At 43.3% G+C, this 62,226-nt stretch overlaps 1 protein-coding gene across 2 annotated transcripts; it reads left to right on the top strand.

Annotated features, from left to right (window-relative positions):
• Nucleotides 1-3,006: 3,006 nt before the first annotated feature.
• SLC12A4 (solute carrier family 12 member 4) lies at nucleotides 3,007-61,689 on the top strand. 2 transcript variants are annotated; one of them, XM_081920270.1, is made up of 24 exons: nucleotides 3,007-3,286; nucleotides 28,024-28,118; nucleotides 33,491-33,622; nucleotides 35,607-35,753; nucleotides 36,754-36,808; nucleotides 37,784-37,914; nucleotides 38,689-38,930; nucleotides 39,961-40,175; nucleotides 42,370-42,534; nucleotides 42,639-42,737; nucleotides 43,847-43,904; nucleotides 44,643-44,817; nucleotides 45,492-45,610; nucleotides 47,569-47,667; nucleotides 48,038-48,157; nucleotides 49,209-49,313; nucleotides 50,406-50,574; nucleotides 51,871-52,066; nucleotides 52,569-52,738; nucleotides 54,011-54,142; nucleotides 54,232-54,339; nucleotides 55,742-55,926; nucleotides 58,535-58,668; nucleotides 60,405-61,689. In XM_081920270.1, exons 1-24 carry the CDS (start codon nucleotides 3,133-3,135, stop codon nucleotides 60,494-60,496), a joined length of 3,297 nt encoding a protein of 1,098 aa, XP_081776396.1. In that variant the 5' UTR covers nucleotides 3,007-3,132; the 3' UTR covers nucleotides 60,497-61,689. The 2 variants fall into 2 exon arrangements, with proteins under 2 accessions (XP_081776396.1, XP_081776397.1); XM_081920271.1 differs by lacking the exons at nucleotides 3,007-3,286; nucleotides 28,024-28,118 and adding an exon at nucleotides 29,687-29,780.
• Nucleotides 61,690-62,226: the final 537 nt, after the last annotated feature.

Here is a 62,226-nt window from a genome sequence, read left to right as displayed (position 1 = left end):
TTTTAACCGGTTTCACTTGTAAAGAGAATAAAATGGCAAGTCAAATGTTGCAAGGCTTTCCAGCTTCACAAGACAGCTAGTAAGCCATGGAGCAGGCATGTCCAAAGTCTGTTTTGGGGGCCTAATCCGGCCTGTCAGTCACTTTAATCCGACCCCTGTGGCAGTTTATTTCCCAGGGTAAAATCTTTAAAAAAGTTCAACAACTTCAATCCAATAATAAGCTTAACTTTGGTCGGCCCTCACACATGTTCACTTCATCAAATCTGGCCCTCTTTGAAAACATTTTGGACACCCCTGCCATGGAGCAGGCGAGAGGGGGAGCTTGGCAGAATGGAAAGAGGAGCTGTGTTTCGGGGGGCATGGGTTGAGGAGGTGGGTGTGATATGAATCCTTGCCTGAATGGAGGATAAAAAGAGATGTGTGAGTATGAAGAAACTGCCCCAGTGTGGAGGTATTGCCACCACAAGCAAGTGGGCAGGAGGCAGGCGCAGCACCCAGGTCCAAATCTGCCCCCCCCCCAGATTGCTGCTTGAGGCAGCTGCCTCAGAAAGGCTCATATTAGTGCCAGCTGTGTGGCTGGGGCTGATGGGAGTTGGAGTTCAATAACATATGAAGGGCCACAAGTTGTGCCAAATCCAGCCCTTGGGGAAGCAGTATGACTAGACTTTAAAAGTCTCCCTCACCATTTCAATTTTCCTGCAGAATTTGCACAACAAATTTTCACAGACAAAAACAGGACTGTTTCTGTAGGATTTCTATTCACGTGCCAAGGGTCACCGCAGAAGTTCAACCTGGCTGCTTCAGTGACTTCACAATACAGCATGAAGTCTCTACCACCTAAAAAAGAATCATCTTGACTTCTCTCACTCAAAATTTATTACAGGGCGCAATGAGTCAAATTCAATGTTAACGAAGACCCAAAAATAAAAGCCGCCGTCACACTTCTGGGAAGAGGAAGCCCTAATGAATAGGAAACACATTATTTGTTCCAGGACAATGAAGGGCAAAATTAGACTGAATGTCAAATGTGATTAAGTGTTTGCCTGGAGGCGCTTTTTTATGGCTGTTACTTTTGAAAGATGTTTTTTAAGTGTCGTTGAAATTACTGTGTGGGAGGGGATAGCCTCTCACCACTATTTCCTTTGAAAGGGCTCCATAAAGAATAGCATAAATGTCCCTTATCAACTTGCTGTACTTGGAAGGCTAGGAGCTGAATGTGGAATCCAAGGGACAGCCCCCCCCCACTTGCACCTGCCTGAAGTGCTGTTGCCTGGCTAGTATGTGTTCTTGAACTGTGTCTTAACCTGGAGACCTGACCCACACAGGGCCTCAGCCAATTAGATTTGAGAGCGATCAGGGAGAAACAAGTCACTTGCGAAAGAATATAGAAGTACTGTACGTAATTAAATGCAAGGATGGCAAACAGATGCAGTGAGTAGATGCAACACAAGCAAAAGAAAGCTTGCACTCGTCCCTTAGTAGTTGCTACTCTCACAACCAGGAGCATGCAACATGTCTAAGAAAACTCCTGCCCTAGAGCGGTGTCTGCTACGCCTTGGAAACCTGCATAATTACTAAGTGATGTGCACAATCTTTACACATAATAAATCTACTTACTTTACAGAATTACCGCAAGCATTGCTCAGACAATGTATTCTAGGCAGTCTGCTGCAACCCAAAACAGGTAGTGTTAGGCAGGCATTTCTTCACTTAAGACTTCTTCGGTGGTGGCTGTCGCCCATTGGGTCTGGTGGGGCACAAAGCAAGGTCAGTGGTAGGTGGAGTCAAAGCTAATGCCAGGCAAAGCCAGAGCCCATGACAGGCAGCGCCAACTAAGGCGAGATTTGACCTATTCTCCACCCTGCTGAGTTCTAATAGGGCAACACGGAGGCAAAAAGAGGAAGCAGCTGATGATGAGGGTTATCCTCTGGACAGGTTGTAAGTTGTAAGTCCGGAAGGCTTGGGAGAATCAAGAAAAAGAAGAAGAGTTTGGATTTGATATCCCACCTTTCACTCCCTTTAAGGAGTCTCAAGGCAGCTAACATTCTCCTTTCCCTTCCTCCCCCACAACAAACACTCTGTGAGGTGAGTGGGGCTGAGAGACTTCAAAGAAGTGTGACTGGCCCAAGGTCACCCAGCAGCTGCATGTGGAGGAGTGGAAACGTGAACCCAGTTCACCAGATTACGAGACTACCGCTCTTAACCACTACAACACACTGAATTCTTTTTAGACCAGGCTCTCCCAATCTGGTGCCTCCCAGATGTTTTCGACTACAGCTCCCATCAGCCCCGGCAAGCACTGGCTGGGGCTGATGGGAGTTGTAGTCAAAAACATCTGTGTGCGTGAGGGGTGGTAATAGTTAAGACTCTGGACTTAATGGTCTTTCTGGGCCCCTCTTCAGCTGGTAAAGTGCATTATTTCAAATTGTGGCAAGCCAGCCCTGCTGTATTTTTTTTGGGGGGGGGGCTCAGCCTCCTGCACATCCTGCTGTGTGGGGGCCTTGACCTCTGCCCCTAAACCTAAGGGCACTACCGTTGCAATCCGGATCGAGGGCAGGAAATCTGTGGCCCTCTCCAGCTGGTGTAGGACTTCCATTTCCCATTAGCCACAGGCAGCGTGGCCAATGGTCGCAGCTGGTGGAAGGAGGAATCCGACAACATCTAGACGGCCACAGGTTCACCCCCCCTCACCCCCACGCCAAGCACTTCTATATATGCTCTTTGCTTGTGGGATCTTTGCCTCTCGTTGAGTGGTCGTGGGCTGGCAGATGGGGTCCTGGCCCCCTTCTCTTCCGTTTCCCGCAACCGTACTCCTCCTCTCTGCCCCTCACTCATCCCCCAAGAGCGTTTTGCTGGGGGAAGCAGACCCCACCCCCGGGGGCGTGGTGAATGCCCCCCCCCCCCCGTGATCCCAGCTTCTTTTTTTGCAGCCTGGAGGGGGGAATGGGTGGAGTCGACGAGCCGGGTTTCCTGAGAGGAAGTGACCCAAGGCTGCTGGAATGCCAGCCTGGCCCCGCGGCGGGTGCTGCTGCTGCGCGCCTCTTTCTCTCTCCGCCGCACCCCGCCTGCTCCTGAGAAGCCCCACCGGAGGCAGAGGCGGAGGCAGAGGTGGGCCGCGGCGTGGCCGAGACGATGCCGCACTTCACCGTCGTGCCGGTGGAGGACAAGCACCGGACGGACTACGACAACTTGGAAGGACTCAGCTGGGTGGATTACAGCGAGCCCGGCGACGGGGCGCGCCGCGCTTCCCACCAGCGCGATGCCTACGACACGGTCAGCTCCGACGGTGAGTGGAGGGAAAGTTGGGCCGACGGCTGCAAAGTTGGCTGGCGTGTTGTGGGTGTGTGCGTGGCGGCGGCGGCCTCTCCCTCCCCTTCCCTCCAGTCGCCTTTCTCTCTCTTTCTAGATATCGCTTTTGTGTCCCGTTACTTCTGGTGGGAGGGAGCAGGTGGAGCTCGCGGAGAAAAGGTCCCTGAGCATGCGAAGAGTTCCAGAGCCGCTCTCCACCAAGGCTGAGGAGAGAGGCGTGTGCAGAGTAACGGAGGGATGTTTCTGAGCATGTGGAGAGTGGTGGGAGCCTTGTGTTCTCAGCTCTTCAGCGACTGCCGGGAAGGGAACTGCAGTGTGGGGCGCTTCAGGTGTTTCTGGATTCCTGATAGGGATTGGCAGTCCAAAAACATCTGGAGGGCCATACGTTCCTAATCCCTGCGGAGGAGAAAATGTGTGTCTCCTGAGTGTGTGCAGAATGGCAATGAGATGCCTTTGCCTTGTAGCTAACTCCCAGGTCTAATCTATGCCATTGTTGTTGTTTAGTCGTTTAGTCGTGTCTGACTCTTCGTGACCTCATGGACGCCAGGCACTCCTGTCTTCAATCTGTGCCATACAGACCCTTTTTCTTTTGACCACCCTGGAGATTTGGGCATCATCAGCAAACTTGACCTCCCTCGCTGCTCATCCTTCATGCTAGGTTGTTTATGATCAAGTTAAGAAGGCTGTTATTTTTATTATTAGACTTTTAGTACACTCTTCATCCTACAGTCTCAGGGCATTGTAGAAACAACAGAAGACAAATGACAAAGGAGCATGTTCAGAGAGGGTCATAAGGATGGTGAGTGGCCTGGAAAGCAGGTCCTATGAGGAAGGATTGGAAAAGCTGGGTATGTTCAGCCTAGCTCAGAGAAGGTCTAGACTAGAGCAGGGTTTCCCAAACTTGGGTCTTCAGTTGTTTTTGAACTGCCGTTCCCATCATTCCTGACCACTGGTCTTGCTAGCTAGGGATGATGGGAGTTGTAGTCCAAAAACAGCTGGAGACCCAAGTTTGGGAAAGGAAGGCATGATAGCTGTCCTTGAATATCTGAAGGGTTGTTCTGCATATGCAGGAACAGGCTGGTTCCCTGTAGCTCCAGGATGCTGCACTAGATGGACTTTAGACCTGATGCGGCAGGGCTTCTTGTAATGCTCTTATCTGCTGTGGTTAATAGATATCTGCTGGTAGACATATGCTTGGCAGAAGGCTAGGTTTGGAAAGTGACAGGATGAAAAAGCCAACTAAATATTTGTACCTTCCAAGAGGAGGAGGAGTTTTAGCTCACGCATCTTAACACTGAGCCTTGTGTGACAAGTGACCTCCTGTTTCCACACACCTGCGTCAAAGCAGGTTTGGCCCTCCAGATGTTGTTGGACTCCACCCGGCCATATAAAATCATGCTTTGGGTGGACCTGGTCCTATAAATATTGAAGTAAATAAAATGTGCTTATTATATCTGTATCCTGCTCTTCCCCTCTGCCCTACCCAGGATGCCCAGAGTGGTGTTCTCTTGCAACACTGAGGTAGGCATAGTGACACACACACTGTAGGGGAGGCCAGGCCACTTGGCAGCTTAGACAACCAGGGATTTGAACTCTGGTTTCTCATTTCCAGTGTAGTTTAACAACCAGTCACTCTTCCCAGGGAACTCTGAGGGGATTGTAGCTCTATGGGGGGGAACAGGAGTCTCCTAACAGTTCTCAGCATCCTTAACAAACTACAGTTCCCTGGATTCTATGGGGGAAGCCATGACTGTTTATAGTGCTATGATGCTGCTCTAAATGCATAGGGCAGATGTGGCCTTATTTCCAGACCAAACAGAATCTGGCGTCTCTCTTTAAATGAAACACTGATCTGATGGGCTATGCAGTTCCTTTCTGTCTGCTCTTCTTTACTATACAGTTCCGTTAATCTGTAATGTTCCATAAAGTTTCACTCCTTAAAACGAAGAACAGCTGGGATGTGTACAAATATGAGAAACGAAAGCTTCAGTCCTAAAAACACCAGAGAGTCAGCCTCTTTGAATGCTCAGTGGGACTTATGTTTTGTGGAAATGTTTCCCAGGTTAAAAAAAAAAAGCCAAGGGAACTGCTAACTATTTTGGAGACTCCTAAATCTAAAAAGGCCCTGTGTATACCAGAGAGGGTTTACTTCTAAAGTTCCTCCCCACTCCCCCATTCTTCTGATTATTCCTTCTCCATGGAAATAGCCAAAAGGCTCAAAGTGCTTTCACCCATCCTGCCACTTCAATTCACATTTTCATGAATAGGGAGCCTGTTGATGTTGGAGTGGAAAAGCCACGTTAGTCATAAGGCCTCAGCCCTTTTTTTCAGATGCCTTAGGAAATTATCTCAAGAACTCTCCCTTAATAGGGTGGCACTGTCTTATTACAGGGAAATGCAATGAAAAGGTTACAGCTGTCTTCTCCACCCTGATGTCCTCCGAGTCCATTGGCCATGCTGGCTAGAGCTGATGAGGGTTGTAGTCTAAAGCATTCAGAGGACTGCAAGGGTGGTGAAGGTTGGTTTTATATGATCAGAGTTACTATCTTAATCATTGGGAGTCAGAAGGAAATACTTTCTTGTTTCAGACACCTGTTTAAAATGGTGATTTTCGGTATGCATTGATTTAAATGTAATGCAGCTCCAGGGAGTGGTCATGAGCTGGATCTTCTGCAACCAAACCAATCATGGTTCAGAGTAGGGTTCAGGAGTGGAGCTGCTTTGATTGATTTAATTGGCTAATGATATTCACCTAAAGTCGGGTGTGAGAGAGCTTATTGCTCAGTCCTTTAGGCTGCTCAGCTGCATCTGATGCTGTAAATCAGGCTTGCAGACTATGTTGTAGTCTTTTACCAGGACACCAGGAGCCACCAATCAGAACCAGGTGCAAAATGAGTCCAGTTAGTGCACGTGGGGCCATGCAGTGGAGTGACCTGTGTTTAGAGCAGCGATGTCTAATGGGCAGAATGAGGGTAAGAACTTAATCTTGTAACCCTTGATCTGGGTAGCCTTTTGTACTGGGTATAGGGGGATAGAATGTTGAGATAGGGATTTGGGTTCAGATTTTCCCACATGGCCATGAAGTTTGTTGTGTGAGCATTCGTCTGCAAAACACTCACAGCCTAACCTACCTCAACAAAAAAATTTTACTTAGGTTTTATTGCATAACATATATTGTAAATCTGTTTGAGACTTTTTAGTATAAAGTAATATCCAAGTCTAATACTATTGCAAATTGTTTTAGGGCATTATTATATTGTGGGAACCAATTTATCAGTTCAGTAAACTAAACTCAGGGTTGTGGTCAGCTAAGTCCTACTCAGAGTAGTAGATCCAGTAAAATTATTCAACCCAAGTTAGTTGTTTCCATTGGCTTTTCTGGGTCTATTCTGAGCAGGACTATTGTTGAGTACCTAAGTAACCAACCAGTCAGTCAGTCAGTCAGTCAAGGTGGAGCTATAAGGAGAACTATGCACGCTGCCTTAGGAAGATAGGAAGCTGCCTTACACTGAATGAGACCATTGGTCCATCTAGCTCCATATTGTCTACACTGATTGGCAGTGGCGCCCCAGAGTTTCAGACAGGGGCCTCTCCCAGCTCTGCCTGGAGATGCTGGGGATTGAACCTGCAACCTTCTGAACTGTGGTCCTTCCTACAGTCTTAAGCTCCTTGGAAGAATAAGTGCAATAATTTATTTTTAAAGAAATGTTTGGGGTTATATCTAAAGGTTGTCCTTAAGGTTCAATTTATGCAGGACTCTCTGCCACTGGTCTTCTGGCAGTCTTAGCTCAACTCAGCTGGTTTCTTATTTAGCTTGGTGCCGTCAGACATTTGGTTTGGATGCAGATCAGCAGAACATAAGTGTGCCCATTTGCTGAAGCTTGGGCGGTGGTAGCCTTTTCAACAATTACTTGGTAAACTGCAAAGTTGGAAGCATTTAGTCGAAGGCTGCTCACTACAGGCCTAGTGAGCGGCTAGGAAACATCAGGGAACTTCTTCAGCTTGTTTTTAAAAGCCAGGATGTCCAGGATTTTTAAAAAACAACAACGGCAGATCATGTTTTAAAAGCACGTGTGTGAAATTCTGAGGCTGCAGAAGGGTTGGCAATTCTAAAAATATATATTTAGTTATTTGTTTTTATTTTTCCTGTGCTCAAGATTTCAGCCTGTGATGCTGCAAGTTCCTGTTCAGATTTATATGAACATTTGACTTACACAACTTAAGGGTATTTGCTTCATCTGGCCAATGACTTTTCTGTTGTTTAGCAATGGATCTCCAATGAAAGGGCTGTGACGCAGTGGTGGAGCATCTGTTTTGACTGCAGCAAGCTTCAGGTTCAATCCCCAGCATCTCATGGGGGGAGAACATAAAAAAGAAGAACATAAAAAAGTCTGCTGGATCAGGCCAGTGTCCATCTAGTCCAGCATCCTGCTGTCACAGGGGCCAACCAGATGCCTGTGGGATGCATGTAATCAGGACCTGAGGGCAAGAGCATTCAACTCTTCCTGGCGGTTTCCAGCAGAGCCATCCCCCATCAGTGTAAATGGTACTGAGCTAGATGGACCAATGATCTGATCCAGCATGTGGTTGTTTCCTATGTTCTTTGGTCTCGGTCAAAGTTGTTTTTGCATAATAAACTGTTCCACTCTTCAGCCCCTATAATAGTGTTGTGAGATCATGAACGACCTATGGGGAATTGGATCTTCAGCAGTAGTCCTATGTCGGTTTCACCCTCCTCTGCCAAGTCTGGTTGCTGCTGTGGGGCAGTCCACTTCCTGCCTTCACCCTCTCTGCCCACACCTAGTAAATTTTCCTTAAACACTGGGGTGAAAAAAGCCATTCAGGTGTTCATAGAATCAAAGAATTGTAGAGTTAGAAGGGAAACCCAAGGGTTATCTTGTCCAACCCCTGCTTTGGCATCCTTAACAGATGGCCATCTAACTTCTGCTTTAAAACCTCCAGTGAAGGAGAGTCTACAACATCCTGATGGAGTCCTGTTATTCATTCATTTGAATATGGATTCTGCATTTTAAGAAAATGGGGACTCTGGTGCTAAAGAGAGTGGCTTGGATCTGATGGAGCCCTTCAGCAAACAGAAATGGAAAGACAGAGCATTTTCAGTTATTCCTTCTGTGCCACCACTGGGTGCTGATTTGAAGGGTTCACCCAGTCCTTTGGAGCAGAGAAGTGGGAGTCAAGGGCCACTTGTTCCCTGAATGGAACTCTGAAACTACCCCATTGACATAAATGTTGGGGTGTGTGTTGTAGATAATATAACTGTTTAACCAAGTGCTTTCTCTTTTGTTGACACAAACTTGTGATTCTCTGTTCTTTAAAGTTTAAACTCTCTAATCTCCGGCTGCTGTTTGCTTTTCCTCTTGTGGTCATTCCTGCACTTAGTCCTGCAGAGGTAGAGGGCTTTAAAATACCTTGATTAGACAGAGAGCAGGAATGAAATATAAAACCACTGTGTAAATAACTTGGGGCGTGATCTTGTCAGGGTGTTCAGCAGGTCAGATATGGAGGTTTGGCAGATCTGCAAACACTCAATGCATTGCACTGGCATATTTGCCAGTGATGGCCACGCCAGGCAATCACACCCCATTCATGCCTTGTAGGACTCTTTGCCTTTCACCATCGTTTATGCACAATGGGTTATTATTTCATAATTTATTTCAGTTGCAGAATTTTCTTGTTGCAGAATTCCAAAAGCAAGCTAAGACCTAGGTTGCTGTTGGAGCTTCTAGTGTCCTGTACCAAGGACTGTATCCAGATAAGTTCCACTTAAAGTAGACCCATTGATTTCATTAGTTTCAATGGATCCTACTCTGAGTAGAACTAAAATTGGGTATTACCCCAGATTTTCATTTTTTCTTCAGAGTAGGAGCTGGGATACCAGGGTTCAGATCCCTACTCAGCCATGAAGCTTACTGCGTGGCCCTGGGCCAGTCAGTGCCTTTCAGTCTAACCTACCTCACAGGGTTGTTGTGAGGATAAACTGGAGAGGGAGGGAACCATGTGCAGCCACCTTCAGCTCATTGGAGTAAATGTGGGATAAAACTGTAATAAATCACCCCATTGTTGCAGAGGCAATGGGGCAACAGAAGGAGTATAGGTAAGCTTGCCTGTAGTGTCCCCTGCAACTAGAGTGACGCAGTGTCGCTGAAATGTTTGCATGTATTTATGTGCCATGTCATTGTTGTCACATATGTACAGCAGTAGTTGGGTGCACATAAGTTCCTGATGCTATGAACAATATTTTTGACCAGCAAGAAGGCAAACAGGCCTAAATGTATGTCAGGCACATCCATGGATGTTCTCCGGTAGTAGATTCAGTGGCAAACTATAAGTGTGTTGGGGGGGGGAGGGGACATTTCATTTTCAGTCCCTGCATTAGTCGCAAAGTTTGTTTATTCACTTGTTCATTTATATCCTGTCCTGAAGGAGTTTACTGGAAAACCTTGGGCCAGCCACTGCCTTCTTCCTTTATTCTACCTCAAAGGCTTGTTGTAATGATAAAATGTGAAGAATCTCATATTTGTTAACCTGAGGTATTTGAAGATTTTTTGGAATGCAGAAATGTGATAAACAGAATTATAAACAATACCAGATGAGAGGGTAATAGTGTGAGTTTGGGTGGGAGGGGAAGCACAGGAGAAGGAGAAGGAGAAGGAGAAGAAGAAGCTATTTTCTCTATAGGAATTATTTATTGTGTTTATACCCTACCTTTCCTCCAAGAAGCTTAAAGTGGTGTGCATCAGAGTTCTCTTCCTCCCCCATTTTATCCTCAACAACAACAACCCTGTAAGGAAGGTTAGGCTGTGAGATAGCGACTGGCCCAAGGTCACTGGGGATTTGAACCCCTGTCTCCCAGGCCTAGTTCAATACCCTCTAACCAATGATACTTACTGACTCTTACCCACCTTTCGCTATAATAAGGTCTCAGGGCAAGTTGCAATGAAAGAATAATACAATACTAAGACAATTTCAGTGGTTATGTATCCAAAGAAAAACCGTTGCTGTGGGAAGGGAGGGAGCATAGCTCAGTGACAGACCATATAGTTTGCCCCTGGAATCTTCAGTTAAAGGGGTCTTAGGTGGTCAGGAAGACCCTTTTCTGCCAAATGAGCTGGAAAGCAGCTGCCAATCAGATTAAAGAACACTGCACTAGATGCACAAATCATCTGCTCTGGTGTAAGACAGCTTCCTATTTTTCTCTGAGCCAATCAGGTTTGAGGGTGTTATGGCTGAGTCTACAGGGTTCCAAAGAGTTCTGTGGTAGTTGTGGAGTGTGAATCTGCTGTTGGTTGGTTAGGTGGTTAGGAAGGCCCAACAGAGACTCCATTTCCTCAGGGTCTTGCGAAGGAACAATGTCAAACAAAAATTGACGATCTCCTCCTACCGGGCCACAATAGAAAGTGTCCTTTCATACTGTATAAAGTGTGGTATGCTGGTTTGACAGCCACAGACAGGAAGTCCCTACAGAGGGTGGTGCATACAGCACATGACATCATGGGCTGTCCTCGGAGTTCACTAGATGACATCGTGGGAGACCGCTGCCTCAGGAGAGCGAGGAAAATTCTTAGGGACGACTCACACCCTGGCCAGCACTTCTTTAATCTCCTACCTTCGGGCAGGAGATACAGAAGTATAGTCAGCCGCACCAACAGGTTAAAGAATAGGTTTTATCCATGGGCTGTTGAGCTGCTGAATGAAAAAAAAATAGTGGTGTAATTGACTTCTGACAAGCACACAGAGCTCGAACAAGATTGAGTGTATGTGGGGGGGGGGGCTCGTTTAATTTCACTGCACACAGGTAGTGTAGTGACAATAAAGGTTTATTCATTATTATTATTATTTGTTAGCAGAAATTCAGGAGATCATATGAGATACTAAATATCCGGGTGACTTGGATGTGCTGCTTTAATAAGATTAATTTCAAAAGCTTTCTCCCTGTTGCTGCATGGAAGCCTCTAAAGACAGATGAGGCTTTGTCTCAGCTTGCTGCACCTTCAAAGGCCCAGCTTCTCTGCGTGCGTCAACATTTAACTTTTCTTCTCCCCCCACCCCCGGAGCAATTTATTTCCCTGGTTCGTGCCAATGTGCCTTGTGTTTCTTTGCTCTTTTAAAAATTATTTTCCTCCTGAGCTGGGTTGTCTACTATGATATCTTCCCTCCCCCTTTGGTGTGTGAAGCAATACAGTCCTTATGCACACTTACCTGTGTATAGAGAGCTGCCATTTTTTGGCTGGTTTTGGTAACCAAGTTAAGCTGGTGGTTGCCATGACCTTGTTTCCCCTTGTTGTCACTGGCTTTTTTTGTTATACCTCCATGAGCGATCAGGAACAATCTCCTCTCCACCCCAGCTTTCGGTTTGGGGAGGGTGATGAGGAAGGGCCACAGCTTAGTGCTAGAGCATCTGTTTTGCAGTCAGAGGTTCCAGGTTCAATCACTGACATCTCTGAGTAGAACTGGGGAGAGACTCCTGTCTAAAACCAATGTCAATCTGTGCAGACAAAACTGAGATAGATTGACCAATGGTTTAACTCGATATAAGACAGTTTTCTGTGCTCTGGGCTGACTGCTACACAGCTAGGGTAAGTAAACATGCATAAGGTTGCATTATAAAATGATTAGTTCTCCTCTACAAAGAGAGCCAGTGTCATTTTTGTATTTTGCCAACTCAGGTGTGACAAAGCTGCATTTGGTGTCCTGCAGAAAGTTGTGTATCTTCCAGTAACTTTTGTTTGTTGATCTGAAAACGCTAATAAGGCAGGCTGTCACTGACCTAGTTTGGGAGTGTGCCACTGTTGACTTTACTGTCTGATTGCCAGGTGCATAAATTCTTTTAGTTTGCAGACATGGCAGCATTAATGCAATCAGATGTACTGGAGGCTGGCCTTTCCAGTCCAGCAATCAAATAGGTTCTTCTTATATCAATATCTTTCAATTTTAAAAAATAATAATCTTATGAACTATGGGTTAGGAATCATGTGAGGAACCATTTTTAACTTTTTAAACATGATGTGTGTAACTTGCTTGGTCACACTTGTTTTGGAAGTAGAGGTTTTAAATACACAGAGCTGAAATGCGTCAGAGCTTTGGGAAACTCATCTGGAGGTTGGTTATACTGCGGTGGCTAGCTTGAGGCTGAAAATGCCTTTTGCTTGCCTGGTTGGAGAAGGGTGTGTACATTTGTGTAGAAACTAGCATATTACATTTGTTCTGCCCCATTTCACCACTGGTACATGCCCCCCAGAAGGCTGCCTACAAGGCAGCCTTCCCTTGGGCAGAAAAGTGTTCTCCACCCCATCTCTGCACACAGGTTCATGGTATTTACAGATCAATGTCTGGTAGGGTGGGGCCATGCCTGCTGGCCCAGCCTCTGACCTCCTTGTGGCCTGCCTGCACAGATCCAGCAGTAGAGATTGAAAGTTGCTAAGAAAACTGAAAATGGCTGTCCCATCTGGAAATACTCTTGCTCTCGACCCTGGGGTAGGCAGATCAAAGGGAAAGAGGCATATGGTGGGGCTGGATTTCATTGACAGCTTGAAGGGTGCAAACTGATGAGGAAGCTGCCTCATCTTCTGACCTAGCTCTTTCTACCATCTACAGACAGATGTGTGTGGGCAAGCTGTAGCTAACGGATGTTGCGTGCGACATTCTTAGGCTGCTACTGATTCCAAGTTACATTAGATTATTAGGAGCGTAGAAATCTGCCTAATACCGACTCAGGCCATTGGGCTATATAGCTTTCTGGTATCTTCACTAGCTTTGTGGCATCAGTTCTCCAAGGTTTTGGGAAGAAGTCTTTTCCTGCCCTACCTGGAGATGCCAGTGATCGAACAGAAAAACTCATTCTAAAGTAATAATAATAATAATAAAATTTCTTTTACATTAAAAATAATTAAGTTAAAAATATATATTGATCAATTAATTTGGGGCATTTTCTTAGCTAGGTCAAAATATGTTTTTTTCTCATTTGGACTAACAAATTAATTGCCCAGTCATCACTAGAGAAGGCTGGGTGGGGTGGGGGTAGGAGGAATTGCCCCTCCCCTAGCCTCCACATCTCTGTGCAGCCCTAGTTATTAGTAAAGATTATAATACTATTACTTTGCATTTATATAGCACTTTCTAATCTTCAAAGTGCTTCATGTTCATCGCCGTAACCCTTTCAACAGCCTTGTGAGGCCTGAGGCAAAGCTGATTCCCCCCCCCCCCCCCAATTCTCTGAGGCAAGGATGATCTGGAAAATAGGACTCTAGAAACTAGCCTATTACGTTTGTTCTGGGGGAGGAGGCGGTGGCAAAGTTTTGAAGATCCTGCCTGTCACATCCAAGGGGAGGTGTCATCTTAATTTTCTAATGTCTTCCAAGTCAGTCAGGTAAATGAGCAGTCATGTAATTATATCTGGACTTTTCAAGTGTATTGGAAGGACTTGTGTGGTGAGCAAACAGTATTATAAACAGCCTTCCAGGATGTTGTAATTTGCAGCTGGAAGATTGACTGCTAACGCAGCTGCCTTGTGCCAAGTCTGACCATTGGATCATATAACTCAGTATTGTTTACACTGACTAGCAGCTGCTCTCCAGGGTTTCAGGCAGGGGACATCCTAGCACCGTCTGGAGAAGCTGTGGGTTGAACCTGGGACTTCCTGTGCGCAAAGAAGGTGCTCTGCCATTGAGCTACAGCTGTTCCTTGATAATTTTACTGTGTACAGTTCTGGTTGCCTCACCTCAAAAAGGATATTGTAAAGTTGGAAAAGGTTCAGAAAAAGGGCAACCAAAATTATGAAGGGGATGGAAGTGACTCCCCTAGGAAGAATGATTGCAGCATAAGAGGTGACCTCATAGAAGTTTATAAAATTATGCATGTGGATAGAGAACAGCTTTTCTTTCTCGCCTAACACTTAGAACTCATGGACAGCCAGTGAAGCTAAATGTTGGAAGATAAAACCAAAGCATTTCTTAGAAAGTGCATAGCTAAACTTTGGAACTTCCTGCCACAGGAGACAGTGATGGTCACCAACCTAGATGGCTTTAAAAGAGGATTAGACCAATTCATGGAGGAGGCTATTGATGACTGCTAGCCTCTACAGTTGGAGGCAGCAATGCTTCTGAATAACAGTTGCAAGAAGCCACAGGAAAATCTGTGTTCAGATTCTGCTTGTGGATTTCCCACAGGCATTTGTTTGGCTACTGAGAACAGGATGTTGGACTAGATGGGTCATTGGCCTGGTCAAGAAAGCTCTTATGTCCTTATATACATCCCTGCAGCTTTTCCCACCAGCTATGGAAAATAAATAGGAACTGCACTGTTGGGGAGCGGGTAGATACTGAGAAGGAAAATAGAAAGAAGAGTTCCTCGCATTATTATTATTATTATTATTATTTATATCACACCCATCTAGCTGGGTTTCCCCAGCCACTCTGGCTTTGCCATCTCCCATGGATGCGTTTGTTTTGTTTTTCATATGTCTGGATCATGCTCAGTGAACCCACTTTTGTTGGGAAATGTGGTCCTAAAGAGCCATCTAGTGTGTTCATTGGCAAAGTGAAATGTGAACTCTGGGCCTCCTGGTTCACAGCTTGGTTGGTACCCTTGCCTCTCTCAGCAGCAGTGGCCACTCTTCTACCCTCTGCTGCAAAAAAAAAGAAAAAGGAAAAAAAGCTACCTGATTACCCTTTAATGAACAGCTTAAACCTGGCTTGTTTGCAGCAGTGAAGCCCCCTGCTAAGTGGAGATTAAGGCCGTTTCCTGATCTCTTGGCCAGCAAAGAACATACAACCCCTTTGCACTCATTATTTCCTTTTATAAGCAAATGTCACAGAATGGGCGACACTCAGCACAACAGCAGCATAAGAGCTGGTACTGGTAAGTGGTTTCCAAGTTTTGTGTATGTTGGTGGGACTTCTGTGCTTGGAATAAAAAATCTTAAGTGTTTTTACTTGTTGATAATGTTCTCCACCTTAACAGGATAGATTTATTTGCAGCATGGCAAACCAAGCATCCTGGGTTTGTTTTTTTTGCAAAGTCTTACAAGGGGAAAGGCTTCAGCACGAGCTCTGTGTACAGAAAGCCCCAGGTTCAATCCCTGGGAAAACCCCTGCCTGGGACCCTGGAGAGCTGCTGCCAGTCAGTGGAGCTAGATGGATCAATGGCCTGTCTCTGTATAAAGCAGCTTTCTCTGTTCCTGTTCAGGGTGTTTGTTCTGTTTATATGTTGGCATGGGCTAGTCATAGTCTTCTACCTGTCAGTTGGGATCCACAGGTGGGTCCTGAGGCCACACCAGGTGGGTTGCAACAAAGCTGCCACCACCATGTTGTAATCCACCTCAGTATGACTGGACCAAACATGAGTGAAATCCTTAATTCTGTTCTAGGAAAGCGTGCGGAAATCGAAAATTAAATCTAGTACTCTGGATAGAAGTTCTCAGCAAAGAAATGGGTTCTGAACGCAAAACTGTTGTTACACGTAAATGTGATCACAAGTGCTTCAGCATGAAGTTCTGAAGTTTTTGAGAAATAAATCACCGACATATGCTTTTTTTATTTGACAACTCATAAATGTGGCTTTTTAAGATTGGCATACCTTATAGATGTGTTCAGTTGCTTTAATGAAAAACCTCAATGCCAGGAAGATATTTTACAATTTTTGACTGTTAAGACATTGGAGGCATTTAAAAAATGCTGAAACTGATTGAGAGGTTAGTAAGAAAATTACACAATCTCTGGAATTAAGATATGAGTTCCAGAAACAATTAATTGGGCTCTAATGTGATGCAAGTACTAACATCACAAAAGTGTAGGATTTTGGTTAGTAAATGATACCCAGAATTGGCAACTGTTGCTGTCATCTGCTTCCTGCTGTTTGGTACCAACCATAGTAACCCTAAAATAATGATAATAATAAAAAATCCTAGAAGAAACATGCCCAGGTGTCAGACTGAAATTGTGAGTCTGTCAATCGCTTCTTGGCCTTTCAGCTAAGATCAAATGTCAGCATCACTGGCTTTCATTTAGTACTAAGGCAAGGCTAAGAATAGTGCTTTGTGAGTTGCCATTTTATAATGAATAGTAATGCATTGCTAGCACTGTTTATAAATCAAGAGTGAAAATGTACAATTGGGTCCCATTTTGCAGATTGGGAATCAGAGGTGAGTCTCAAGTCTAGAGCAGTGTAAGACCACTGGGCTAGATGATGAAATGTTCTGGTTTCTGTTGTGTGTGTTCTTATTCTTTGCATGCAGGATGCTTTGTAGATTGTTGTATTTAAAGGATTTGATTGGGATTGAGGACCTCTAGCCTGCTAGCCTAATTATGTCATATAATTATCTTTCTTTTTTTTAGTGTGGGAAGTCTTATGGGGAATTTGTGTAGTTGGGAAATCTGCTTTTTAAAAGACCCTATTTCCAACCATTTAGTCGGTGCTATGGGTTAAACCAGAGCCTAGGACTTTCCGATCAGAAGGTTGGCGGTTCGAATCTCCACGACAGGGTGAGCTCCTGTTGCTCAGTCCCTGCTCCTGCCAACTTACCAGTTCAAAAGCATGTCAAAGTGCAAGTAGATAAATAGGTACTGCTCCTGCTGGGAGGTAAACGGCGTTTCTATGCGCTGCTCTATTTCGCCAGAAGAGGCTTAGTCATGCTGGCCACATGACCTGGAAGCTGTACGCCGGCTCCCTCAGCCAATAAAGCGAGATGAGCACCACAACCCCAGAGTTGGTCACGACTGAACCTAATGGTCCCGGGTCCCTTTAACTTTACCTACAATTACCAAATCCATACACATGAGCAAAGGTGTTCAAGGTAACCATTTAGGGATTTTTCAGGAGTACTTTACTTCTGCAGTTTTCGAACACTATGCATAGGTTTTATGTGTCTCATTTTGTCTCCGCAAGTAGGCTGGTATTCAGGAGTCAATCCTGGAGTTCTCAGCAGTCATGGGGGATTTGAGGGATGTGGCCACATGCAGTGATATTTCAGGTCCTTCCCATTGATTTATCAGTTTGGACCACCTTCTGGTTAGAGAGGCCCATGCAATCTGCCCCATTCAGTACACTATGTATTTCCATGCTTCAGTCATCATCAGCTCCCCCATCGCTAGCCATATAAACTAATGAGACCTTTGTAGAAATTTCTGTCCAAGAGGCATAGCTGCCAAAGGAGAAAACTAAAATGAGGATTAGTTTCTTGCAGTGGCCTAAGGCCATTGTGTTTCATGCACATGGAAACCGCCCAATGTAAGTGTTTTCAGGACAAAATGAATGCTCACACTGTACTTCTCACATGGCAGTGGATTTAGCTCTCTGCAGGAAACAAGGCCTGTGTGAAGTGAAGTGTCGTGTGTCTGTCTGTCTGTCTGTCTGTCTGTCTGTCTGTCTATACATCTGGATGCAAGTTTTGTGTGATCAAAGCCTCACCTCATATTCACATTTCAAAAACAAGGAGTTTGTTTTGCTGAGCTGTGTTAATTCTCCAAGAGGGCTAACTTGTTGAGCCTTGCTGTTGCATAGTTTAAATTGCTGAAATAGAAGCCCAAGAATGTGTTGTGTTAAAGAGAGAGAGAGGCTCCAGCATGTTAATTGCAGTTGCCCTATCCAATATTTGCAAAACTCCTGTTGTGTCTTGGGGGAAATGAGGAGGAGATTGAGCGATGTTTTGGCTAGAGTGGTCCATGCTTCTCCTATAGGTGGGGCTCACAGCAGGCATGCAGTGCCTGTCCCCCTGCAAAGGCACATTTGTGTTGCATGATGCAACATTGCAGAACCAGCTCCAACATGCTTGTCTATCACTTGATTTCTTTGCCACAAGCATTGAATGTGTGAACTGTCTTCATCAAAAAGTATTGTGTATTGATACGGTACTGATGCAAAAATTATGTCTGTGGTGTTGGAACTGTGATGGCTGGTTTGTGCATTCAAGTCATTCAAGTTAGCCTTTGCTAACCTGGTTTACTTGAGTGAAAATGAGATCATCCTTGAAGTCTTAAATTGCAAGAGCTGGCAAGTCTGTGATTGAATCCCTTTTGTATTCTTCCACATTCTGGTAGCTTTTGATAGCAGCATCATGTATGATGGAATTCACTTGTCTGATGGTCTACGGCCAGCGGCAGACCTTGGCGCCTCAAATTTCAGCGATGCCAAAATTCACCCTCCCGTGTCTCACCTTTCATTCAACATCATAGTTGTGGCGTCTCAAAGGCTCCATGCCCAGTGCACTCCCTTAAATCTGCCTCTGCTGTGGCAAACGTAAATAGCTTTCTGGCAACCAGCCTAGATGTACAAAAGCTGTTATGATTGTTACTACTTTAGGAAGATGCCAGATGGGAGAGTGTCATGTAAAACCTGCATGGTCATAGCATGGATAGCAGCCAAACAAGCCAAGTTGACACCTTGCATTGCACTCTGCAGTGTTGGCATGGATGGGCAGGCAGTATGGTAATAGCTGGTACTTGTGGGTTTATTTGCATGGCTTTGGTTTGGATGCCATTCATTGGTTTAGGCTCCCTAAAATGTGTACACCTTTAAAGACAGGAGTGGGTAATAACAAGGGACATTAAGGAGGTGTATAAGATTATGCCAGCTGTGGAGAAAGAGAAGATTTTCTTCCCCATAGTGCTAGAACCCGTGAACATCCAAGGAAGCTGAATGCTGGAAGAGGAAGTAGGTCTTCACAGCCCATAGTCATCCATCAACTTGGATGACTTTAAAAGAGGATTAGGCGAATTGATGGAACATAAGGCTGTCAGTTGATGCTAGCCACGAAGGCCTTTACTGTTATGAGGCAGAATTTCTCTGAATGCCGGTTGCTGGAAATCACAAGTGTGGGGAGTGCTGAAGGTCCTGCTTGTGGGCTTCCCATGGGCATCTTGTTGGCAACTGCGTGAACAGGATGCTGGACTAGATGGGCCTTTGACCTGATCTAGCAGGGCTCTTAGACTCAGGTGTTGCTAGACTCCAGCGCAAGCCAACCTAGCCAGTGGTCAAGGAAGACGGGAGTTGTGGTTAATCAACATCTGTATGGCCACATGTTTTGCCATAAAACATCAGCCCAGTTGATGAGTGTATATATGTGTCCTCTTCCCCACCCCCCCAAATTATTGCTCAACTCTTCAGCATTCTTCTTGCTTGACTGACCAGAAGGAGCCGTCTCTCCTTGGTGATGGTTTGGCAAAATGCCCAGCAGAGGATTAGCCACCCAAAAAGAAAGAAAGGAAATACCCTTCCCCTGCAGATACTGTTGGGCTGCCGTTTTCATAATTCCTGAGAGCTGGCTATGATGGCTGGGGATGATGGGGGTTGTAGTCCAAGATTGGAGAACCACAGATTCTCACAGAGTCCAGATCTGGAGGACCACAGGTTCCCTACCCCTAATGACTAGCCAATGGTTTAAACCTAAGGACACGCCTATATTGGCAATATTTACTTATTTTGTAACTGTCTTACTATTTATGGCTTCTCCAAGGTAGCCTAGGAAACTGGGATTTGTTTTCTTAGAGATCTCCAGTTGCTCCCGAAGACCCTCTGAAATGGTGTTGTATTGAGTCCTGCCTTTCCAGTAGCCTCTACTGTAATACACAGTGGCTCTCCAAAGGCTCAGGCAGAAGGATTCTTCTTTACCTAGCTCTGCTACTTGATATAATTTCAGCTGGAGATACCAAAGACTGAAGCTGAGCCCTAATGCATTCAGAGGGTGTACTCTGGGCACTTGTGAACATCCTTTACCAAATCACAAGGTTGTCCTGTATCTTTCCCCAATCCTCTATTCTCCGCCATTATCATTCTTTGGTTTGTAAGCTTTGGGGTGGGTGGGAATCGGTTGTCTTGCTTTGGAAAGCACAACCCTCTTTGCTTGTGTGCACTTGCATCTTTCTGTTATCTGTAAAATGTAATTTTATTTTTATCTGGGAGCTATCACCATTCAGAAAGGGATTTATTTGCACTGTAGGTGTGCTGTTTCTGCATACCACAAGGCAGTAGGTGCTGGTCTATTAGGGCAAGCGACCACTACCCAGTGTGGTGTAGTGGTTAAGAGCGGTAGTCTCTAATCTGGGGAACCGGGTTCGCGTCTCCGCTCCTCCACATGCAGCTGCTGGGTGACCTTGGGCCAGTCACACTTCTGTGAAGTCTCTCAGCCCCACTCACCTCACAGAGTGTTTGTTGTGGGGGAGGAAGGGAAAGGAGAATGTTAGCCGCTTTGAGACTCCTTAAAGGGAGTGAAAGGCGGGATATCAAATCCAAACTCTTCTTCTTCTTCTTCTACCCCAACAACCTCAGTTTGTTCTCAGCCAACCCCCCCCCCACCTGCCTGCCAGCTTCCTTCCTCCTCCCTTGTCTTGGTGCTGCCATTATATAATACAATGGGGGGGGGGCAAAAATAGAATAAGCTGTTGTTGGCTCTGATTGCATCTCTGCCTTCCACCCTGCTAGTCTTAATGGGTACTAGCCACCACTGCCACAAGGCTTTAGATTTCAGTGACCACTGAAACATCTTCTGTCATCTTCTTTAATACAGTGGTACCTTGGGTTACATATGCTTCAGGTTACATACGCTTCAGGTTACAGACTCCACTAAACCAGAAATAGTACCTCGGGTTAAGAACTTTGCTTCAGGATGAGAACAGAAATCGTGTGGCAGCGGCGTGGCAACAGGAGGCCCCATTAGCTAAAGTGGTGCTTCAGGTTAAGAACAGTTTCAGGTTAAGAATGGACCTCTGGAACGATTTAAGTACTTAACCCGAGGTACCACTGTAGCTCATGTTTGGCAGTGAGGCTTGGAGGGGTTACACCATCAGGGTCATATTGGTTTTGATTTCGCCTGATGATCCGGAGCCCTATGTAGTGTGCTTGGCTGATCAATACCATGCAGCTGTGCAGCCGGTAGTCAGAGACTGTTGGTGTCCATTCCAGGGAAGTACACAACTGAATCTGTTTTGCTTTTGTTCTTGGCACCCTGGTGCTTCACAAATACCTGGTGCTAAATGTGGTCTAAAGGACTGGAAGGAGAAGGAGAATGGTGAGCCCCGTTGCAGAGAAAGGCAAAGGGTTCTTGCTGAGGGGTAGGTATTCCTTGATTTGGGACCTGTAATATTTCTGTGGTTTGGTCTTTCTTTCTTTCTTTCTTTCTTTCTTTCTTTCTTTCTTTCTGAAGCAGAGTTGTTTCTCTTGTAGAATCCTTCAGGTGGCAGCATTTGAAATGGGTAGTTATTGATTCCTTTTGTTTTTTGTTTCCATTTTTGGAAATATACACTATAGCATGTGTATTGAACACAATGCACCTCGAAGGTTGGTGGGCTCTCCTTCACTGGAGATTTTAAAGCAGAGGTTGGAAGACCATCTGTCAGGGATTCTTTAACTGTGATTCCTGCATTGCAGAGACTTGGACTAGATGAAGCTTGGGGTCCCTTCCAACTTAACAATTCTGTGATTCTATAATTGGGCAATTGGAATGGGTATGATACCTTCCAGATCTAAAATTGAAGTTGTAAATAACTTCTGCATGTGCTGAGCACAGTTCTTCAGACATGCTAAAATAAGCATGCTGCTAGTTTTCAGTTCCTTCAATATACAGTATAATGCAAGGGTAGCCTATTGGACTACTGTATCTTAAAATACATTCAATCACCCTAAACTGTGTGTGACGTTTTAATTTGTTGGAAGCCGCCCAGAGTGGCTGGGGCAACCCAGATAGATAGGCGACATATAAATAATCAATTATGATTATCAAAATAATAATATTAAAGCTTTGAACTTGTCTGAATGTTTTGTAGACACATTTATTCAAGCTTGTGTTTGGTTGAATTGTCCTTCACTTGGAAAAATCCTTAGCTGCTGTTGTGATGTGTTGTAATTACATTTTCGTGTGCTTTAAGAATCTTGTAAACCAGCCCTGGACAGACTTAAGGCTTGTTAGATCTTTCCTCTAGAGCAGGCATCCCCAAACTCTTACCCCCAGATGTTTTGGGACTACAATTCCCATCATCCCTGACCACTGGTCCTGTTAGCTAGGGATGATGGGAGTTGTAGTTCCAAAACATCTGGAGGGCCGAGTTTGGGGATGCCTGCTCTAGATGCACCAACTAGAGCATGGTGTAAAAGACATTCACTTAGAAGGAAAGATTCCTGATTCCCAAGTCTCTTTTGAGCACCAGAAAGTAATGGAGCTTACAGTCTTATTACTGCACGAAATTTCCTCTCTTCTCTACCCCACTCCAAGCTTTCTTCATTGCAGCAGTATAATTTTTTTGGGGGGGGGGTGCAATTGTTTTTGTTGCCATTGTTAAGGACCCATTGTTGGGAGGCCAATTCTTTTTGCTGTATTCCAAGTCACTCAGAGATCTGCCAGTAGTTCCTGATCTCCCATCTTCATACTCCAGTTGTAAAGTGCCTTGTGACGGCAGTGTGCCCTGAAAAACCTTTAACTTTAAAAAATCTAGCATTTAAACCATCCTGAACAGCTCAATCATAGCTATACATTACATGTCAAGTCAGAACTCAGTTCCGTTACATTTAATGGGCTTCCAGGTAAGTAGGTGTAGGATTGCAACCAAAATACACTTAATGGCATATGAATTATTATTTTTCAGCCCCAGTCAAATATTTTAGTTGAGTTACTTTTGGCTATTGCATAAATTTTTCAAATATTTTCAAGAGAGAAGGGTCGCAAGTCTTGGGCTTGGTTAGGTAATAATAACAAACCATGTGAGGTAGCCCTTAATTCCTTAAATGAAATTCTGTTGTGTTTAATAATCCTTTTTTAAAAAAGGCATGTGTTGGCAACTGCATTTCCTAAAGTTAAGACACAAATGCCTCAGGCTTCCAGTAATTGATTGGTCTATTCTGAAGCAAAATTCAATATTGCTAATGAAGATCAAACTCTTGACGTCAGCTTGCTTTGGAGAACTTACATATGTTGCAGCTGGAATCATCGACTGAAGTTGGCTTAAACCCTTGTTATAGGAAGGAATGGGAAAGTGAGTCACAAACGACCTTTTCACACATTCCATGTCAACAAATCTGAGTTTGCCATGGAGTGTGTGTTCAATAGGGAATCCCAGCCACTCCAAAGGTATGAAGCAAATATGCTTTGTACAATTCATTCTTTACATTTTGCCATCTCTCATAGTTTTACAAAGGCAGCTTTTAAAATGCTGAAACAAATGAGAACAGGGTTGTTAGTCATGCTCAGGACAAGACCCATCAAAATTAAACAATATGACTAACTTAGGTCCATTAATTTCAGTGGATCTGCTGTGAGTATAACTTAGCTGACTGCAACCCATAAGCAATCCATTTTTCTGTGAAATCTGGAGATGCTGGGGATTGAACTTGTGTACTACTGCATGCAAACTTTACTGTTGAGCTATGGTCCTTCCCCAAATATGGTCTAGTTGCCAGTGTGCCCCCTGGCCTTGTAATATATCATGTGACACATGCTAAAGGCTAGTCCTGAGATTGGTTCTAAAAATGAAAATTGCTAAAGACGCCAATGTCTTTGGAGGTGGGATGGTAAAAAGGGAATCCTTTCTGGGCAGCTGCTAGCACTCCACAAAGCTTACATGTTCGTCATGCTCATTTCACCCTGCATATTCTTAGAACACTTGTATGGAAGACAGCTGAAGGTGCTTGAAGATGAATGACTTTACGACTTGTGAACATGCAGGTGTCTTGTTTCTCTTTTGTTTGCAAGTTTAGCTGGATGCTTTTAAGGTGGTTTTCCTGTTGAGTGTCTGGAGAAGTTAAATAACACCTGACAGCTGGAATAGTGAAAACAAACAAACAAACGAACAAAAAAACACTGTTACATAAGACAGTCATGATTTTTGTTTGCTTGAAAAAATCATTGGTTACAAAGCATTTATCCAAATACAGGGGGAGCTGGCCTTGAAATGTGTTAACTTTTAAGCTTTATGAGCTGAAGCAATTGTGAAATGTGCAGATTAGTCAGATATTTAACTGAAGGTGATCTTGATTAATGAATGTTTCTGCCAGTGTAGTAATGTACTCCCACTGAGAATATAACAATTCATCTAATGCGCTGTCTGCAATGCCCAAATCAACATATCGATGGAGATTAAAATAGGATGTCCTTGCTGTGAACTTGACTTTAAACCTTTTGACTCTGGAGCTGACAGTGGAGGAATTTGGAACTTATGGGAGTGATTTGAAAAGAGCAAAGAGAAAGCACATGTTTAGACAGAGAACCACATATCATAAAAGGCCACCTTGTAAATAAGCACACACAGGCTACTAGCCCTCTAACCTGGCTGCATTTCCTATAATACAGTATTTCCCAACCTTTAGGTTGCAAACCTTGTGCAAGTGGGTCAGAGTAAGTACATCCAAAAATGATTAATGCTATTAATCCTTAACAGGTATGATGAATACCACTTACAACTGAACATTGGAAAGGCTAGAATCTTACATTTCAACACTTGGGAGCCACTCTCTGGTGGTCAGCAGCAGATCTGATGACAGCATGCTACAGGGTGCTCATACAGAGAACTGTTTTGACCGACTATTACAGCTTGCCTCTGAGGCACAGGTGCCAAAGGCAGCATGTATGAGCACATTCTGGCCAACTGCCAGCTGCTATGCCACCAGGATTGAGGCAAGGATGATTTGAAGTCTGCTCAGTTGAAATAAGAAATAATATATTCCCCATGTGTATCAGTCATGATCCGAGACTGACGGACAGCCATCAAACACCACCCACATTGACCTACCCATTGGCAAATGCAAGTTCAGTTGTCCCTCTAGTACTTGCCAAAATGAACTAGTGAATAAAACTATTTAAAAATAACCATAGTTCATTATGTCTGACACTGCTTGCATAACCATATATTTTTGGAATAAATTTGTATATCTTTATGGAGCAATATCCTGCAATCAGGATTACCCAAACATTACCCAAAGTCTGAATAACTCTGCAAGTACAAAGTTAAATATTTCAACAAATTCCGCATGAATTAGGGGTATTAAACAACTTTTGGTTAGATGGTTCAGGTAAGTTATAAATCAGCAAACTTGCAGTTAAAATGCTTGAAACTGAGGGTTGCTGCAGATGTATGGTCCAGAATTCACGTGACAATAAAGAACTTTGCAGAGTACACAATTAAATTAAGGAATTCACTTCCAGAATGTGTAGTGACGGCCACCAACTTGGATAGCTTTAAAAGAGAATCAAATTCATAGAGGATAAGGCTCTGTTCTACCTCCCCTCTCGAAGGCAGCATGCCTCTTAGTGCCACTTGCTGGGAGGGCAGGAAGAGTGCTGCTGCTCTCAGGTCCTACTCGGGGGGCTTCCCATAGGCATCTAGTCAGCCACTGTGAGAACAGGATGCTGGACTAGATGGGCCACTGGCCTGATCCAGCAGGGCTCTTCTTATGTTCTTATCAGAGTCTACTGGTAGATCTCTGTGATTTTCAGTAGGTTCTCTGGCAAGGCTCTCTGACTTCCAATTTCTTTACAGCATGGGTAGTCAAACCAAGGCCCGGGGGCCAGATCTGGCCCAATCGCAATCTCAATCTGGCCCGCAGATGGTCTGGGAATCAGCATGTTTTTACATGAGTAGAATGTGTGCTTTTGTTTAAAATGCATCTCTGGGTTATTTGTGGGGCAGAGGAATTCATTCATTTTTTTCCACTTCCAAAATATTGTCCGGCCCCCCACAAGGTCTGAGGGACAGTGGGCTGGCCCTCTGCTGAAAAAGTTTGCTGACCCCTGCTTTACAGCAACAACTAAAATGCTCCACCCCCCCACCCCCCAAATGAAGCTGCTGAAGCAGAATTTGTCTGGCGAGCTGGAGAAACCAGGAGTAGATTTGTCTGTGAACAAACTTGTGAGCTTTGTTCTGGTACTGAACACCAATTGCTGAGTTGAGCATGTGCTCAGAGGCAATGTGTTCAATACTTTTTAGTTTACATATGTTTGCTTGTCTCACCATTGCATCTGGCTGTAGCTGGTGAACCTTGTAAACAAAAAACAAACAAACCAAACAAACAAACAAACAAACAATCCTACTCTGCCTCTCTGGAATACTTCAGCTTTTTGTGAGGATGTCTGAAATTTTGCCTTGATGACTATGTGGAATGGGGCCTCCTGTTCTGCCATTTCCACAATCAGTCAGAATGCTGACAGGTTTAGAAATCATCCAGTCAAAAGGAAGGCAAAATATTTCTTTATTAGCAGTTATACTGCTATTCTACTTTAATAGTTGAAGGTTCCATTTCCTCCTTGTATTTCATTTGGAAGCAGGCAAGCATAATTTTCCCTGGCTGAGAGCCATCTAAAACAATCCTGAATAGATTGCAGGGTTTTTTTGTTTGTAAAGCAAACAAATTCAGAGTATCAGGTTCTATAACTAAGTAACCAAGTAAAGATACTACTGTGTAGAAGCTAATGGGAAACTTGACTCTCTTTTTTTATACTTGGTTTTAATTCTTAACTCCGAAAATAAATATCTGTGAGGCAGAATGGATTCTGTGCCATTTGGCTAGCTGGGTGTACAGATCGCTGTTACTACTGTTGTTTTTTAATCTTGCGATTTCTGAAAATATTATTTGAAATTTGGACATAGCTGGTGGGACTCGAATTGAGCAAGTCCAGGTTTTAGTGACAAATAGTGGATTTGAAAGACTGAAATCTACATTTAAAGTTGCAGAGCTCCCCTATAATTTATCAGCATTTGTATAATACTTGCACCAGAAAACATTCTAGGCTCTTGACATTTGTTATCTCAGTAAAGCAGGCCACTGTTTTCACCCCTTTATTTTAGATGTGTAACTGAGACTGACTGAAGAGTGGCAGCCCTTAGGTCAAATAGTGAGTTGTTGGCTGGGCTGGGCTGGGTTTTTCTGGGTCACTTTGATTTTCCTTATAACAAAAGCTTAAAGCTAGAAGTTCAAATTTGTGCTGAAGTTGGAATTTCAAAGTTTTTAATCAAGATTTTCTTACAATTCTTGGTACAGCCTTTCATAGCAGGTGTAATTCCAAATGCAGGTTGTTTTTAACATTAATTACATATCCTTTAAAGTCAATGGGATGTATGCTGCAGGGTGGCACATTTTGAGAAGTATTAGTACTTATTGAAGTGTTCTCCAGAGCAATCTTACTCAGGGGCCATTGGATTTTGTGGATCTCCCTCTCTGTGGATGGAGGAAGAGGTCTGCCCTCGAAGGTCTCCTCCTGGCCACTGGAGGAAGGTCCATTGTCAATGCTAGAGCAGAGATGGGGAAAGAGGGTGTTCTGAGAGAGTGTTCGGAGTACATCAGGGTGCAACAGGCTTTATTACAGATTGCTTAATCCAGAACACTTTTGTTTCTGCCTTCTCCCCCAGTGTGTGGCCCCTGCCAGGGAATGCAGCCCTCAACAGGAAAATGGTTGTCCACCCCTCTATAGGGTAATGACACTCCCTCTCACCCCTGTCCTGGCTGGCGTTCCGCATGTAGTGAGAGTCTGCACTAGATAGCATCCCAGCATGCTTTGCAGTGTGCATGTGTGTGCGTGTGTATGTATATTTGTCAGCTGAGAAATAAAGAGTTCTCCAAAGGTAATAAATTTCTGAAAGCCATCAATTTTAAGATCACAGGCTGGTGGAAAAAGAAAACAAAACGATGAAAGTGTACCAATTATGTCTCTTCCTTTTCTCATAATTATGAGGTTGTCTTCTTCCACAAATCATCTGGAATCTTCTTCTTTTCTTTCCACAGGCCATGGCAACCATAAAGAAAGCAGTCCTTTCCTCAACAATTCTGATCCTGGCAAAGGAGGAGATTATTATGACAGAAACTTGGCTTTGTTTGAGGTAAAATAATAATAATAATTTTAAATCAGCCTTGACTTTTTGTTCATTCTTCAGCTTCTTAGGGGTCCCTAAACCATGTTCCCACCTAAACCATGTTACTCAAAAATGTGGGAAGCTGATTTCTGACCCCATCTGCACTATACATTTAAAGCAGTATAATACTACTTTAAACAGTCATTGATGGGAATCCTGGGAGCTGCAGTTTGTTGTGGGTGCTGAGAGTTGTTAAGAGACCCCTATTACCCTCAGACAGCTACAATTCCCAGAGTCCACTGGGAAGCTGGACTGACTGGATTGACTTTGGAAATTGTAGCTCTGTGAGGGGAATAGGGGTCTCCAAACAACACTCAGCACTTGCAACAAACTTCAGTTTTGACAGTAGGAATAAACAACTACAGTTTCCAGGTTTCTTGACTGCTGTCCTCTGTACACCAATTGCTGGAATTCCAAATAGGAAGAGCACTGATGCACTGAGGTCCTGCTTGTCAGCTTCCCTTGCACATCTGGTTGGCCACAGTGAGAATGGGATGCTGGATTAGGTGGGCCTTTGACCTGATTTAGCAGGGCTCATTTTATGCCCAGGTGTTGCTGGATGCCAGCTGCTATAAGCCCCAGCCAAGGAAGGGACAGCTTTCAGGGGAGAGGTGGCAGGTGGATGGATGTGCTTAACCCCTCTTGCCCCATCAAGGATAAAATGTGTTGAGCCACTTCCTCAAGTCTCTTTTCCCTGTGTATCTAAGTAGGTGGCTGTTGCGAAAGCCCACAATGACCTTGGGGAATTGTTTCACCCTTGTTGCCAACTCTTCCTTCCCTTGCTTTAGCAGAGCCAGTGGAGCAATCTTTCTTGACAAAGAGCATAGGAACTACAGTCCTCTCATTATCCTGCAGCACTTGTTTCCACATTATCTAGGTTGTCTCAGTCCCCAATGTGCCTTTGGTTTCTCTGAATGCCTCTTCCCTATTATGTAGGCCCATCACGCTGACTGCCCTGGCCTACTGTGGCAGTTTTAGGTGTGGTGGTTCCTCATCTGGAGCGATCCCAGAAAACCATGTCCTGTCCATGTCCAAAATTTTATTTATCCAGACTACCCATTTCCTATCATGCTCTTGGAGAAAATCGTGGGCAATCAAGTAGCTAAAGCAGCCTTTGCTAGATGTTTAGAACTACCAACTCCATGAGCTTCAGCCAACGTGGCTTTGCTGGCTGGGGCTGATGGGAACTGTAGCCAAAATAATTGTAGGCACTAGGCTGTGCTAAAGAAGGCATTTTAAAATTCATGCAAAAGAGCACATAAACGAGTGCAAAGTTAACCTTTTCTGATCTGCATTTTCACAGCTTGAGTAAACTAGAGTCTTGCAAAGAAATCCAGCAGTTACTAGTCCACAGAAATTTTTATTAAGCATTTCCAATTTTCCCCAGCCAAGTTGCTGTTGACAGGTCTGGAATGCCTGCTTTTAAAATGCAGCCTCAAAAAGAAGACAAGTCCTAACCCTGCAGTGTCTTGTTGGCATTAGTCTTTTCAACCCAGAACCTTCAGTATTGCATCACAGAGGAGAATCCTCTGCCTGTGTTAGGTTTGAATAAGAGAATGCGGTGACCTTTCTGCCAAGGGATGTGTGGTCATGTCTCAAAATGAGTCCTGGGGAAATGGCTCTTCACAGGTTTGTGCCTTTGCTCTTGATATCCCATTAAGTGAGGCAATTATTGGTGAGAGAGAGAACACAAAAGAAAGATTCAATTGACTTCTTTTTCTTTGATACTGTTAATGCAGGCAAAGGTTCATGTTTCAGTGGTAGATGGCATGCTTTGTTTGCCCATGTTACCAAGTTTAATCCCCAGCACCTCCAGCATTAAAAGAGGCAGACTTGAAATCTTGTAAATCTGTTGTCCGTCAGAGCAAACAGAACTGGGCTATTTGGACAACATGGCCGCCCATGGAACTGGTTCCTTTGTGTTCATTTGGTACAATGAATAAAAGAAAGAACTAATTTAATTAAAAGCTCTTTGGCAAAACACTCTAATGTAACTGAAACACCCCAGCAAAAAGATCTTAATTTAATTAAAGCTCCTTTAGCATTTTTTTATGATTACAAAAAAAATTAGTTTCACCTGTTGTTTACAGTCATCTGTCGGCCTTCAATGTTGGAAGTATTTGCAAGTGAATTGAGAAAATGTAAAACTATTAATCACACAAGGGTTTGTTTGTTTACTTGATTGAATTTAAAAAAATGCATTGTGGCATAACAGGTCTAGTCTTAGGCATGGATACCTCTTCTATACAAGACAAAACAGCAAATGTATTTTTAAAGTGGGGCTTTCAATCTGCAGTTGTGGTATTTGTAGTAAAGATGATGATTTTGGGGAGGGGGAGACTATCCAATTTAGCTGACTGAAACTGCCCCCCCCCCCCGATTTTAACTTTTGTTTTTAGGCTGCAAATCTATGGACACTTGCCTGGATGTGAGTCTCACTGAGACTTGCTTCTGAGCTGGCAGTATTGCACTGTAAACTGATTAATATGTTAAACATTGCAGCCCTAATTGAAACAGTTCCATTAGCTGGAGTTGGGGGCATTTACAGAAAGAGACGAAGCATATGGATGCAGGGCAGAAATGTTGCCAGATGGCTGCTCTACTTTCTGGGTACTGACTTTACTACAAAAGTTGAGCAGTTTTCTGCCTGTCTCTATAGAACCATGCCTCAGTCTCCTGCCAGGCCTTTTAAAAAATATATTAAAAAATAGCAAGCAGCTGTTTCATCAGGTTTCAAGTGAGTTGCTCCATTTTGTACAAAGCATTTCCATGGAGATGGCCCTTCAGGTCTCCTGAGGTTGCCTCAGCAGGCCTCTCCTCAGTTCATTAGCTCCTTCAGAAGCTTCCCATTTGCTGTGAGGAATGTTCTACTTGGCTCCAGCAGTCGGCCCTTTTGTTTTTGTTTTGGGTGTGTTGCATTGTATTTTTTAAAAAACACATCTTTGTGGTAACTGTTGGGAAAGGTTGGCCAACTTGCTTGCTTTTTCAGCAAATGTCAGTTTGCCTCTTGAAAGCAAACCCTCCAGCAAACTTCTTTTGCCGAGCTACGCCTTTGGTGTCCATTTAACAGATCCCCTCAGCCAACATCCGGACCCTCTGCAAATCCCATTTGTGGCATCAAAGACTGACAGGCAAGATGCCAGTACTGCGATGATGTGCCTGAGAGAATTATGTTGTAAAAGTTCTAAAAGTAGGCCCATATTTTTGTTTATTTAAAAGCATTTATAAACCTCTTAAAGTCTCAAAGTGCTGTATGACGTAAAAATAAACAATATCATTAGAACAAAAATACAACTGAAAACCAGTAAAACAGTAATATAAAAGCATATCAAAGTGTAAAAAACAGAAATTCAAACAAATAATATTTTAAGGTAAGGGGTAAATAAAGCAGCAGGAAATCATTGCACAACAGCCAGAGCATAAACATCATGTAACCAAATAGGTTATCAGTTGTTTAATTGTATTGAAACAGCTAAAAGTTTTGTGGCCCCTTAAAGACTAACATGTTTTATTATGACATAGAAACAGTTTCTTTTTATTTTCTTTTTTCCTGCAATAGATTAACACAGGTATGCCTCTGGAAATTGTTCATTACATTTATTCTTAACATGACATGTTTTATTTTATCAAACTTAAACTGGAGGCCCAGTGCTTATCAGCTTTCCCAGTGTCTTTTGGAAGATGGTAAGGCCAGGAGCATGCTTATTACTTTGCAAGCAGCTGAGTAGAATCCTGAAAGCAGGTTTTTCCTTACAGCTGCAGAAGTGTGTGTGTGTGTGTATGACTAGATAAGTCATTTATTTTTATTTGTAATGTCAGCAGAAAGTTCCAGAAGCAGGGCTTGGAAGGTTGCTGAGGGACTAGGCCTTCCTTGTCCCATGGGCCTCTTACAGTCACTGGTGTATGATATAGTTGCTTAGCAACAGCAATATACTTTTACCCATATTCTTCCAAGCTGGGCATATATACGTGTGTGTGGTCTGCCATATATATACGCATATTCTTTCAGACCACATCAGTGAGTTTACCTGCAGGCTGAACTAGTGAGGGGAAACAAAGGCAGAAATGGGTAGATCTTTATTCAAATCTTTGCTTGGCTTCAAATTTGATAAGTTACACTGTGGAGCCTGCTGTCATTCTCCACCCAGACAACATTATTTTATTGGTTCTTTGTTTGATCATTTTATCAGCTGTAAGTATCTGCCAGATGTAGCACTAGAAGCAGCTTACAATAATAAATCACCAAAAACATTAAGGGTCAATAACCCTAAAATAGCATAGACAACTCAGAAGAACTTTGAATTGCCACTGAATTTCAGAGGAGAGCTGTGTTGGTCTGCTGCAGAAAGTTTTATGACACCTTCTTAAAAACTTAACACATTTATTGTGACCTGCGCCACAATTATACTTTGTGTAATTCTGTATGGAAAAATGCAAGAACAGTCAGTCATCGCAAGTCAGTACCACCTGTAAGGAATGCTTTCTGTGCGAAAGGTCTTTAGCTGGTAGAGGGGGGTGGCTTGCTGGTTTAAATTCATTCATTCATTCATTATTTAATAAAAATTATATGCTGCTTGATTTCCAGAAAAAAATGCAACTCTGCTTAAAACATACAAAAAAAAAAAAGAACAGATTAAATTACCTCAACTTTTGAAGCACCTGAGTAGGTTTGTCTAAACATAAATGTTTTTAGCAGGCATCGAAAAGCGTGCAGTGATGCTGCCTGCTTGATCTCAATAGGCAGGGAGTTCGAAAGTGTAGGCACTGCCATGCTAAACAATTGAGGAACGCTACACAAATGTGGAGTGGGTATTATGTGGTACCTGTTGTTGTTGTTTAGTCATTTAGTCGTGTCCGACTCTTCGTGACCCCATGGACCAGAGCACGCCAGGCACTTCTGTTTTCCACTGCCTCCCGCAGTTTGGTCAAACTCATGTTGGTAGTTTCAAGAACACTGTCCAACCATCTTGTCCTCTGTTGTCCCCTTCTCCTTGTGCTCTCAATCTTTCCCAACATCAGGGTCTTTTCCCAACATCAGGGTCTTTTCCAGGGAGTCTTCTCTTCTCATGGTACCTGTAGTAGTGCCAATTCTGCCAACCAAGGTGGTTGGCAGGAAACGTGCAGAATAACAAGCTCTGAGACGTCATCAATCTGCAGGAGGCATGTTGGAGAGAGGTGCCCCCCATTATATGGAAACAATCCCATTGGTCTACTTCAAAGGCTGTTGTAACAATTTCTGAGGTCATATAAATGTAGTGCCTTGAGCACGGAAAGCACTATGCAAATGCTAAGTATTTACTGTCATTAGTAAACCTCACCATCTTGTGTTTCTTTTGCAGGAGGAATTGGATATTCGGCCAAAGGTTTCTTCCCTGCTTGGCAAGCTGGTCAGCTACACAAATCTCACTCAAGGAGCAAAGGAGCACGAGGAAGCGGAAAGCACGGATGGGTCAAGAAAGAAAATATCAAAAGTATGTAGGGTTTTCCCCTCAATTAAAACAACTACAACTACTGCTTGAAGTAGTATCTTACTCCTCCTCCTCATTTATTCAATTTATACCCCACCCTTCCTCCCAAAGGAGCCCAACATCAATATCATTTTTTTAAAAAAATTCTAGAAACAGTTGAAAACATTCTAAAACAATTTAAAACCATCATATTTTTCTGCCGGTAATTTCAGGGTTGGCAGGTTCTGGCATAAAATGCCTGAGTAAACAGAAATATTTTAAAATTCCTCATGAAATTCAGTGAGGCTGAAAGATGAATTGCAACTGAGAAGCCCTGTCACACACGTCAATGTCAGCTGGGTGGTGCCCCAGTGACAGTACCACCACCAAGGCTTCACCTGGCCATTGCAGGGTCTGAGATGATTGACATTGGGGAAGGTGCTCTTTTAGGTACCTGGGTCACTAGGGCTTGGTACTATACATTTCAATTGGGCACAGTTCTTTGTTTTTGCTGTTTGTAGCATGATGTAGTAGCATTTTGCAATGTTGAAATCCACACTAGTCATCAGTTAAGATCTCTTCAGGTCCCCCGTCCCCCCGTGGGTTCTGTGCAGCCCATTTATGGGTCACACTTTTATAGATGCTTATTAATTCAGATGTCTGGGCTTAAGCTTAACCTCTATATCCATCATGGAATAACGATTCCCTTCTATGTTCAAGCCACAAAAGCTCAATATGTTTTAATTTCAAAGCAGAGGGCATTGATTCAGAACTATAGCAGCTATTTCTGTTATACAGAGAAATCAATGGAGGTTTTAGTCAATTTTGTCCCCTGGAGTTTGTTTGAGAGGCTATTAATTGTGAATAATTCTCCACATTTGTGAACAACAGGCTTCCCTGACCCTAAGGGTCAGCAAGCAGAGTCTCCTTCCTATGCCTGTCCCTTCCGCCTGACAAGGCAAATAAACACACACACACACACACACACACACACACACGCACCGGCACCTTGTTTCCCATTCTAGAGGCAAAAGAGATGTGGAGAAAGTGGTAGTTTGAGTGGTTTGGGATTGCTGGCCCTTCAGAAGTGGTAGTTAATTAAAACACTAAAAATGCATACTTCATTCTAAAATAAAAACAGCTATAATCCCAACAGCACCTTAAAACTTTCCTACTCTTCTCTGTCTGAATGCTCAAGTTCTTAAAATGATTTTAACTTGGTGCTGAGATGGAGGGAAGGTGGCTGCCCAGTAGCATTTCTAGGAGGTAAACATTTCTCAGAAGAGACTGCCAAAGCCTGGGGGCACCACCACTGACAAGGCTCTGTTTTAGGGTTGGCACATATCTAATCTCTAAAGGTAGCAAGACTCTCATTGAAGTCCTTGGCCAGCAGGCAGGGTTGGAAGGGAAAGACAGTCTTTTGAAGACTAGAAGCTGTGCTGCAGTTTAGACCCTAGACACAAGTTCTATTGTGTGTTTAGTGTTTGTAAGACATAGCAGGATCCTTTTGGCCAAAACCCAGAATGAACAACTTTGATTATTATACTTTTGTTCAGTAATCAAATTCAAGTAAATTCAGGTTGTTTCATATACAGTAGACACAACTTACACGGAGAGGGCAAGTACCTGAGCCACCCACTGCACTTTCCTACAAGAGAGAAGCTATTTGCAACTGTTCAGAACAGAACAGAGGGAGATTGTCCAATTCCGGCACCCAGTGGAATGCAAGGATCTCTGAGGTGGTACATTTTATGTAGGAAAGTCACATTTAATGTCAGAAAGGCTGAGCCAGTGCAAACAGGGAATGGGCAGAAAGAGCAATCCTTGTGGTTTTTTTGATGGATGCTTATTAAGACCTTTTTAGGCACCATAGGAGGTACTTCCAGCCACACTAATGCTCACAGATGCCAAATTGACATCCCTGGATCAATGCCAATAACCAGTACATGAAATACTACTGAATTACCATGAATTGAGGCTTGATTTACATATCTCGTTTCTTTTTCAGTCACCCAGCATGGGCACCTTGATGGGTGTTTACCTGCCGTGTATGCAGAATATATTTGGAGTCATTCTCTTCCTGCGGTTGACATGGATGGTGGGAACGGCTGGTGTTCTGCAGTCCTTCCTGATTGTCTTAATCTGCTGCTGCTGTGTGAGTACATGACTCTGTTGCAAAGCTCTTCTCTTCAAGATGCCTTCCTGCCTGCCTCCTTTTGCATAATAAGACTCCTTGCCCAATCATGTAATATCCGTATTATTTCCTAAAAGATAGAAAACAGTGGGTGTTTAGTTGGGGGAATGTCTCCTCACTTACCTTGCTTGGGTGCCTCAGTGCCTCAACCGACTTGGCTATTTATTTTGCCTGTGTGTCTCTCTTGTGTGACCCATTTCCTTTTTGTCTTTCCCACTGTCTAAATTGCCAGCTCTGTGGAAGAGACTTGTCTTTCAGGGCACTATAGTTCACTGAGAGCACTATAAATCTAATACTTTGGCTACAGAACACAGAAAGGAGAACGATAATGGCAAAAGTCTAGCACACTCTTGTCCACTACAAAAGCCTTGGAAAAATTAATAAAAACCCTGTAAAAGTTTGTGCATTATCTCCACTTTGTAATAGCGGCCAGGCAGCTGAAAGGCAACAAACCAAACCAGTGTGGAGTAGGGGTTAGAGTGCTGGACTAGGATTTGGGAGACCACAGTTCAAATCCTCACACAGCCATGAAGGTGACCTTGGGCCAGTCACTATCTCTCGGTCTAACCTACCTCACAAGTTTGTTGTGAGAATAAAATTAGGAGATGGGGAGAAAAAGGTGTGCTACCTTGAGCTTCTTGGAGAAAAGGTGGGATATAAATGTAATAATAAATAAAGTAAATAAGTCCTCTTCACACATTATTCACACGAAGAGGGAAAGTGAGTAGAGAGGGGCTTTGGGAATTCACCAAAACGTGTTGTGTTTTCAGACTTGGTGGTTTCTACCTTCATAGTACAGCCTGTTGTGCTCTCAACCAGTTTGGTTAGTGATCAGGGATGATGGGAGTTGTAGTTCAAAATATCTGAAGAGCAACAGGTGGAGGAAGGGTAGCATAGTGGAGCAGCTGTAGTCTTCCTTGCAAAGGTTACTTGTAAACATCCATTTTTCCCCTATTCACAGACTATGCTGACAGCCATATCGATGAGTGCTATTGCAACAAATGGTGTCGTTCCAGGTACTGTGTAACTTAACCATTGTAGATTCTGCTTTAAACCACTTGGAATCCGTGTACCAAGTAGATGAGTACAGGAAGCATGTATCCTTTCAAGCTTAATAGATCAGCTTCTCTTGTACATGGATCCTGAATGTAATCTATAAGGTTTGACCTCTGTTCATTGCACTAGTTTGCATGGAATTCGCACTTAAAAGCCAAAATGAATGAGTATGCCTACCACTCTCTGTCATGACATTCAGCAAGATGGAAAATTGGCTATGGTGATATCTTTTGCCTGGTTATGTTGTGAGCGAAAGGAAATGCAAGCTGTTAGGTTTGGCATGGTTTGGATGACTGAATTCTCTTTTTCCTCCTTTCCTTTTTAACTGAATGAACTTGGTGCTAATAGATTTAAACACTTTGCTGTACTGGGAATGCTGTTCTGCACTGGGGACATGTGTGTATATGCATGTGTGCGCACAATCCCAATGGTGACTGGTTGCTTCTAGAATCCCATGGGCCTGTTTTCATTTTTATGGAAAAGATCATTTCCCTTGTGGTTATGAAAGGAATATTTCAAATGAGAAGGCACTGCGGTTTGAGAGCTTCTTTTTTTTTAACCCACTATGAGTTTGCACACTAACCTATATTTTCTTTCCACTTCTTACACCAACTGGGGACCCAAGTTTGAGAAACACTTGCTTATGTCATAATAAATTTGTTAGTATTTCAGGTGCAAAATTTCCTGTTTGGGAAACGAAAGAGCAAAACTTATTTGAGCCAAGTTCTGAAACATTCTGTATTCACTGAGTTCATTTAACAGCAGAGCTATTGTTAGTTACGAAAATGATGCCTGTTTTCAATAAGCATAGAAAAAAATTGTACCTAATTTACGTAAAGCAACTTTTTCCTCTGATTCTTCTTTTTGGACATTTAGCTTACAATTGTTCTTTGTGTAATCCTACAGAAAACATTTATCTCTCTTTAACTTTATAGCTGGCGGTTCATACTTTATGATCTCAAGATCATTGGGACCTGAATTTGGTGGCGCAGTGGGACTGTGCTTTTACTTGGGGACAACATTCGCAGGCGCTATGTACATCCTTGGTGCCATTGAAATTTTGCTAGTAAGTAGTGACAAATACATTTCAGGGAAAGATGAAAAATGTTAGAATTACAGGCATATCTCATCTTACACAAAGGTTCAGTTCCAGGAGTTCACATGTAGACACAAAAATGCGTAAAGTCAAGACCCTCCAGAACTGCCCCCCCCCCATGCAGGGATTCTTACGCAGCTTTGAGAAGGAGTCACAAGGGCTCTAGCAGAGTCCCAGAGCCCTCCTGCCTCCTTAGCAAAGCTCAGTGCCTTGCTTGCCTTGCTCACAGTTCCAGAGAGCTTAAAATAATACCTTAAGGGTATTTCATCTACTTATTTATTAAATGTATATCCTGCTTTCTGTGAAATTATATTCACAATACAGATTTCATATCATCTAAAATTGTTTTGCTACATTACGATATAAAAAATAAAGGATGAAAACAGAAGCAAAAACAATTCCATAAATTAAAGTAGTAAATCAACATTAAAATCCATGGACACCACCCCACAGCACAAAATCTGCAAGAGAAATTACTCTCTGAAAGTCACTGAGCAGAGTTAAGCCTTCAGAACTTCCTTAAACTTCGGAAGGCACCACTGTGATGACTTACTACATGCTGGAATCTTGAAAAATTGATTAAAAATTGTTTGGTTCATGTTTGTTTATGATCATTGGCTACGCAAGACATAAATTTGGTTTAGCTTGGATATATATGTGTTTTGCCAGGGATGTCCTGTTGAACCTAAGGACATCATAAATTGCTTTCTTTTTGTTGTAGACACTGTGTTCTAACTGTTTCAGACATACATTGCTCCTCAAGCGGCCATTTTCCATCCAACTGGGGCCCATGACACTTCCAACGCCACGCTGAATAACATGCGAGTGTATGGGACCTTGTTCCTCACGTTCATGGCTGTGGTGGTCTTTGTAGGCGTGAAATATGTCAACAAATTTGCATCTCTGTTTTTGGCTTGTGTCATAATATCCATCTTGTCCATCTATGCTGGAGCAATCAAATCCATCTTTGAGCCACCCGTTTTTCCGTAAGTAAATGCCAACAACTGAAACAGAGTTGTTTGAAATCTCCTTACAATAGTGCTATCAATGAAAAGAAAAAAATCCTAGCTGTTGGGTTGGGAGATGGGGCTTCCCCCCCCCCAAGCCCATACAGCTGGGTAAAGAGGGGAACCTGCATAAATTTATTTTTATCAAATGAAATACTGCCCCTTCCAATCCAGTCCACATATCTGAGAAATAAGGATGAAAATACAAATGTTGGCCCTCAATGGAGAGAGAAGTTTTCCCACCTCTAGATTAACTTTAAGGGGGGGGGGGGGATGGAAGTTTAGGGAAGGAACATAGGGAAGAGCAAGAGATAATGAGCATTTAAGAGAAAAGAAGACCTTTGGTGCCTTTTTAGAGCAAAGGAAAAGTGCAGAAAAGAGTCCTTCAAATATTTAGGTTGCATTTTTCTCTGCATGGAAAGACTAAAATGCTTGAGGGTAGTTTTTTGTAGTATAGAAGAAAAAAAGATGACAGAGAAAAGAAATGGTAGTGTTTTGTAGAATTAATGTGCATTCCTAATACTTGCACTGATCAGTACAAGATTAATCAGTCAATCACCTACCTACTTCATATAACACAAACTAAATTTATGGAATTTGGTGTCATAAAGTATGCTGATGGACCACTAGCTTAGATGAGTTTAAAGAGGATTAGGCAGAGTCATGGTGAATAAGGCTGCAAATCATAATAGCTTTGTCAAAACTTAAGGTTCAGAGGTCACCAAATACCAGTTGCTGGGGAGCAACAGCCAGAAAGGGCTGGCTCCATCATGGCCGCCTCTTGGGCTTCCTGGGAGCATCTGATCGGTGACTGGGAAGCAGGATGCTTGAGGAGGTGGTAGACTTTTGGTCTGATCCAGCAAAGCTCTTGTTGTATTCCTACATTTTAAAAGTGATCTATTTTCTGCTGCTTTTTTATGGACTTCAGGGGAGAGGATTTTTTTGTGGATGTGCAAGAAATCTATGAAGCGTATGTATAACAAATCTGCAAACCTTCGTGTCTTCCCAGAGTTTGCATGTTAGGCAACAGGACTCTTTCAAGGGACCAGTTTGATGTTTGTGCCAAAACTACAGTCGTTGGCAACGTCACTGTGCCCTCCCAGTTGACGGAACTCTTCTGCCCAGGCTTCAATATAACCTCTGGATTCTGTGATGAGTATTTCCAGTTCAACAACGTTACTGAGATTGTAGGGATTCCTGGAGCTGCTAGTGGCATTTTGAAAGGTAGAGGCAAAAATATTATCGTGTGATTCTCCACTGTTATTGGAACATGCCCAGTTCCAGTGCCAGGATATTATGCACCCTTGGCAAGGCTAACTACTTGCACTCCCCCCTCCCCAGGTCTAACCTCAGTTTTCCAAAAACAGATGTGTCAGGGAACTGCCATCGGAGCCAGAGGCGGAGGGAAGGCTCCAGAGGGATGCCGGAGAGGGTCCCAGTAGGGAGAGAGGCAGCCCATCTGCTGGGGAAGGAAATCAGCGTAGCACCAGTGGAGAAGGGGGGGCAGAAGGGGGAATCGGCAAGGGGGCTCCAGGACTCCTCATCGGAGACCAGCGGGGAGAGCACGGGTCCTCCGCTGCCCACACCCTCCCTGCGCAGAAGACTTCCGCGCAGGGAGAGCAGGAGGAGACTAGTCGTCAAAGAACTTCTTTGCTGGAAGAAGTTCAAGAAACGCCCACTGACGGATTCTGCCAGCGATTGAGACAGCCACGGGTGAGAGGCTGTCCAGACAGGAAGGGTTCACCCAGGTAACCTAGCCAGGAGTGGTGACAACTTACGCACGAGCAACCCCTAGAACCATTACAAGATGGTTTGTAGGAAAAATGGAAAGCCCAAAACCTAATTGCTAAATTTATTTTAAATTGCAATAAAAAGTTACACAACAATCTTTGACAGTCTTTCTCAAATGCAAAAGAAAATGTTTTAGCACACAAATCGTTTTAAATAATCTTGTGAATTGTGATGTTAAAATGTAAGTCTCTTCAAAGTTTCCATTCCAGGCACATCAAAATCTTTTCCTTTGCAAAATTTGTCACCAATTCCTCCAGGTCAAGTGCTGATGCTTGGGCTTGTTCAGTTGATATAGTTGCCAAGCCAACTAGCCTCTTTTGCAACATTGTTGAGCATATGTGAGTTTTTTATAAGTTTGAACTTTGAGAAACTGCATTCAAGATACAAAATAAAAGTGAAATATTATCAGAAACATATAATATATAACAAAAAAGAATCCGTATAAAACTGTGCCATTCAGAGGTCAGTCATGCGCCCCTGTGAGATCTGTGCCCTAGGTGGCTGCCTAGTTGGCATAATGATGGCACTGGCACTGGTTATGGGCAAAGGCCTTGGTGAAGCACGTTTTGCATTCAGGAAGTCCCAGTGTCAATCCCCTAGCATTTATAGGAAAGGAAATACCCTATCTGAAACCCTGGAGAGCCACTGCCAGTTAGTGTGACACTACACTGAGTTAGATGGACTGGTGATCTGATTCTGCATAAGGCTGCTTCCTTCCCTTCTAATTATTTCTGTTTCTCAAGCAGTGTGCATTGTGCTTTACAAAGGTGCTTGCAACCTGAAATTCAACACAGCGGAGACTACGGAGGAATGGGGAAGGGAGAGTAAAAAGGGGAAGAAAGTGTGTTTCCTTCAGTTAAACATGCTTAGGTTTCATTAAAATAGTGCAGAGGACTAAAGGGTATGGCAGAAGCTACACTGAAAATGTGGGCTTAAAATAGGAGCTTAAAGTCAGTGATGTGACACACCTGAATGTTTGCAGCACACTGCTTTGTACTTAGGATCAGGTACAGAATTAACCATCCTAAAAATATTCCTTCTTTTGGATTTAAAAAAGAAATTCTAGACACTAAATTCTTAACTGCTTAGCGTGTAGAAAGAGTTCTGAATGAGTTCTCCATTGGTCTTAGTGTGGAGATATGGGTTCCTCCTGTGAAGCTCTTTGCTTTTCCTAGCTACAGAAGGAAAAACTATATGATTTATACAAGTTGTAGAACCCACTTGCTTTAGATGCAGAGCCTGGGTAAGCTTGTGCCCGCCCCCCCCCCCCCGAGTCAATGTTAAATCATGACACGGTGTAATATGTCATGTGCTGTTGTTCATCTGAGGTTGTATTTACCTAATTTTAAGACCTGCTAAGGAACTGATGATTGTTATTATGTCTTCATATGTAAAACCACAGAATTCAAAGAGGGTGGTACACCTTTCCCCCCATGACTATGTGTGTATAAGAGAGAAAGAGAGATAGATACTCCTGAACAATAGGATACCTGATACGATATTTCTTGGACTTGCTAAAAAATAATCCTCTGGTAACATTTTCCTTGTGCCTAACAAAGAAAGTGGGCAGATGTTTCATTCAGTAAGTTATTTGTTCACTCTGTGCTCCTTTGCTCCCCCACCCCAGATAACATCTGGAGCAATTACTTGGAGAAAGGTGAGATTCTGGAGAAAGCTGGTCGCCCATCTGTTGATGTGGCTGGACATAAGAGCAACCTTCACCTTTACGTTTATGCAGACATAGCAACTTCCTTCACAGTGCTCGTTGGCATCTTCTTCCCATCAGTGACAGGTGAGAATACGGAGATGGGCAGATTTTTTATACCTCTGGGCACTTTGGAACTCTGTGTGTGGGAGAAGTGCTTCTCATTCCTACATTCTTGCTTTTCTTTTAAGGGATCATGGCTGGCTCAAACCGATCTGGAGACCTCAAAGATGCCCAGAAGTCTATTCCTGTTGGAACTATCCTAGCTATTATAACTACGTCTCTAGTCTGTATCCTTAAAAAAAAAAGATTGTGGTGGTTCTAATAAATAAGCTGCCCCATACTAGGTCAGACTGTTTGCCCATTGTGATGTTGATGCAGTTTTTTTGCAAGGGCCTGTCCTTAGGTTGCCCCTAATGGTAGGCCCTCACAGATACTCCACTGGGTCCACACTTCCCTTAGGTTCCTGCTGCCACCACCAACTGACTTGGAGGAAGCAGTAGGACTCTCCCTTTGTATGCCCACTCAACCCCAGCTCTGCTTCACACTGGAGTGGTCCGCTTCCTATTTAAGTGAGGAATCGAGTAACATTTTCTTATATAATAGTTTCCAATGTTTCAGGATTCTACACTAATACAGCTGCCTCTGGCCCTAGCTGTTATCCTAACACTGCATATTTTGGCATCTATTATCCTATGTTCCAACCTAACGCTTATCTCCGTCTAAGTGTCATTTTAGTAACTGGTCCCATCTACAAGTCACTCCCCCCCTTTTTTTTAGACCAGGGATAGAGAACCTTTTTGGATTGTCAGGTCAGATCTTTATCTCATCCATCCAACCTGCAGGCCAATTTTGACACTTTTCAATCTTCTGGTGTCATTTTGATGCCAACTGTAATGATGCAAGTGCACATTACAGTTGACTGGTGTGTGGGGGGGGTGCTTCATCAGCATGTTCTCTGAAGGACATGCCCTAGTGAAGTTGCATCCAGCAGGATTGAACCCTGCCCATCACCATGCCCATCAGTTAATGTCACCCAGTGACACGAACTGATAAACAGGTAGACGTAGATTTGAGGAAATAGATTCACAGGCCTAATTGGACATTCTGGTGGGCTGAGATTGACCCGCAGGCCAAAGGTTCCCCACCCTTGCCCATAAACTTCTGATTTACCCATGCAGTGCAACATTATGCAGTTTGAGTGGCACTGGCCCATGCTGGCTGGGTGTGATGGGTGTGTGAGTCCAACAGCATCTAGAGGGCCACAGGTTCCCCACCCCAACTCTATAGGAATATATAAGGATTTTTATGGCAAGTATTATAGTTATAGGGATGTGTTGCGTCTTACTGACACTGTCAGAAATCAGGCTGGTTTCTTTAATGGAATGTGCACCTTCAGATTTCAGCTGTGTGCTGCTGTTTGGTGCTTGCATTGAAGGGGTTGTTCTTAGAGATAAGTAAGTAACCATTAAATTTCTGCTTTACTTTCATGTGTAAAACGATGCGGTCAAAATCATGGCTTTGCCTCTCATTTTTGCTGTGTGAAATTACCTTTCTCTTCAGCATATTGCAAAATGGCTGTGATCGCCTCGCCATTTTATTGTTTGTGATAAGTCATTGTTTGGCTTAGCGTTGTGTGTTAACGGGGACACTGTTGTGGGAAGGGATTGCATGGCATCTGCAGTCAAAAATAACAGACATTTTGTAGCTAGCTACTTTTGCATCTGAAATTGCATATCCAGTTAGAGATGTGAGCCACCAAGTCAAAGACCATCTTTATATATCATTTTGTATATCCACACTGATCCCCCAGTTATTTTTGTGTCTCATCATTAAGTTAGGATCATTAAGCTATTTCAGTTTTAGGATCCGGGGCTATATCTGAAGTTTCCTGTGTACTTAAGAATCGGGTAGGGGTGGGGGTGGGTATGTTGAGGGCCATATGGTCCAACCCCCTGCTAGATGCAGGACATTCAAAGCTTGAAGGTTTCCAGCAGATGGCTGTCCAAATTCTACCTAAAGACCTCTAACAAGTAACTGTTGGGAACCATTTCATTATGCCCTAATATTTAAAGCATTAAATTTAAATTCCTTGCATGAACAGTAACTCATTTTGGGAACTAAATATTGAAATTTCCATGGGAAAATACTTTTCACCATTCTTTTCAATCGACTCGTTCCCATCTTTTCTGCAGATATGGTGATGCCGTGAACAGGAACTTAGTGGTGGGCACCCTTGCGTGGCCCTCGCCGTGGGTCATTGTGATAGGCTCGTTTTTCTCTACTTGTGGAGCGGGTTTGCAGAGCCTCACTGGTGCCCCGCGGCTGCTTCAAGCAATTGCCAAGGACAACATCATTCCTTTCTTATGGGTTGGTACATGTTGCGCCAAGCAAGTTCCTGGAAAAGAGGCTTATGAATCTGGGAGCTTGGTGTGCTCCCTGAGGCATAAATAGGGTCCTAACAGGAAGCTGACTCTTTGACTGAGAAAGCTAGATTCCATGTCTTTTAAGAAAGCAAGCTTTTACTCCTAATTAAAAATAAACCCAAGGAGGGAACTCTGGTGGGGTGGGGGTGAAGAACCTAGAGGGAAAATACTACTCCTACTAATAAAATTATTAGTGAGCTTATGATAGTCATATATACTGAGCAGTGGAAAACTGGTAGCTGTCAGAGAGCTAGCCTGTTTCAGGCGTTCACTTTTGTTGTTGGAAGCTGCGCAGAGTGGCTGGGTAGAAATAAATTATTATTATTATTATTATTATTATTATTATTATTATTATTATTATTAATCTTATCACTTGTGCATGTGAGGGCTCCCTACAGATGTTCTAATGAATGTTTTTTGGGTGGGGAAAGGCTGAGATGCCTCCCCTTGGAGCTGTAATGCATATTTTGATTCTTCACAAATAAATGCCTGGAAAGTACTACACTCTCTCTCCCACCTGCCTCACTTCCAGCACAAGCTTTAGATGCTTTCTATAAACTGTTCAAAACTTAAATGAGGCACTGCAAACTCATTTTGTTCTGCAATCTCTTTTTACAGGTGTTTGGCCACGGGAAGGCAAATGGTGAGCCAACCTGGGCCCTTCTGCTCACTGCACTGATCGCAGAACTCGGCATTCTTATCGCATCCCTTGACATGGTGGCCCCAATTCTTTCTATGTGAGTTTTACCCCCAGAAGTTTTACTGCCATAAGATAGGTTTTGTATTAGCAGCACTTAATAGAAGCAGACCAGCTGTGTTAAAGGTTTTTTTAAAACCAAATTTTAGTGGGGATGAATTTTGAAGGCAAGGATCACAAAAGTCACTAAGACCTCCTGGTTCTTTGCTGTGGCTAATGGTTGTAACTTTTTAAATCCACTAAAATGCCCCTTGGAATAATACTGTGTCATAACTAGGGACATTATGGGGAATTAAAGATGGTAGCTGGTAGCTAGGAGGAGCCAGGAAGAAACGCACCAGTGATTTTGCACCCTGTAGCCATGAACTAGCTGAAACTAGCTGAAAATCTGCTCCACACTTTGATTGCCTGTGAGTCTTGGTGAAGTAGGAGGTGCCATTATACTTCAGCTTTGCTTTTCCTCATAGGCTTGTCTGCCCAGGAAACCTTGCATACCACAGGCAATTCTGGAAATTGTGCTAAAGTGCACAGTTGATTTTGTGGAGACTGCTGACCTGGCCCATTGAGCTATAGAGTTGTGTATGTACTAAGAGTGTACCCAGTAATACATGCTGGCTGTGCACTGCAGAGGAAGGTGGATAGTTATGAACAAGCTTATTTCAGAGAAAACAAGTTCCCAGGAACACAGTTTATGTGTCTTTTTGGAAAACTATTGCAGCATGAAACAGGATGGCAATTCTATGCTTCTCTGCTTTCAGCGGTCAGCTGTAGAATGTAAGCCTCCAGCGCCACTTAGTGGTGGCTCCAGTTTGTCACAGTTAAACAAAAGGATTGGGAGGTAAAATGCCACCGAGCCTAGCTGCCATGGCAATTTATGGATCAATGAGGCCAAATCCAAGTTGACAGAGTCAAACCCTGATGCTAGGTAGTTCAGGCCAGGATTGAACAATGTGCAAAGGACAACAGGATCTGAATTTTCATCACTCAAATGCTTCTTCCTATTCTGGGTTAGGAAGCGACAACACTGATAATATTGTAGTCCAGGCCTGCACAGCTTATGACCTACAGTGCTGAACCAAACCCACCTGCCATGTATAGTGGCTTGTCAGCTGACAGGCAGCCTCATCTGATTTGCAGCACCAAGAATACCAGGGCAGGTGGCTTGATGTTTGGCTTGGTGGCTCACATGTTGTACAGGCTGACTCTAATGGATGTCAGCATGTCACCAGGGATAAAATAAAGTTCCACACAACATCCTTTCAACTCCCTCTAGGTGTAATAATATAAAACATTTTGATAGCACTTTCTAAGTGTCTGTAGTGTTTTGCATGTCTTGCAACATAGGTCAGTATCATAGATTCAGTAGGGGAGTAGAGGTGCAAATGAGGGAACAGTAGCCTGCCCTAAGGGCCACCTGTATAGGTGAGATTTGAAATTGGGAATTCCTGGCTTACACTTCTGGCCAGTGCAACAATACACATGTGCCAAGGCCTGCAAATTCCCTTGAACTCTAGGGCTTGACTAGAGCTGGTAGCTGCCATATGTTGACTCGGCCAAGGCCTGGGTAATTAGGAGGGGAGAGAGAGAGAGAGAGAGAGAGAGAGAGAGAGAGAGAGAGAGAGACTGTCTTTGATATAAATTTGTATCACTCTCTTCTCCCAGTGGGTTCAATTCAGGATTTTAGCTTTGGAAAATGTGTGAGGGGTTGTCTAAGGCCATCCATACCCAAGAAAGAATTTGAACCTGGATATATCCACATCGAAACCTCAAGACATGTGTATCCTACAGACTTACAACAGTACTGTATCACTAACGTTTCTCCCCAAATATTGGAAATTTTAGAAATTTAAAAGCAATTTAAATTGGTTGTGTTAATTTAAAACCCCTCCATTTCCTCACATTCCTTCATTATGTTAGTTGTGAATTTTGTGCTTTGTTCTCTACAGTGGGCCCAGACCTAAATGTGATGTGTTTTTCTCTGTTTCCTCCCTCAACTAGGTTTTTCTTGATGTGTTACTTGTTTGTCAACTTAGCCTGTGCGGTGCAAACACTCCTAAGAACTCCAAACTGGAGGCCCAGATTTAAGTACTACCACTGGTAAGTTGAGAAAGAGAGAGTGTGTCTCACAAGCTTATTCATATGTCCATTTGACCCCTCCTCATTAAGGGTTAGGGCACTTGAGAGTCTGTGAAAAGCTAAAAGCATAAAGCTAAGAGTTTTGGAAATGCTTTTCAGCCCACCATTTACACACATGTGCCCTTTGCGTGATGACAACGCAACATCAGGTGATGATCTGCATGTGTGAATGAGCCATCACTGATACATAAACATTACAGATAAGAGTTCCAGGATCACCTCCAACACACATTCAGCCGCCAGTCACCAAGGGTAAAGAAATCAAGGAATGCCCATGCATGTTTGAACCAGCTCTAAATATGTGCTAACATTTGAGTTTTGTTTCCTTCAGGGCCTTGTCCTTTTTAGGCATGAGTATCTGCCTTGCGCTGATGTTCATCTCCTCCTGGTATTATGCTTTAGTGGCAATGCTCATTGCAGGCATGATTTACAAGTACATTGAATACCAGGGGTAAGTAGCTTCTGATCAAAATAACATGATAATGTGATTGCTGGGTGAGGGTGTATGCATGCACACAGAGCTATCCCTTTAACAGTAGCTATACCCTGGGAAGCCCTGAATTGGATCTTCCAAAGGATGCTTAATTCTGTCATTTAATTTCTGAATTGTTAAGGGTTGTGTCCAACAAAGTTGTTCTATTCATGCAAGGTTTTCTACTTGCACAACAGAGCTTCCCCCTCCCCCCAAAATCTGCTCCACAGGGACAGTTCTTGAAATAGTGGGAGCAGAGGAGAGGAAATATCATTGTGGAAGTCTTTGGGCAAACAAATAACTTTGGGCTTGTCCACACTTGTGCTTGTCCCGTGCCTAGAAAACTGAGTGGTTTTTCTGCTTGCCCTGTGCGTTCTAGGCATGGGTCCAAGGGGTTTTGTCTTTGCCCTGAAGCTTTCCCCTGGAAAACCTGCTCTTTAGTGTGAAATCAGAGCAAACGTCAATCCAGAGAAAACCCAATTGATTTTTGCTCCGATTCAGCGATAAACAGTGAGTTACCCCTTGGCGAAACAGTGGGCAAGTGGAAGTGTGGATGAACTCACCCTTTGAAAGCACATAGTCCAGTGAATGTTCTAGAAATATCTACAGTTGCATTGTCCTCTCTAAGTGGTTCTAAACCTGGCCAGTGTTAGTATGGTAGGAAGGGGAGCATGTGGCCCTTCAAACATAGTGTTGAATTCCCATCACCTGGAAGTCATTGTCTGTGTGGCCAAATGGTAAGGAATACTCCCTGTTATATAGGGAGAACTCTGGGAACTTTATGTAAACTGTTTTATGATTTCCAAAGGAAGAGTGAGATACAAGGGTAACAAACGGATAGACTATCGAGGTCTAGCTAAGGAAGCCCAGCCAGATGGGCGGGGTATAAATAATAAATTATTATTAAATTATTATAGTCATGGGAAGTCCATTTATACTGTGAGACAGCAAATAAGTGATCTAAATACAGTTTTTTCTGGAAAGGGAGTCGTGCCCTAAGTTGGCTTAATTTTGAAATTGTGCTTTACAGGGCGGAGAAGGAATGGGGTGATGGGATCCGGGGCCTGTCTCTAAGTGCTGCCCGATATGCTCTGCTGAGATTGGAAGAAGGGCCCCCACACACCAAGAACTGGAGGTGACTTCTTGTTGTTTCTTCCCAGTTAATGAAATGGAGAGTTGAGTTTTCCCCAGATTCCGAACTTGCATGAAATCAAAATAATGCTTATTTTGCAAGCCCCTTGATGCAGGACTTTTTACTTACTTTAAAAAAACATGTGTGGAAGAGGCTCTTATGTGCAGATTCTTCCCCCCAAATACAAAAACGCTGGGAGATTGTCTGCAGAGAACTAGTAGGAGCCAAACTGAAGACACCAAAATGAAACATTTCAGCAATGCACAGTTTTAAGCTATGAACCTCTTGCCTTGGATATTGTAATTTTCACATAAGGTTCTGTTGCTTCTTCCATCTCCTGCCATGTCACCATATCTAATGTCCTTCTTGGGTTTATGCAACTAAAGATCACACCCTCGTGCACACCCTCCACTTCTCCAAGGCTACTTATTGCAGGGAAAGAGTTATAATGAGAGCCAATGTTGAGCAATGCTTAAAGTGTTGGACTAGGACCTGGCAGCCATTCATGAATGAAGCTCACTGGGTGACCTTGGGCCTAGCCATCCTCACAGGATTGTTAGAAGACTAAATAGGGAGCAAGTAGCCATATACGCCACACTGAGCTCCTTGGAGAGAGGGAGAAGAAACAAATGGTGTTGGAACTGTCTTTCAGACAAGTTTTTCTGCTGTTACTGAGCTTCTCATGAAGGATTGCCTCAGCATTCTAGGAACACTAATATGAGAAGCCCTGTCATAAATCAAATTGTTACATACTTTCTGGCTGTATGGTCCTCTTTTATAGAAATGTCACACATGTTGCACAAATAAATATGGTGATCCAGCTGTCTCCCATCCTCCACCCGTCAGCCCCTTGAAAGTCTGGGTGGGTAGCTTTATTTAATATGCAGCCTTCAGCCTGTTTGGCTTAGATTTAGATGTGAACTTCTCATGTGAACTGAATTTTTGATGAGCCAGTCTCCTGGTGAAAGCTGTCTGAATATATAAAAGCTAGTTGGTGAAATAGCTCTTCAATGCTCCCAAGCCAGAGTGCTCCTTAAGAGCTGCTTAATATTCAAAAACCTGGCCCCAAAACCGTTTCTTTTCCTCTCTTTTCAGACCGCAGCTGTTGGTGCTTCTGAAACTGGACGAAGATTTGCATGTGAAATACCCCAGACTGTTGACGTTTGCTTCTCAGCTGAAAGCCGGCAAGGGACTGACCATCATTGGAACAGCGATACAAGGCAACTTCCTGGAGAGCTATGGAGAAGCACAGGCGGCTGAACAGGTGGGCGGGGGGGGGGGGGAGGCTAAACACAAAGTGTAAGTATCATGGAGCATTTGGCAAGAAAGTTTATATGGCTTTCTAAGGCCTGAGACTCCATCCAGAAAAAGCCTCTTGGCAGGCAAGCAAATCATTTTCTAGCCAATAATATGTTTTCAGTTTTTTCTAAGGCTACAGCTGAACCAAAGACTAAAGAATGTCTGAGTGCAGTGCTGTTTTGTTTATTCAATGCTTTTTTTTCCAGCAAAGGCTGTGTGTCCTTCATACTAATTTTTTTTTAAATTCTCTACCAAAAAAGTGAAATTGTGCTGTGTCAATGAGACTTGTTTCTGGGTTCCATTTAGAGTTCTGGTCTTGAACTTTATGGCTTGAGATCAGAGCCTTTAAGTTTGCTTGTCAGTACAGACTGACCATTTTCCATGCATTTGACTGGCGTGTGACTGCCCAAGCATGTGCCATTTTCGGCTCCGAAAGGGTGTGGAACGGGGCAGGGGCAGGGTGGGCCTACACATGCAATTACCTGATGCAACCCCTGCACAAACCGGGAGTTGCTTATACACTAATATTTTAATCAGGGACCTTTTCCTGGGTTTCTCTGCCATCTTGAGTTATGGTGAGAGGTTGCTGAGGAAAGAGCTTTCTCAGTGGTGGCAGCCGTTATGGAATGTTCTACCTAGGAAGGCTGGTCTGACATCATTTTGGTTCTAAGACAAGACTTATTTTCCCCCCAGACCTTTAAAGTTAACTTTATCTGTTTTGTCTTTGCTGGTGTGCATGTGTTATGCTGCTCTACATATTTTTTCATGTATTTTTGTAAGTTTTTTTCATTTGTTTTCTTGTGTGTTGAAATTTCATAATCTGCCCTGGGAATCTGAGAGGAGGAGAACAATAAAGAAACAATCATTTAAATGCATACACTTAAAAGTTATGCAAATAGATCATACTGTGCAGTTTCTTGTTATTTGCAAAATTTATGCTGTATATTCCCTCTTTGTTACCGATTTTATTCCATTTTTGTTAGTTGTGAGTAGAGAGCAGACACAGGCACCATTTTTCCAACCTTCAGAAATCTTGCTCAGGCATCGCTCTAGACTCAGGTATTTCAGCCAACAAAGCCACATATATAAATCCATTTCTTGGAAATCCCTGTACTAATTATTCTTTTGGTAAGGAGGAACTTCCCATAAATGCAAGTCAACATGTGCAAGTGGAGAAATCTGTTTTGCATGTTCTAATGTTTTTTAATTGCCCCATGACCTCTTAATGGGAAACACCTTAATCCTGTTGGCTGTCTTACAGACAATCAAGAATATGATCGAAATTGAGAAGGTAAAAGGATTTTGCCAAGTCGTCGTAGCTAATAAAGTCCGGGATGGCATTTCCCACTTGATACAGTCGTGCGGATTGGGAGGCATGAAGCATAACACAGTGGTCCTGGGGTGGCCATATGGCTGGAGGCAAAGTGAAGACTCAAGAGCCTGGAAAACCTTTATAGGCAAGTTCTTAGGATGTTGGTTGGTATTCTTGCTCTTGATGTGTGAAAAATGCTGTAAATTTGGTTTCTCATAGTAGAAAGCCCAATTTGGGGTGGAATGGTGTGTTTCCAAAAAAAGAAAGCTGCCTCTGGAGTGGTAGCATCACTTTGAATTCCCCCTTCCCCATTTATTGCAGCTGGTGTTGACTTTCACCATGCTTTGATGCCATTGTGTGTATCTCTGCCTGTGCTTTGCATCAGTAGTGGCTACTATCCATTAGATCTGGAATGGGTGGAAGGCAGAGTGGCCAACATTAGATGGAGCCACAGCCGATGAGAGGCTGAGCCAACTGACTCTAGTCTTCCTTCCATCCTCCTCCCTGTTGAGTTCTACAAGAGCAGCACTGGGACTAAGGGGGAGGAAGTGGACAGCCAAAGCCACCCACTAGTAGGAAGGCAGGTTAGTGGTGCACAACCCTGTTTGCTTTGTATTACAATGCGTCTTTATTCCTTTTGCCTCCAGACACTGTACGCTGTACAACTGCAGCCCACCTTGCCTTGCTGGTGCCCAAAAACGTTTCCTTCTACCCTGGCAATCATGAGCGTTACAATGAAGGGAACATCGACGTCTGGTGGATTGTGCATGATGGAGGCATGCTGATGCTGCTTCCTTTTCTGCTCAAACAGCATAAAGTAAGAGTGCCAGGAGCTAGAGGGACAGGTTGGGCTCACCCATTTGCTTGTGTATGTCAATCCAAGCGATGGAATACTGGCCACGTTCACACCATACATTTAAAACGTTATGATACCACTTTAAACAGTCATTGCTTCCCCCAAATAATTCTGGGAGCTGTCGTCTGTTAAGGGTGCTGACAATTCCCCTCCCAGAGCTACAGTTCTTCCGAGTTCCCTGTGAAGAGGGATTGATAGTGAAACCACTTCCAGGAATTGTAGCTCTAGCAGAGCAATGGTGGCTCTGCCTGAAAGCACCCAAGCAATCTACACGGTTTTTAAAAGAGAGTACATATCCTAAAACCATTTTAGAAAAATGCTCAACAAAATATAGTGAAGTCCATATATAAATCAACAGAGGCAGTAGCCTTCGAAACAAGCAACATTTGAAGAGTATCTTGGCAGTTGGTCCACATGGTTGAAATTTACTTAGCTTCATTTGTAGGTGCTGCTCTAAGAGCTGACAATCGCATGAAACAGGAACTTACACAGAAAGTCCCTCCAAGAAGAGGAACTCTTTCTGCTGAGGTCTCAAACTGCCATTGCTATTTTGGCATGACTGTTGCTGCAGCATTTGGGAAGGAGACAAACAACCTCAACTGGTGATTTGGAGGTGCCCGGTGCTCCGATTAGGAGAGCCAAATGTTGACAATCACCTACTTTTCAGTTCATGTAATGCAGCACTTCTCAACCTGGTGTTTTGGGCTACAGTTCCCATCAGCCCCATCCTGGTGTAACATGTCATGCACACCATTTTCCTATCTCAGTGTCAGAATATAGGTAGCTGTTTGAATACCAAGTCAGACCATTGGTCGCTCTAGCTCACTATTTTCTACTACTAAGGTTGGCTTCGACTCTTCGAGTTCTAGGAAGGAGCTTTCCGCAGCCCTGTCCGGAGATACCTGTGACTTTTTGCATGCAAGGCATGTGCTGTACAACTGAGCTTACAGCCCTTCACACATTTATACACAACTATGTAACTTAGGAACACAGGAAGCTCCTTATATAAATCAGACCATTGGTCCACCTAGCTTTGTATTGTTGATGCAGGCTGACAGTGGCTCTCCAGGGTTTCAGGCAGGTTTCCCTTGCATTTATAAAACTTAAAAGAGCGGTTTTTTCATTTTGTCTTTTTAAAGGTTTGTGCAGCCTTGCATAGTACCAGGTTCTACAGGCTCTGCATACATGTTCAAAAGTTTTGAGAAGATACACACATATTTTCTGCTTCTACAGGTTTGGCGAAAATGTAAAATGAGAATTTTCACTGTAGCTCAGATGGATGACAACAGCATCCAGATGAAGAAAGACCTGGCCACCTTCCTCTACCACCTCCGAATAGAGGCTGAAGTAGAAGTAGTGGAAATGGTAATGAGGTTTATCTTGTTCTGTGGTCGATCGGGGTTTGGGACAATGCACTGTGTGTAGCTATAAGACTGTCGTTCTTGTTTTCGTAGCAAAACAGCGATATCTCCGCCTACACTTACGAACGGACTCTGATGATGGAGCAGAGATCTCAGATGCTGAGGCAGATGAGATTGACCAAAACAGAAAGAGAAAGAGAGGTATGTTTTGCTTTGTTATCAAATCATGTAAAGTGTTGATGGAAGTGTCCCAAAATCTGCAGACACCTCTTTCACCATTTCTTCTCTAATTGCCACATTCATCGTATTGGAAAAAAGGGGGTTATTTTAAAAAATGCTATTCTGGGAAACTTCACTTGGGAGGTTGGGCCATAAATGAGATGCCACCACTGTCCAATTGCCACCCATCCCACCTCAGACAATGGGGAATCAGGAAGTGATTGCTTTAAGATATGCGTTTCACATCCCCCCCCCATTGGAATTGGGCACATGCATTGAGATGAGGTTTGCACTTAAAACCTAGTCTTTTGTGCCCAAACACCTGCAACAAGTTTCACTCCTACACCTCAGTTTACAGTGGTGCTCTCATGTTTCTAAATGCAAGTGTCTGTTTTGCCAAAACAAAATCCTTGTTTCTCTCAGTCAGTCAGTCAGCCTTGTGTATAAGCCCACAAATGTTTTTACTTGTCATTGTGCCCACATGTACCTTTAGTAGCTTGAAAGAGGAGAGGTTGGCAGCATCATTAGGAACAGGACTGAAAATGAGAACTGCCAATATCATATCAGCCAGTATTATAATGCCTTTATACAAATTGATGATGTAGCTGCCCTCAGAATACAGTGTACAATTCTGATCCTCACATCTAAAAAAAGGGCATTGGTATAGCTGAGGAAAAGAGCAGCGCAAATGATCAAGGAGATGGATCGGTTCCTCTGTGAAGAAAGATTGCAACCTTTGGGGCTATTGAGAGTGTGGGAACATGACTGGTGTATAAAATTATGGCTAAAACCTGCTGTATGTTACCTCCAGTGCTTCTGAATACCAGTTGCTAGGAACAACTGCAGGAGAGAGCTGATTTGCTCTAGCCCTCCTTGTGTGCTTTCCATAGGCATCTGTTTAGGGAAGTGGTCTGTTCCAATAGAGCTCTTCTTCTTTTCTTTTCTTCTGTTCTTCTCTGCTTGGTCACCTGGAAGCACAGCCTTGACCTGCAAAAGCTGGCCTTAAAAGCTATTTACAAGCCTGCTGCAAATGTTGCATTTGCAAGGCCATAGCAAAGCTTGGATTGTGGGAAAGGTGGTAGCCCCCCCCCCCTTAATGAAATCCATGTGACCTACAAACATGCACACAGACATACTTTTAGCAGAATCCTAGCCCTTCTGTAAGCTTCAAAAACAGCAGTTGAGAGAGCAATCTCCCCTGTAACTTGAGGTCTGGGCCACAGTTGCATTGATAGCTCTTTGCCTTCTTGTGCTGTACCAAGACATTTCAAAATCTCTTTCCTCCTCAATCATTTCCAGCTGCTGACTCTCAAAAAGCTTTAAGTAGAAGAGCCATAGACTGTTGACTTCTGAAAACAATAAACCTGCATGTTTATTCTTTCAGGCTCAGCTGGTGAAGGACAGGCACTCTATCATAAGGTTAGAAAGCCTGTACTCCGATGAGGAAGATGAAGCGGAAGCAGTCCCAGAAAGGATCCAGATGACATGGACAAAGGAGAAATGCGACTCTGATAAGCGAATCCGTAACAATGCAGTGGAGAACTTCAGAGAGCTCATCAGTATTAAACCGTAAGTGTAGAGGTTCCTTCTGAGCCAGAATATCCTCACCTTAATCCATGTCTGTAGCATCGTTGGGGGCTTAGGCTTTATATTTTGCCTTTTGGTTTGGCAGCACAAGAGCGAAGTATTTGAAATGGTGTTTCTTCCACAAAGGGTGGGATGGACTCTGCTGGCATCGGGAGGCCAGGAACGCATACAGCGGTACATGCCTCTTTGGTAATGCACTAGTTATCTTAAAGTGTGGCTCATTTGCATGCTGAGAGCATTGATAGCAGAGTGGGGTTGTGAGATTCTCATATTGCTATGGGCCTTGTGATGTCAGACTGGAGGCAAAGATAAGGAGTGGTGTAGGAGCTGAGGGAGGAAAATGCAGGGAGGGACTTGAAGGTTGCTGGATAATGTGTGTGAAGGACATCATGTGATCTGGTCCACACGTCACATTAAGCCATCATTAAAATAAACCATGGTTTCATGGGAGCAAGCAGTGTGCTGTGCATTCATCTGAAATCTTGGGCACCAAGCTCATCCCCTACTGCCATATAACAAACTATGGTCTGACATATCATGTCATCCAAACCCTGTCTTGTGATTTGTTTCTTTGCAGCCAAGCAACCAAGCAAAAACCAAGGTTTGTTTTGAGAGAAGCCAACCACAAGTCTGGGTTTGGATGGCATAACAAATCCAACTGTGGCTTCCTTCTCAGCAGGGGCAGCAGCACCAAGAGTTGGGGGAGTAAAGCACCCTCAGTTAAATCTTGAGCTCACTGCTCATCCACATCAAACCATCATTTGTTTTAACTGGTTTAATGTGCCTTGAGAACCAGGTCACTATGGTCATGATTGTGCTTTGCAATAAGCCCAGGGTATCTTGATTACTGTGATTTATTGTTCTGGTCTTAAGGCCAGACTAAAATGTTTTCTCTTTTTGTGTCCAAGACAATTGGCTTTTTTCCGTTTATGCTAACATTAATTTTATCATTACGGTTTGCTTTCATGCTGTCAGTGAATGGGAAAATCTGTAAGTTTGCTTGTTTTGAATAATCTAAATCTATATCCTCCTCTTAGGTCCAAGCTAGATGTGATGGTGGCAGTTGCATAGGCAGGAAGTGTGGATTTGGGATCGTATTTTAACAGCAAATGGTGTGTGTGCAGCAAAAAGCCTCCCCTAAGTTTCTCTCTCAGAAGGGGAGACGGGAGAAAAGGTTTTTTAAAGACTCTGATGGGTCATACCAAAACCCTTAAAGGTAAAGGGACCCCTGACCATTTGGTCCAGTCGTGACCGACTGGGGTTGCGGCACTCATCTCGCTTTATTGGCCGAGGGAGCCAGCGTACAGCTTCTGGGTCATGTGGCCAGCATGACTAAGCCGCTTCTGGCGAACCAGAGCAGCGCATGAAAACGCTGTTTACCTTCCCGCTGGAGTGGTACCTATTTATCTACTTGCACTTTGATGTGCTTTCGAACTGCTAGGTTGGCAGGAGCAGGGACCGGGCAACAGGAGCTCACCCCGTCGCAGGGATTCGAACCGCCGACCTTCTGATCGGCAAGTCCTGGGTTCTGTTGTTTAACCCACAGCGCCCCTCCCCCCCCCGCGTCCCACCAAAGCCCTTAGGTGTGCTTAAAGTAGCTCTTGGATGGGAAGCAAAGACTGTCAGTAGCTGCTAGAAATGATTAACTGGTCTGATCCAGGAGAAGTCATATGTTCTTACTTACAAGAAATGGGAAATTAAAGAGAAAAAAATAAAGTAAATTAAATTAAGAAATTAGAGCAAAAGTAAAGGCATTTACTAGCTTCATCGGAGTTGAAACTGATCATTAGGCTGGTTGGTGGGCATTTGGCCAGAAGCCATTTTATAAGGATGCTGGCAATAGTTGTGAATGCCCAAAGGAGCAGATTGAACTTCTTGTGGGTCAGAGAAAGACTGCAGATGTTGCATGACTTGGTGTATTGATATTTGGCAATTATTTTATTAGCATCCTGGTTGGATGGTGGAATGCTACAGCAAATGCATCCTGTTTTAGTCAAAACGAGCCCCCCTTTCTATCCCATTCCTTTTGGTCCTCAATGTGCCAAAAGAAATGCAACATCCCAAACCTTTTTCTTTGGTTCTCCCTCTGTCCCATGTCAAAGTGCTTGTAATTCCGGTTAACTGCCCACTTGAAGATTTCCTGTTCACTCAGTTTTACTCTGTACCTTGATTTGTTCTTGGATTGCTTTTTCTCCAGGAGATTGAGATAGGAAATCATGTAATGGCATTAGCTTTTCACTTAGTTACAGCTCTTCCTATATGGCCCTTACAGGATGTATAAAAAGGGCCAATTCAAAAATGGGGAAATTTCATATTTCATTCAATGAGATATGAAGTGACAGAATTGCATTTTGATAACCTTATATGTGTGGCGTTTGCTGATATAACCTACCAAAAACAGAAGCAGAATGGGGACATGGGGCGCACACACCAGCATTTCAAGATTTTGGCAGACTTTGAGAACCTACCTTTTTAGTGAGAGGGAACTAAAGTTTTTGAAACAATCCATGTTGGCGATGCTTTTCATTAGTACTCTTAAGCTTGCAATTGCTGACTTCTAACACCACTTGTAATTGTGACCTTTCAACAGAAACCAGTCAAATGTCCGGAGGATGCACACTGCTGTGAAGCTGAACGAAGTCATTGTAAACCGATCCCATGATGCACGACTTGTTCTTCTCAACATGCCTGGCCCTCCCAAGAACACTGATGGAGATGAAAACTGTATCCTTTTTCATGGCAATTTAATGACCCCATGTAAAACACACAGAAGCAAACAAACTCGAAAGAGGCTTTGCAGTTGGATTCATCTGAGGATTAATGGATTCATCTGAGGATGAATATTATTATTAATACTACTATAATAATAAACTCATTACCCATCCTTCACTCTAAGGTCCAAGAACAAGTTACAACAATTTTAAATACAGCATTAAAACCATCTTTTTTAAACTTTTTTTTTAAAAAAATAAGGTGGGTCCATATATATATATATATATAACACTCGTACCTTGGAAATCAAACAGAATCCGTTCTGGAAGTCCGTTTGACTTCCAAAATGTTCAGAAACCTAAGCGCGGCTTCTGATTGGCTGCAGGAAGCTCTGGAAGCCCATTGGACGTTCTGCTTCCAAAAATAGTTCACAAACCAGAACAGTCACTTCCAGGTTTGCAGCATTTGGGAGCCAAAATGTTCAAGAATTAAGCTATTCAAAAACTGCAGGGATAAAGAGGTGGTACTTAAGCATTTGCCAAAAACTGTATAATGAAGTTGCCAGATGCAGCTCTGTGAGGAGTTCCACAATTTAGGAGCTGCCGCCGAGAATGCTGCCTCCTGGGCCGCCACCCCAAGCTTCTGAGGGCAGAGGAAGAGGGCCCATCCGTTGATCTTAGCACCCAGGAAGGCCTGTAGGGAAGGAGGTGGTCTTTCAGATATTTGGGCCCTCAGTTGATTAGGGCTTTAAATGCAAAAATGAGGAATTCAAATTGAGTCCAGAAACAAACTGACAACCAATGCAGCTGATTTAGAACACTGGTTATATGTGATCTAAATGGAACCACAGCCAGTAATTTGGCCATTGCATTTGGGGCCAAGTTCCCAAGTCATCTTCAAGGGCAGCCCCATGTAGAGTACATTGCAATAATCCAATCAATGTTATGTACAGTAGACAAATCATTTCTGTTCAAAAGGAGTCGTAGCTGGTGAACCGGCCAGAGCTGAAAAAAGGCACTTGTAGCCAGAGGTCGTCTGAGCATCCAGGAGAGAGACTGCTTGGCTAAGAGGAACATTGCAGGCTTTCTGCTATTTGTTTATGGCCTGGGCCCCAGGTAAGCTCATCTTCCTTTTGACACTTCACTCAACTGGTGCTGATCCCAAGCGCCTTTGGAGCTTGTTAGTTAGCTGTGTCTTTTTTTTTATTCCTGCATTGCAGGGAGTTGGGACAGATGAACCTTGGGGTCCCTTCCAACTCTACAGTTTTTTTGGGTTTTTTTGCTGTGTGTGCGCGTGGTGCTCACCTGTTAGTTTTAGGTTCTATTTTGTTGTTGTGCGCATCATGATATAAAAACAATCTGTATCACTTTGTGTATTCTTAAATTGAAAGTGGGAAAGTAAAGGCCATCATGATACTAAAATACAGTTCTGTTTCTACCCAAAGGGAGGGGCATACAGGGACCTGAGTTTCCAGGTAGAGATTTTTCTCAAACATTTGCAAATTATAGTAGTAATGCATCATTCAGCTAGAATTTAACTCTTTGAAGTCCCATTGGCCTTAGTGAAAGAATTCAACTCTCTGTGAGGGTTAATCTCTATTTGAATTGCGCCCTTTGAGTTACATTTGTTCCAAAGAGACTTCAGATTGTTTTAAGTGTGCATGAAGGCTATTTACTTGGTATAGAACTCTATAAAGGCTTTTCATGTCAATCTATAGAGGTTTCTTGCCTTGACTTCAGCTGACCCAGATATGGAATTTCTTGAGGTATTGACCGAAGGCTTGGAGCGAGTGTTACTTGTCAGAGGTGGTGGCCGAGAAGTCATCACTATCTACTCTTGATCCAAACAGAACAGCACCTGACACCATTTACCCTTTATGATAAAAGGACATTCCGGTTCTTGATGGAAAATGGGGCTTTTCTTTTTCTCTGCCTCTATCTGAACTATTCTCTTCCCCGAAAAGCATACACAAATCACTGTCTATAATGCATGTTCCACTGCATTATTCCAGTTCCAACATACATATCTGTTGGGGTGTGATTGTATTGTACCATTCTGCTTAGTGACACATTTAATCATGATTCTGATGTAGCTCTGCTTCTGCTTTCATATTCTGGCAGACGTTTGTACAGTTCTGATACTGAACGTTCTTTTTTTTAAGGAAATAAAAATACAGAATTTTTAGTAACTGAATGTAATATATTAGAACTGAGCTCTGTTATCAGGTAGGAATATTTTAAACAAATACTTTACCGTAGGGTATAGAGGGGGCACTTTGCAGGGCAGCTAGTTTCTGCTGCTGCTGATCCTCTGTAACTTTTAAGTAACAGTGGGGGAAGTATCCTAACCAGCACTGTCTAAATCATTGGTGGCTAAGCTGTGGCCTTCCAAATGTTTTTGGACTATCTTCAGCCCTAGCCAGCTTGGCCCAAGACGATGGAAGTTGTCTAACAATAAATTAGCCATCCCTTTTTTAAAATATACACATTTTTTGTAAACTCAGCTCCAAATTTGTGTTGAATAAAGAAATACATTTTGAGAAACATTTTAAATTATGAAAATTATGTACGTAGATTGCTTCAATATGCAAGAGACTTATGACCCTGTCTTCCCCCTTATTTATTTTTTCTATTTATTTGTTAGAAACATGGCAGTAAGAAAGCAGCCAGTGTAGACTAATGATTGTCGTCTGCTGCCTGCAGGCCATTTTTAGCTGGAGCAGTCTGTTATAAATGCATAGCTAGATGTTTTAATAGTTTATTTAAATAAATTAGATCAAAATTCGTGTGTAGCTCTGCTGTTTCAAATAGTTGCAGGCTACTATGCTGTAAATGGGTAGATTATACTTGTCCAAGAATGTCAGTGCACCCTTTGGGTGGCATACTGGTCACAGATTGAGGGTTGATGGGAGGGGGGAGAGGAAAGCTTTTTATAACCAGGAAGTCTAAAGGTTTTTTTTATCGCACCCATTAAGTTGTATTTACTGTACAGGAGGTCTGTATTTTTTTCAAATAAAATATTGCATTCACTTTAGCCAATGTCATCTATCCTGGGAGGAGTACCATTCTTCTGTATGCACTTTGACTCGCCAGCCTTCCAAAACATCGCTACAGAACTCACTTGTACACAATTGCCTGTATTGTTGATGCCCAAATCCAGATGCGGAGTGCCACTAGTCTACACTAGGGGGCAGGGAACCACTGTTACTGGAGAACCAAAACCAAGTGATCACTTTGACATGTGACTGCCCTACCCGTCTGTCAATCGGCAGGCATTAGGCACCGCTCAAGCCGTGGTTTGAATTGAGTGCCTTTTTCTATCGCCCTGCAGGGAGACAAAGGACACTCATCCAGCACTTTAACCACTATACTGTAGTACTTTTCTGGTAAAGTATTGTTTTATTTTCTCAGTAGTTCATTTTTATCCACTATTGCTTCTTTAATGCTGTGTTTCCCCCCCAAAAAAAGTGTTGTTGTGACATTAACTAAATTATTAGGACTACGGTGGAAGGTGACAATCCTTTATTGGAGGTTTTAAGCAGAGATAGATGGCCATCTGTTGGGATTCTTT

This window comes from Podarcis melisellensis, assembly GCF_964234715.1.
Source record: "Podarcis melisellensis genome assembly, chromosome: 8".
Classification (NCBI taxonomy): Eukaryota; Metazoa; Chordata; class Lepidosauria; order Squamata; family Lacertidae; genus Podarcis; species Podarcis melisellensis.
The sequence above is the reverse complement of the archived record's forward strand: the minus strand, read 5'-3'. Positions and strand labels throughout refer to the sequence as shown.

Coding starts and splice junctions, on each gene's coding strand:
- SLC12A4 (XM_081920270.1), top strand. CDS start 3,133: ATGCCGCACTTCACCGTCGTGCCGGTGGAGGACAAGCACCGGACGGAC. Junction 42,535..42,638: donor CTTCTTCCCATCAGTGACAG/GTGAGAATACGG, acceptor TTTTCTTTTAAG/GGATCATGGCTGGCTCAAAC. Junction 52,067..52,568: donor AGCCTGGAAAACCTTTATAG/GCAAGTTCTTAG, acceptor TTTTGCCTCCAG/ACACTGTACGCTGTACAACT.